The sequence below is a fragment of the Chiloscyllium punctatum genome, chromosome 50 (genome assembly GCF_047496795.1).
Source record: "Chiloscyllium punctatum isolate Juve2018m chromosome 50, sChiPun1.3, whole genome shotgun sequence".
Classification (NCBI taxonomy): domain Eukaryota; kingdom Metazoa; phylum Chordata; class Chondrichthyes; order Orectolobiformes; family Hemiscylliidae; genus Chiloscyllium; species Chiloscyllium punctatum.
In genome coordinates this window covers 41,237,556-41,309,644 of record NC_092788.1, presented here as the reverse complement: position 1 = coordinate 41,309,644, position 72,089 = coordinate 41,237,556, and the positions used below count along the sequence as shown (strand labels likewise).

Genomic DNA, 72,089 nt, shown 5'->3' with positions numbered 1-72,089 from the left:
ACGAAGGAGGGATACGCTCATGCACACAGCGAGGGGGGGGACTAACGCACACAGCGAGGGGGGGGACTCACGCACACAGCGAAGGGGAGGACTGACGCACACAGCGAAGGGGGGGACTCACGCACACAGCGAAGGGGGGGACTCACGCACACAGTGAGGGGGACACACACACAGCGAAGGAGGGATACGCTCACGCACACAGTTAGGGGGGGGACTCACGCACACAGCAAAGGGGGACACACACGCACACAGCGAAGTGGGGGACTCACGCACACAGCGAAGTGGGGGACTCACGCACACAGAGAGGGGGGGGACACACGAACACACAGCGAGGGGGGGGACACACGAACACACAGCGAGGGGGGGGCACACGAACACACAGCGAAGGAGGGACACGCTCATGCACACACCGAGGGGGGGACACGCTCACACACAGCGAGGGGGGGACACACGCACGCACACAGCGAGGGGGGGACACACGCACACAGCGAGGGGGGGACACGCACGCACACAGCGAGGGGGGGACACGAACGCACACAGCGAGGGGGGGACACACGCACACAGCGAGGGGGGGACTCACGCACACAGCGAGAGGGGGACTCACACACACAGCGAGGGGGGACACGCTCATGCACACAGCGAGGGGGGGACTCACGCACACAGTGAGAGGGGGACTCACGCACACAGCGAGGGGGGACTCACGCACACAGCGAGGGGGGGGACACACGCACACAGCGAGGGGGCGGACACACGCACACAGCGAGGGGGCGGACACACGCACACAGCGAGGGGGGTCTCACGCACACACACCGAAGGAGGGACACGCTCATGCACACAGCGGAGGGGGAACTCACGCACACAGCGAGGGGGGGAATCACGCACACAGCGAGGGGTGGGACTCACGCACACAGTGAGGGGGGGAATCACGCACACAGCGAGGGGGGGACACACGCACACAGCGAGGGGGGGACTCACGCACACAGCGAGGGGGGGGCCTCATGCACACAGCGAGGGGGGGGACTCACGCACACAGAGCGAAGGAGGGACACGCTCACGCACACAGCGAGTGGGGGGACTCACGCACACACCGAGGGGGAGACTCACGCACACAGCGAGGGGGGACATCACGCACACAGCGAGGGGGGGAATCACGCACACAGCGAGGGGGGGACACACGCACACAGCGAGGGGGGGGACTCACGCACACAGCGAGGGGGGGACACACGCACACAGCGAGGGGGGGGACACGGACATGCACACAGCGGAGGGGGAACTCAAGCACACAGCGAGGGGGGGAATCACGCACACAGCGAGGGGGGGAATCACGCACACAGCGAGGGGTGGGACTCACGCACACAGCGAGGGGGGGACACACGCACACAGCGAGGGGGGGACTCACGCACACAGCGAGGGGGGGGACTCACACACACAGCGAGGGGGGGGACTCACGCACACTGAGCGAAAGAGGGACACGCTCACGCACACAGCGAGGGGGGGGACTCACGCACACAGCGAGGGGGGACACATACACACACAGCGAGGGGGGTGACTCACGCACACAGCGATGGTGGGGACACACGCACACAGCGAGGGGGGAACACACGCACACACAGCGAAGGAGGGACACGCACACAGCGAGGGGGGGACTCACGCACACAGCGAGGGTGGGGACACACGCACACAGCGAGGGGGGAACACACGCACACACAGCGAAGGAGGGACACGCACACAGCGAGGGGGGACTCACGCACACAGCGTGGGGGGGGACACACGCACACAGCGTGGGGGGGACACACGCACACAGCGTGGGGGGGACACACGCACACAGCGTGGGGGGGACACACGCACACAGCGTGGGGGGGACACACGCACACAGCGTGGGGGGGACACACGCACACAGCGTGGGGGGGACACACGCACACAGCGAGGGGGTGACTCACGCACACAGCGAGGGGGGACACACGCACACAGCGAGGGGGTGACACACGCACACAGCGAGGGGGGGGACACACGCACACAGCGAGGGGGGGACACACGCACACAGCGAGGGGGGGACACACGCACACAGCGAGGGGGGGACACACGCACACAGCGAGGGGGGGACACACGCACACAGCGAGGGGGGACACACGCACACAGCGAGGGGGAGACACACGCACACAGCGAGGGGGGGACACACGCACACAGCGAGGGGGGGACTCACACACACAGCGAGGGGGGACTCACGCACACACAGCGAAGGAGGGACACGCTCACGCACACAGCGAGGGGGGGACACACGCACACAGCGAGGGGGGACACGCACGCACACAGCGAGGGGGGTACACACGCACACAGCGAGGGGATGGGACATCGCACACAGCGAGGGGATGGGACATCGCACACAGCGAGGGGGGACACGCACGCACACAGCGAGGGGGTGACTCACGCACACGGGGGGGGGGCTCACGCACACAGCGAGGGGGGGGACTCACGCACACAGCGAGGGGGGGGACTCACGCACACAGCGAGGGGGGGGACTCACGCACACAGCGAGGGGGGGGACTCACGCACACAGCGAGGGGGGGACACGCTCACGCACACACCGAGGGGGACACACACGCACACATCGAGGGGGGGACTCACGCACACAGCGAGGGGGGGGACTCACGCACACAGCGAGGGGGGGGACTCACGCACACAGCGAAGGAGGGACACGCTCACACACACAGCGAGGGGGGACACACGCACACAGTGAGGTTTGGACTCAGGTACACAGCGAGGGGGGGGACTCACGCACACAGCGAAGGAGGGACACGCGAACGCACACAGCGAGGGATGGACACACGCACACAGCGAGGGGGGGGACACACGCACACAGCGAGGGGGGGACACACACGCACACAGCGAGGGGGGGACACACGCACACAGCGAGGGGGGACACACGCACACAGCGAGGGGGGGACACACGTACACAGCGAGGGGGGGACACACGCACACAGCGAGGGGGGGACTCACGCACACAGCGAGGGGGGACTCGCACACACAGCGAAGGAGGGACATGCTCACGCACACAGCGAGGGGGGGACACACGCACGCACACAGCGAGGGGATGGGACAACGCACACAGCGAGGGGGGACACGCACGCACACAGCGAGGGGATGGGACAACGCACACAGCGAGGGGGGGGACTCACGCACACAGCGAGGGGGGGGACTCGCACACAGAGCGAAGGAGGGACACGCTCACGCACACAGCGAGGGGGGGGACACACGCACACAGCGAGGGGGGGGAAACGCACACAGCGAGGGGGGGGACACGCACACAGTGAGGGGGGGACACGCACACACAGCGAAGGAGGGACACACTCACGCACACACCGAGGGGGAGACTCACGCACACAGCGAGGGGGGGACTCACGCACACAGCGAGGGGGGATCTCACACACAGTGAGGGGGGGGACACACGCACACACAGCGAAGGAGGGACACGCGAACGCACACAGCGAGGGGGGACACACGCACACAGTGAGGGTTGGACTCAGGTACACAGCGAGGGGGGGGACTCACGCACACAGCGAGGGATGGACACACGCACACAGCGAGGGGGGGGACACACGCACACAGCGAGGGGTGGGACTCACGCACACAGCGAACGGGGTGACTCACGCACACAGTGAGGGGGGGGACCACGCACACACCAAAGGGGGGGCACACGAACACACAGCGAAGGAGGGACGCGCTCATGCACACACCGAGGGGGGGACACGCTCACACACAGCGAGGGGGGGACACACGCACACAGTGAGGGGGGGACACGCACGCACACAGCGAGGGGGGGACACACGCACACAGCGAGGGGGGGACACACGCACACAGCGAGGGGGGGGACTCACGCACACATCGAGGGGGGGACACACGCACACAGCGAGGGGGGGACACACGCACACAGCGAGGGGGGGACACGCACACAGCGAGGGGGGGACACACGCACACAGCGAGGGAGGGACACGCACGCACACAGCGAGGGGGGTACTCACGCACACTGCGAGGGGGGGTACTCACGCACACAGCGAGAGGGGGACACACGCACACAGTGTGGGGGGGACACACGCACACAGCGTGGGGGGGACACACGCACACAGCGTGGGGGGGACACACGCACACAGCGTGGGGGGGACACACGCACACAGCGTGGGGGGGACACACGCACACAGCGTGGGGGGGACACACGCACACAGCGAGGGGGTGACTCACGCACACAGCGAGGGGGACACACGCACACAGCGAGGGGGTGACACACGCACACAGCGAGGGGGGGGACACACGCACACAGCGAAGGGGGGGACACACGCACACAGCGAGGGGGGGACACACGCACACAGCGAGGGGGGGACACACGCACACAGCGAGGGGGGGACACACGCACACAGCGAGGGGGGGACACACGCACACAGCGAGGGGGGGACACACGCACACAGCGAGGGGGGGACACACGCACACAGCGAGGGGGGGACACACGCACACAGCGAGGGGGGGACACACGCACACAGCGAGGGGGGGACACACGCACACAGCGAGGGGGGGACTCACACACACAGCGAGGGGGGACTCACGCACACACAGCGAAGGAGGGACACGCTCACGCACACAGCGAGGGGGGGACACACGCACGCACACAGCGAGGGGATGGGACAACGCACACAGCGAGGGGGGACACGCACGCACACAGCGAGGGGGGTGACTCACGCACACGGGGGGGGGGGCTCACGCACACAGCGAGGGGGGGGACTCACGCACACAGCGAGGGGGGGGACTCACGCACACAGCGAGGGGGGGACACGCTCACGCACACACCGAGGGGGACACACACGCACACATCGAGGGGGGGACTCACGCACACAGTGAAGGAGGGACACGCTCACACACACAGCGAGGGGGGACACACGCACACAGTGAGGTTTGGACTCAGGTACACAGCGAGGGGGGGGACTCACGCACACAGCGAAGGAGGGACATGCTCACGCACACAGCGAGGGGGGGACTCACGCACACAGCGAGGGGGGGGACACACGCACACAGCGAGGGGGGACACGCACGCACACAGCGAGGGGATGGGACAACGCAAACAGCGAGGGGGGGACTCACGCACACAGCGAGGGGGAGACTCACGCACACAGCGAGGGGGGACTCACGCACACAGCGAGGGGGGGTCTCACACACAGTGAGGGGGGGGACACACGCACACACAGCGAAGGAGGGACACGCGAACGCACACAGCGAGGGATGGACACACGCACACAGCGAGGGGGGGGACACACGCACACAGCGAGGGGGGGACACACACGCACACAGCGAGGGGGGGACACACACGCACACAGCGAGGGGGGGACACACGCACACAGCGAGGGGGGACACACGCACACAGCGAGGGGGGGACACACGTACACAGCGAGGGGGGGACACACGCACACAGCGAGGGGGGGACTCACGCACACAGCGAGGGGGGACTCGCACACACAGCGAAGGAGGGACATGCTCACGCACACAGCGAGGGGGGGACACACGCACGCACACAGCGAGGGGATGGGACAACGCACACAGCGAGGGGGGACACGCACGCACACAGCGAGGGGATGGGACAACGTACACAGCGAGGGGGGGGACTCACGCACACAGCGAGGGGGGGGACTCGCACACAGAGCGAAGGAGGGACACGCTCACGCACACAGCGAGGGGGGGGACTCACGCACACACCGAGGGGGAGACTCATGCACACAGCGAGGGGGGGGACACACGCACACAGCGAGGGGGGGGGAAACGCACACAGCGAGGGGGGGGACACGCACACAGTGAGGGGGGGACACGCACACACAGCGAAGGAGGGACACACTCACGCACACACCGAGGGGGAGACTCACGCACACAGCGAGGGGGGGACTCACGCACACAGCGAGGGGGGATCTCACACACAGTGAGGGGGGGGACACACGCACACACAGCGAAGGAGGGACACGCGAACGCACACAGCGAGGGGGGACACACGCACACAGTGAGGGTTGGACTCAGGTACACAGCGAGGGGGGGGACTCACGCACACAGCGAGGGATGGACACACGCACACAGCGAGGGGGGGGACACACGCACACAGCGAGGGGTGGGACTCACGCACACAGCGAACGGGGTGACTCACGCACACAGTGAGGGGGGGGACTCACGCACACACCAAAGGGGGGGCACACGAACACACAGCGAAGGAGGGACGCGCTCATGCACACACCGAGGGGGGGACACGCTCACACACAGCGAGGGGGGGACACACGCACACAGTGAGGGGGGGACACGCACGCACACAGCGAGGGGGGGACACACGCACACAGCGAGGGGGGGACACACGCACACAGCGAGGGAGGGACACGCACGCACACAGCGAGGGGGGTACTCACGCACACTGCGAGGGGGGTACGCACGCACACAGCGAGAGGGGGACACACGCACACAGTGAGGGGGGAACACGCTCATGCACACAGCGAGGGGTGGTCTCACGCACACACAACGAAGGAGGGATACGCTCATGCACACAGCGAGGGGGGGGACTAACGCACACAGCGAAGGGGGGGACTCACGCACACAGCGAAGGGGGGGACTCACGCACACAGCGAAGGAGGGACACGCTCACGCACACAGTTGGGGGGGGACTCACGCACACAGCATAGGGGGGGGACTCACGCACACAGCAAAGGGGGGGACACACGCACACAGCGAAGTGGGGGACTCGCACACAGCGAAGTGGGAGACTCACGCACACAGAGAGGGGGGGGACACACGAACACACAGCGAGGGGGGGGGCACACGAACACACAGCGAAGGAGGGACACGCTCATGCACACACCGAGGGGGGGACACGCTCACACACAGCGAGGGGGGGACACACGCACGCACACAGCGAGGGGGGGTCTCACGCACACACAACGAAGGAGGGATACGCTCATGCACACAGCGAGGGGGGGGACTAACGCACACAGCGAGGGGGGGGACTCACGCACACAGCGAGGGGGGACTCACGCACACAGCGAGGGGGGGACTCACGCACACAGCAAAGGGTGGGACTCACACACACAGCGAACGGGGGGACTCACGCACACAGCGAAGGGGGGGACTAACGCACACAGCGAAGGGGGGGACTAATGCACACAGCGAAGTGGGAGACTCACGCACACAGAGAGGGGGGGGGACACACGCACACAGCGAGGGGGGACACACGAACACACAGCGAGGGGGGGGCACACGAACACACAGCGAAGGAGGGACACGCTCATGCACACACCGAGGGGGGGACACGCTCACACACAGCGAGGGGGGGACACACGCACGCACACAGCGAGGGGGGGTCTCACGCACACACAACGAAGGAGGGATACGCTCATGCACACAGCGAGGGGGGGGACTAACGCACACAGCGAGGAGGGGGACTCACGCACACAGCGAAGGGGGGGACTCACGCACACAGCGAAGGGGGGGACTGACGCACACAGCGAAGGGGGGGACTCACGCACACAGCGAAGGGGGGGACTCACGCACACAGTGAGGGGGGGACACACGCACAGCGAAGGAGGGACACGCTCACGCACACAGTTAGGGGGGGGACTCGCACACAGCAAGGGGGGGACACACGCACACAGCGAAGTGGGGGACTCACGCACACAGCGAAGTGGGAGACTCACGCACACAGAGAGGGGGGGGACACACGCACACAGCGAGGGGGGACACACGAACACACAGCGAGGGGGGGGCACACGAACACACAGCGAAGGAGGGACACGCTCATGCACACACCGAGGGGGGGACACGCTCACACACAGCGAGGGGGGGACACACGCACGCACACAGCGAGGGGGGGTCTCACGCACACACAACGAAGGAGGGATACGCTCATGCACACAGCGAGGGGGGGGACTAACGCACACAGCGAGGGGGGGGACTCACGCACACAGCGAGGGGGGACTCACGCACACAGCAAAGGGTGGGACTCACACACACAGCGAACGGGGGGACTCACGCACACAGTGAAGGGGGGGACTCACGCACACAGCGAAGGGGGGGACTCACGCACACAGCGAAGGGGGGGACTCACGCACACAGCGAAGGGGGGGACTCACGCACACAGTGAGGGGGACACACACACAGCGAAGGAGGGACACGCTCACGCACACAGTTAGGGGGGGGACTCACGCACACAGCAAAGGGGAACACACACGCACACAGCGAAGTGGGGGACTCACGCACACAGCGAAGTGGGAGACTCACGCACACAGAGAGGGGGGGGACACACGAACACACAGCGAGGGGGGGGACACACGAACACACAGCGAGGGGGGGCACACGAACACACAGCGAAGGAGGGACACGCTCATGCACACACCGAGGGGGGGACACGCTCACACACAGCGAGGGGGGGACACACGCACGCACACAGCGAGGGGGGGACACACGCACACAGCGAGGGGGGGACACGCACGCACACAGCGAGGGGGGGACACGAACGCACACAGCGAGGGGGGGACACACGCACACAGCGAGGGGGGGACTCACGCACACAGCGACGGGGGGTACTCACGCACACAGTGAGAGGGGGACTCACGCACACAGCGAGGGGGGACTCACGCACACAGCGAGGGGGGGGGACACACGCACACAGCGAGGGGGCGGACACACGCACACAGCGAGGGGGCGGACACACGCACACAGCGAGGGGGGTCTCACGCACATACACCGAAGGAGGGACACGCTCATGCACACAGCGGAGGGGGAACTCACGCACACAGCGAGGGGGGGAATCACGCACACAGCGAGGGGTGGGACTCACGCACACAGCGAGGGGGGGACACACGCACACAGCGAGGGGGACACACACGCACACAGCGAGGGGGGGACACACGCACACAGCGAGGGGGGGACTCACGCACACAGCGAGGGGGGGGACTCATGCACACAGCGAGGGGGGGGACTCACGCACACAGAGCGAAGGAGGGACACGCTCACACACACAGCGAGTGGGGGGACTCACGCACACACCGAGGGGGAGACTCATGCACACAGCGAGGGGGGACATCACGCACACAGCGAGGGGGGGAATCACGCACACAGCGAGGGGTGGGACTCACGCACACAGCGAGGGGGGGACACACGCACACAGCGAGGGGGGGACTCACGCACACAGCGAGGGGGGGGACTCACGCACACAGCGAGGGGGGGGACTCACGCACACAGCGAGGGGGGGGACTCACGCACACTGAGCGAAAGAGGGACACGCTCACGCACACAGCGAGGGGGGGGACTCACGCACACACCGAGGGGGGGGAAACGCACACAGCGAGGGGGGGGGACACGCACACAGTGAGGGGGGGACACGCACACACAGCGAAGGAGGGACACACTCACGCACACACCGAGGGGGAGACTCACGCACACAGCGAGGGGGGGACTCACGCACACAGCGAGGGGGGGTCTCACACACAGTGAGGGGTGGGACTCACGCACACAGCGAACGGGGTGACTCACGCACACAGCGAGGGGGGGTACTCACGCACACAGTGAGAGGGGGACACGCTCATGCACACAGTGAGGGGTGGGACTCACGCACACAGCGAACGGGGTGACTCACGCACACAGCGAGGGGGGGTACTCACGCACACAGCGAGGGGGGGACACGCTCATGCACACAGCGAGGGGGGGGACTCACGCACACAGCGAGGGGGGGACTCACGCACACAGCGAGGGGGGACTCACGCACACAGCGAGGGGTGGGACTCACGCACACAGCGAGGGGGCGGACACACGCACACAGCGACGGGGGTCTCACGCACACACACACACCGAAGGAGGGACACGCTCATGCACACAGCGGAGGGGGAACTCACGCACACAGCGAGGGGGGGAATCACGCACACAGCGAGGGGGGGAATCACGCACACAGCGAGGGGGGGAATCACGCACACAGCGAGGGGTGGGACTCACACACACAGCGAGGGGGGGACACACGCACACAGCGAGGGGGGACTCACGCACACAGCGAGGGGGGACACACACGCACACAGCGAGGGGGGGGACTCACGCACACAGCGAGGGGGGGACTCACGCACACAGCGAGGGGGGGTCTCACACACAGTGAGGGGGGGGACACACGCACACAGCGAGGGGGGTCTCACACACAGTGAGGGGGGGGACACACGCACACAGCGAAGGGGGGACTCACGCAAACAGCGAGGGGTGGGACTCACGCACACAGCGAAGGGGGGACTCACGCAAACAGCGAGGGGTGGGACTCACGCACACAGCGAACGGGGTGACTCACGCACACAGTGAGGGGGGGGACTCACGCACACACCAAAGGGGGGGCACACGAACACACAGCGAAGGAGGGACGCGCTCATGCACACACCGAGGGGGGGACACGCTCACACACAGCGAGGGGGGGACACACGCACACAGTGAGGGGGGGACACGCACGCACACAGCGAGGGGGGGACACACGCACACAGCGAGGGGGGGACACACGCACACAGCGAGGGAGGGACACGCACGCACACAGCGAGGGGGGTACTCACGCACACTGCGAGGGGGGGTACGCACGCACACAGCGAGAGGGGGACACACGCACACAGTGAGGGGGGAACACGCTCATGCACACAGCGAGGGGTGGTCTCACGCACACACAACGAAGGAGGGATACGCTCATGCACACAGCGAGGGGGGGGACTAACGCACACAGCGAAGGGGGGGACTCACGCACACAGCGAAGGGGGGGACTCACGCACACAGCGAAGGAGGGACACGCTCATGCACACAGTTGGGGGGGGACTCACGCACACAGCATGGGGGGGGACTCACGCACACAGCAAAGGGGGGGACACACGCACACAGCGAAGTGGGGGACTCGCACACAGCGAAGTGGGAGACTCACGCACACAGTGAGGGGGGGACACGCACGCACACAGCGAGGGGGGGACACACGCACACAGCGAGGGGGGGACACGCACACAGCGAGGGGGGGACACACGCACACAGCGAGGGGGGGACTCACGCACACAGCGAGGGGGGGACTCACGCACACAGCGAGGGGGGGACTCACGCACACAGCGAGGGGGGGACTCACGCACACAGCGAGGGGGGGACTCACGCACACAGCGAGGGGGGGACTCACGCACACAGCGAGGGGGGACACACACGCACACAGCGAGGGGGGGGACTCACGCACACAGCGGGGGGGAACTCACGCACACAGCGGGAGGGGGACTCACGCACACAGCGAGGGGGGGGACACACGCACACAGCAAGGGGGTGGTCACACGCACACAGCGAGGGGGGGCACCATCGCACACAGCGAGGGGGGTGACTCACGCACACAGCGAGGGGGGGACACGCTCACGCACACAGCGAGGGGGGGACACACGCACACAGCGAGGGGGGGACACACGCACACAGCGGGGGGGGACACACGCACACAGCGAGGGGGGGGCACACGCACACAGCGAGGGGGGGACACACGCACACAGCGAGGGGGGGACACACGCACACAGCGAGGGGGGGACACACGCACACAGCGAGGGGGGGACACACGCACACAGCGAGGGGGGGACACACGCACACAGCGAGGGGGGGACACACGCACACAGCGAGGGGGGGACACACGCACACAGCGAGGGGGGGACACACGCACACAGCGAGGGGGGCACACACGAACACAGCGAGGGGGGGACACACGAACACAGCGAGGAGGGGACACACGAACACAGCGAGGGGGGGACACACGAACACAGCGAGGGGGGGACACACGCACACAGCGAGGGGGGTGACTCACGCACACAGCGAGGGGGGTGACTCACGCACACAGCGAGGGGGGTGACTCACGCACACAGCGAGGGGGGGCTCACGCACACAGCGAGGGGGGGGCTCACGCACACAGCGAGGGGGGGGGCCACGCACACAGCGAGGGGGGGGACACACGCACACAGCGCGGGGGGGGGGACACACGCACACAGCGCGGGGGGGGGGACACACGCACACAGCGAGGGGGGGGGACACACGCACACAGCGAGGGGGGGGACACACGCACACAGCGAGGGGGGGGACACACGCACACAGCGAGGGGGGGGACTCACGCACACAGCGAGGGGGGGGACTCACGCACACAGCGAGGGGGGGGACTCACGCACACAGCGAGGGGGGGACACGCACGCACACAGCGAGGGGGGGACACTCACGCACACAGCGAGGGGGGACTCACGCACACAGCGAAGGAGGGACATGCTCACGCACACAGCGAGGGTGGGGACACGCTCGCACACAGCGAGGGGGGGCACCATCACACACAGCGAGGGGACACACACACACACACACACAGCGAAGGAGGGACACGCTCACGCACACAGCGAGGGGGGGACTCACGCACACAGCGAGGGGGGGGACTCACGCACACAGCGAGGGGGGGACACGCACGCACACAACGAGGGGGACGCACGCACGCACACAACGAGGGGGACGCACGCACGCACACAACGAGGGGGGGGCACGCACGCACACAGCGAAGGGGGACACACGCACACACAGCGAGGGGGGGACTCACGCACACAGCGAAGGAGGGACATGCTCACGCACACAGCGAGGGTGGGGACACGCTCGCACACAGCGAGGGGGTGCACCATCACACACAGCGAGGGGACACACACACACACACACACAGCGAAGGAGGGACACGCTCACGCACACAGCGAGGGGGGGGGACACACGCACACAGCGAGGGGGGGGAAATGCTAACGCACACAGCGAGGGAGGGACTCATGCACACAGCGAGGGGGGGGACACACGCACACAGCGAGGGGGGGGACACACGCACACAGCGAGGGGGGGGACACACGCACACAGCGAGGGGGGGGACTCACGCACACAGCGAGGGGGGGGGAACACGCACACACACAGCGAGAGGAGGGACACGCTCACGCACACACCGAGGGGGGGACAGACACGCACACAGCGAGGGGGGGACACATGCACGCACACAGCGAGGGGGGGACCTCACGCACACAGCGAGGGGGGGACTCACGCACACAGCGAGGGGGGGACTCACGCACACAGCGAGGGGGGGACTCACGCACACAGCGAGGGGGGAACTCACGCACAGAGCGAGGGGGGGACTCACACACAGAGCGAGAGGACTCACGCACACAGCGAGGGGGGGACTCACGCACACAGCGAGGGGGGGAATCTCGCACACAGGGAGGGGGGGAATCTCGCACACAGGGAGGGGGGGACTCACGCACACAGCCAGGGGGGGACTCACGCACACAGCCAGGGGGGGACTCACGCACACAGCGAGGGGGGGACTCACGCACACAGCGAGGGGGGGATTCACGCACACAGCGAGGGGGGGACTCACGCACACAGCGAGGGGGGGACTCACGCACACAGCGAGGGGGGGACTCACGCACACAGCGAGGGGGGGACTCACGCACACAGTGAGGGGGGGACTCACGCACACAGCGAGGGGGGGACTCACGCACACAGCGAGGGGGGGGACTCACGCACACAGCGAGGGGGGGGACTCACGCACACAGCGAGGGGGGGGACTCACGCACACAGCGAGGGGGGGGACTCACGCACACAGCGAGGGGGGGGACTCACGCACACAGCGAGGGGGGGGACTCACGCACACAGCGAGGGGGGGGACTCACGCACACAGCGAGGGGGGGACACGCACGCACACAGCGAGGGGGGGACACGCACGCACACAGCGAGGGGGGACACACGCACACACAGCGAGGGGGGGACACACGCACACAGCGAGGGGGACACACACACACACACACAGCGAAGGAGGGACACGCTCACGCACACAGCGAGGGGGGACACACACGCACACAGCGAGGGGGGGGGGACTCACGCACACAGCGAGGGGGGGACTCACGCACACAGCGAGGGGGGGGACTCACGCACACAGCGAGGGGGGGGACTCACGCACACAGCGAGGGGGGGACACGCACGCACACAGCGAGGGGGGGGAAATGCTAACGCACACAGCGAGGGAGGGACTCACGCACACAGCGAGGGGGGGGGACACACGCACACAGCGAGAGGGGGGACACACGCACACAGCGAGGGGGGGGACACACGCACACAGCGAGGGGGGGGACACACGCACACAGCGAGGGGGGGGACTCACGCACACAGCGAGGGGGGGGGAACACGCACACACACAGCGAGAGGAGGGACACGCTCACGCACACACCGAGGGGGGGACAGACACGCACACAGCGAGGGGGGGACACATGCACGCACACAGCGAGGGGGGGACCTCACGCACACAGCGAGGGGGGGACTCACGCACACAGCGAGGGGGGGACTCACGCACACAGCGAGGGGGGGACTCACGCACACAGCGAGGGGGGGACTCACGCACACAGCGAGGGGGGGGACTCACGCACACAGCGAGGGGGGGGACTCACGCACACAGCGAGGGGGGGGACTCACGCACACAGCGAGGGGGGGGACTCACGCACACAGCGAGGGGGGGGACTCACGCACACAGCGAGGGGGGGGACTCACGCACACAGCGAGGGGGGGGACTCACGCACACAGCGAGGGGGGGGACTCACGCACACAGCGAGGCGGGGGACTCACGCACACAGCGAGGGGGGGGACTCACGCACACAGCGAGGGGGGGGACTCACGCACACAGCGAGGGGGGGGACTCACGCACACAGCGAGGGGGGGACACGCACGCACACAGCGAGGGGGGGACACGCACGCACACAGCGAGGGGGGACACACGCACACACAGCGAGGGGGGGACACACGCACACAGCGAGGGGGACACACACACACACACACAGCGAAGGAGGGACACGCTCACGCACACAGCGAGGGGGGGGGACTCACGCACACAGCGAGGGGGGGGGACTCACGCACACAGCGAGGGGGGGACTTACGCACACAGCGAGGGGGGGACTTACGCACACAGCGAGGGGGGGACTTACGCACACAGCGAGGGGGGTTCTCACGCACACAGCGAGGGGGGGGACTCACGCACACAGCGAGGGGGGACACGCGCACACACAGCGAGGGGGGGGGGACACACACACAGCGAAGGAGGGACACGCTCACGCACACGGCGAGGGGGGGGACTCACGCACACGGCGAGGGGGGGGACTCACGCACACGGCGAGGGGGGGGACTCACGCACACGGCGAGGGGGGGGACTCACGCACACGGCGAGGGGGGGGACTCACGCACACGGCGAGGGGGGGGACTCACGCACACGGCGAGGGGGGGCACCATCGCACACGGCGAGGGGGGGCACCATCGCACACAGCGAGGGGGGTGACTCACGCACACAGCGAGGGGGGGACACGCTCACGCACACAGCGAGGGGGGGGACACGCTCACGCACACAGCGACGGGGGGACTCAGACACACAGCAAGGGGGGACACACACGCACACAGCGAGGGGGGGACACACGCACACAGCGAGGGGGGGACACACGCACACACACAGCGAAGGAGGGACACGCTCACGCACACAGCGAGGGGGGACACACACGCACACAGCGAGGGGGGACACACACGCACACAGCGAGGGGGGGGGACTCACGCACACAGCGAGGGGGGGACTTACGCACACAGCGAGGGGGGGACTTACGCACACAGCGAGGGGGGGTCTCACGCACACAGCGAGGGGTGAGACTCACGCACACAGCGAGGGGGGACTCAGGCACACAGCGAGGGGGGGGACTCACGCACACAGCGAGGGGGGACACACGCACACACAGCGAGGGGGGGGGGACACGCACACAGCGAGGGACACACACACACACAGCGAAGGAGGGACACGCTCACGCACACAGCAAGGGGGGGGACTCACGCACACGGCGAGGGGGGGGACTCACGCACACGGCGAGGGGGGGACTCACGCACACGGCGAGGGGGGGGACTCACGCACACGGCGAGGGGGGGCACCATCGCACACGGCGAGGGGGGGCACCATCGCACACAGCGAGGGGGGTGACTCACGCACACAGCGAGGGGGGGACACGCTCACGCACACAGCGAGGGGGGGGACACGCTCACGCACACAGCGACGGGGGGACTCACGCACACAGCGAGGGGGGGACACACGCACACAGCGAGGGGGGGACACGCACACAGCGAGGGGGGGACACACGCACACAGCGAGGGGGGCACACACGCACACAGCGAGGGGGGCACACACGAACACAGCGAGGGGGGGACACACGAACACAGCGAGGGGGGGACACACGAACACAGCGAGGGGGGGACACACGCACACAGCGAGGGGGGGACACACGCACACAGCGAGGGGGGTGACTCACGCACACAGCGAGGGGGGTGACTCATGCACACAGCGAGGGGGGGCTCACGCACACAGCGAGGGGGGGGCTCACGCACACAGCGAGGGGGGGGGCCCACGCACACAGCGAGGGGGGGGACACACGCACACAGCGAGGGGGGGGGACACACGCACACAGCGAGGGGGGGGGACACACGCACACAGCGAGGGGGGGGACACACGCACACAGCGAGAGGGGGGACTCACGCACACAGCGAGGGGGGGGACTCACGCACACAGCGAGGGGGGGACACGCACGCACACAGCGAGGGGGGGACACTCACGCACACAGCGAGGGGGGACTCACGCACACAGCGAAGGAGGGACATGCTCACGCACACAGCGAGGGTGGGGACACGCTCGCACACAGCGAGGGGGGGCACCATCACACACAGCGAGGGGACACACACACACACACACACAGCGAAGGAGGGACACGCTCACGCACACAGCGAGGGGGGGGGACACACGCACACAGCGAGGGGGGGGAAATGCTCACGCACACAGCGAGGGAGGGACTCACGCACACAGCGAGGGGGGGGACACACGCACACAGCGAGGGGGGACACACACGCACACAGCGAGGGGGGGACACGCACACAGCGAGGGGGGGGACACGCACACAGCGGGAGGGGGACTCACGCACACAGCGAGGGGGGGGCTCACGCACACAGCGAGGGGGGGGACACTCGCACACAGCGAGGGGGGGGACACACGCACACAGCGAGGGGGGGGTCACACGCACACAGCGAGGGGGGGGTCACACGCACACAGCGAGGGGGGGCACCATCGCACACAGCGAGGGGGGTGACTCACGCACACAGCGAGGGGGGGACACGCTCACGCACACAGCGACGGGGGGACTCGCGCACACAGCGAGGGGGGGACACACGAACACAGCGAGGGGGTGGACTCATGCACGCACACAGCGAGGGGGGGACTCACGCACACAGCGAGGGGGGGACTCACGCACACAGCGAGGGGGGGACACACGAACACAGCGAGGGGGGGGACTCACGCACACAGCGAGGGGGGACTCACGCACACAGCGAGGGGGGGACTCACGCACACAGCGAGGGGGGGGACTCACGCACACAGCGAGGGGGGCGACTCACGCACACAGCGAGGGGGGGACTCACGCACACAGCGAGGGGGGGGACTCACGCACACAGCGAGGGGGGGGACTCACGCACACAGCGAGGGGGGGGACTCACGCACACAGCGAGGGGGGGGACTCACGCACACAGCGAGGGGGGGGACTCACGCACACAGCGAGGGGGGGGACTCACGCACACAGCGAGGGGGGGGACTCACGCACACAGCGAGGGGGGGGACTCACGCACACAGCGAGGGGGGGGACTCACGCACACAGCGAGGGGGGGGACTCACGCACACAGCGAGGGGGGGACTCACGCACACAGCGAGGGGGGGGACTCACGCACACAGCGAGGGGGGGGACTCACGCACACAGCGAGGGGGGGGACTCACGCACACAGCGAGGGGGGGACACGCACGCACACAGCGAGGGGGGGACACGCACGCACACAGCGAGGGGGGACACACGCACACACACAGCGACGGGGGACACACGCACACACAGCGAGGGGGGGACACACGCACACAGCGAGGGACACACACACACACACACACAGCGAAGGGGGGACACGCTCACGCACACAGCGAGGGGGGGGGACTCACGCACACAGCGAGGGGGGGACTCACGCACACAGCGAGGGGGGGACTCACGCACACAGCGAGGGGGGGGACACACGCACACAGCGAGAGGGGGACACGCACGCACACAGCGAGGGGGGGACACGCACGCACACAGCGAGGGGGGACACACGCACACACACAGCGACGGGGGACACACGCACACACAGCGAGGGGGGGACACACACACACAGCGAGGGGGACACACACACACACACACAGCGAAGGAGGGACACGCTCACGCACACAGCGAGGGGGGACACACACGCACACAGCGAGGGGGGGGGACTCACGCACACAGCGAGGGGGGGACTTACGCACACAGCGAGGGGGGGTCTCACGCACACAGCGAGGGGGGAGACTCACGCACACAGCGAGGGGGGAGACTCATGCACACAGCGAGGGGGGACTCACGCACACAGCGAGGGGGGACACACGCACACACAGCGAGGGGGGGGGACACGCTCACGCACACAGCAAGGGGGGGGACTCACGCACACGGCGAGGGGGGGGACTCACGCACACAGCGAGGGGGGACACACGCACACAGCGAGGGGGGACACACACACACACAGCGAAGGAGGGACACGCTCACGCACACAGCAAGGGGGGGGACTCACGCACACGGCGAGGGGGGGGACTCACGCACACGGCGAGGGGGGGGACTCACGCACACGGCGAGGGGGGGGACTCACGCACACGGCGAGGGGGGGGCTCACGCACACGGCGAGGGGGGGCACCATCGCACACGGCGAGGGGGGGCACCATCGCACACAGCGAGGGGGGTGACTCACGCACACAGCGAGGGGGGGACACGCTCACGCACACAGCGAGGGGGGGGACACGCTCACGCACACAGCGACGGGGGGACTCACGCACACAGCGAGGGGGGGACACACGCACACAGCGAGGGGGGGACACACGCACACAGCGAGGGGGGGACACACGCACACAGCGAGGGGGGCACACACGCACACAGCGAGGGGGGCACACACGCACACAGCGAGGGGGGCACACACGCACACAGCGAGGGGGGCACACACGCACACAGCGAGGGGGGCACACACGCACACAGCGAGGGGGGCACACACGAACACAGCGAGGGGGGGACACACGAACACAGCGAGGGGGGGACACACGAACACAGCGAGGGGGGGACACACGCACACAGCGAGGGGGGGACACACGCACACAGCGAGGGGGGGGACACACGCACACAGCGAGGGGGGGACACACGCACACAGCGAGGGGGGTGACTCACGCACACAGCGAGGGGGGTGACTCACGCACACAGCGAGGGGGGTGACTCACGCACACAGCGAGGGGGGTGACTCACGCACACAGCGAGGGGGGGCTCACGCACACAGCGAGGGGGGGGCTCACGCACACAGCGAGGGGGGGGACACACGCACACAGCGAGGGGGGGGGGACACACGCACACAGCGAGGGGGGGGGACACACGCACACAGCGAGGGGGGGGACACACGCACACAGCGAGGGGGGGGACTCACGCACACAGCGAGGGGGGGGACTCACGCACACAGCGAGAGGGGGACACGCACGCACACAGCGAGGGGGGGACACTCACGCACACAGCGAGGGGGGACTCACGCACACAGCGAAGGAGGGACATGCTCACGCACACAGCGAGGGTGGGGACACGCTCGCACACAGCGAGGGGGGGCACCATCACACACAGCGAGGGGACACACACACACACACACACAGCGAAGGAGGGACACGCTCACGCACACAGCGAGGGGGGGGGACACACGCACACAGCGAGGGGGGGGAAATGCTCACGCACACAGCGAGGGAGGGACTCACGCACACAGCGAGGGGGGGGACACACGCACACAGCGAGGGGGGACACACACGCACACAGCGAGGGGGGGACACGCACACAGCGAGGGGGGGGACACGCACACAGCGAGGGGGGGGCTCACGCACACAGCGAGGGGGGGGACACTCGCACACAGCGAGGGGGGGGACACACGCACACAGCGAGGGGGGGGTCACACGCACACAGCGAGGGGGGGGTCACACGCACACAGCGAGGGGGGGGTCACACGCACACAGCGAGGGGGGGCACCATCGCACACAGCGAGGGGGGTGACTCACGCACACAGCGAGGGGGGGACACGCTCACGCACACAGCGACGGGGGGACTCACGCACACAGCGAGGGGGGGACACACGAACACAGCGAGGGGGTGGACTCATGCACGCACACAGCGAGGGGGGGACTCACGCACACAGCGAGGGGGGGGACTCACGCACACAGCGAGGGGGGGGCTCACGCACACAGCGAGGGGGGGGACACACGCACACAGCGAGGGGGGGACACACGCACACAGCGAGGGGGGGGACTCACGCACACAGCGAGGGGGGGGACTCACGCACACAGCGAGGGGGGGGACTCACGCACACAGCGAGGGGGGGGGACTCACGCACACAGCGAGGGGGGGGGACTCACGCACACAGCGAGGGGGGGGACTCACGCACACAGCGAGGGGGGGGACTCACGCACACAGCGAGGGGGGGGACTCACGCACACAGCGAGGGGGGGGACTCACGCACACAGCGAGGGGGGGGACTCACGCACACAGCGAGGGGGGGGACTCACGCACACAGCGAGGGGGGGGGACTCACGCACACAGCGAGGGGGGGGGACTCACGCACACAGCGAGGGGGGGACTCACGCACACAGCGAGGGGGGGACTCACGCACACAGCGAGGGGGGGACTCACGCACACAGCGAGGGGGGGACTCACGCACACAGCGAGGGGGGGACTCACGCACACAGCGAGGGGGGGACTCACGCACACAGCGAGGGGGGGACTCACGCACACAGCGAGGGGGGGACTCACGCACACAGCGAGGGGGGGACTCACGCACACAGCGAGGGGGGGACTCACGCACACAGCGAGGGGGGGACTCACGCACACAGCGAGGGGGGGACCCACGCACACAGCGAGGGGGGGACCCACGCACACAGCGAGGGGACACACACACTGCGAAGGAGGGACACGCTCACGCACACAGCGAGGGGGGGGGACACACGCACACAGCGAGGGGGGGACACACGCACACAGCGAGGGGGGGGGACACACTAACACAGCGAGGGGGGTGACACACTACACAGCGAAGGAGGGACACGCTCACGCACACACCGAGGGGGGGACAGGCACGCACACAGCGAGGGGGGGGACTCACGCACACAGCGAGGGTGGGACACGCTCACACACAGCGAGGGAGGGACATGCACACACACGCGCACACACACACACACACACACACAGCGAGGGAGGGACACACAGTGAGTGAGTAATATGCATACACACACATACAGAGTGAGGGGAGGACACCATCACACACTGCAAGAGGGGCGCGCACACACACACACACACACACACACACACACACACACACACACAGCGAGGGTGGGACACGCACCCACACAGTGAGGTTGAGACACGCAGACAGAGCAAGGGTGGGACATGTGCTCAGAAAGCGAGAGGGGATACACACACACACAATACACACACACACACAAAGTGAGGGAGGAACACGCACACGCACAACGAGGGAGGTACAAAACACACACAGTGAGGAGAATTACACACACACAGCGCGGGAAGGGGACACACACACGCATACACACACATATACACAGAACAATGGAGGGACACGTGCACACACAGTGATGTGTCTCCTCGGACATATCATCGTCCAGCTCTCACTCCAGTCTGCTCCCTCTCAGGGTCACCGTCTCTGTGACTCTCAGGTACAACTAGGCCTCGATCCTCAGTGCTGATTTAGATTCTCCCCGGTGTGAGTCAGCTTCAAGCCCCTGCTCCAAGTTGCTCCCTCACACGGTCACTCCCTCTGTGACTCGGTGCTGACTTCGAGCCTCCTGCTCTGCTTTTTATCCAAATCCAAGTCCCAGTCGGCCTTGACCCTCCCTACTGATTTATATTCTCCCGCTTTGTGCTGCTCTCTCTCAGGTTCTCTCCCCTTGTGACTCCCAGGTAATGGTAGGCCTCAAGCCTCAGCTGAGATTTATAACATCCCATTCCACACTGCTCTCTTACAGGATCGCCGTTGGGCCTGGAAGACAGTGGGAAGGGGAGGATTAGACAGAGCAGATGGTGTTACAGTGATTGAGGGAGCTGTAGGGGATTAAACAGGTTATCTGGGGAGCTAGGCAGACCTGCAGTATCTAAAGAACGTTACTGGAAGATACAGCGAGAGTTGCAGACACTGAAGAGGGCAAAGGAAATAGAGGGATGGTGGATTGTTCATGACGGAGCTTTGTAGAGTCGAAAGGGCTTCAAAGTTTGGGAGAAGATCTGGAGCTCGGGTGCTCATTGTTGTGGTTCTGTTCGCCGAGCTGGGAATTTGTGTTGCAGACGTTTCGTCCCCTGTCTAGGTGACATCCTCAGGGATCCTCCTGTGAAGGGCTTCTGTGATGTTTCCTCCGGCATTTATAGTGGCCTGTCTCTGCCGCTTCCGGTTGTCAGTTCGAGCTGTCCGCTGTAGTGGCCAGTCTATTGGGTCCAGGTCGATGTGTTTGTTGATTGAATCTGTGGATGAGTGCCATGCCTCGAGGAATTCCCTGGATGTTCTCTGTTTGGCTTGTCCTATAATAGTAGTGTTGTCCCAGTCGAACTCACGTTGCTTGTCATCTGCGTGTGTGGCTACTCAGGATAGCTGGTCGTGTTGTTTCATGGTTAGTTGGTGTTCATGGATACGGATCGTTAGCTGTCTTCCTGTTTGTCCGATGTAGTGTTTTGTGCAGTCCTTGTATGGGATTTTGTACACTACATTGGTTTTGCTCATGTTGGGTATCGGGTCCTTCGTCCTGGTGAGTTGTTGTCTGAGAGTGGCTGTTGGTTTGTGTGCTGTTATGAGTCCTAGTGGTCGCAGTAGTCTGGCTGCCAGTTCCGAACTGTTCTTGATGTATGGTAGTGTGGCTCGTCCTTTGGGTCATGGCATGTCCTCATTCCGTTGTCTTTCCCTGAGGCATCTGTGGATGAAATTGTGTGGAGTTTGACCCCACCCCGCAGCTCACCAATAGGATAAACAACACACTGAGAAACCTACAAAAAAAAACGGACAGATAACCAGGTTTGAACTAGAGCGAATGAAAACTGAAAGCAACAACACCCTTAGATTCTGTGGAATACATAAAGTGCACAAACCAGCCATCCCACTCAGACCCATAGTATCACTACCACGGATACCATCACACAAACTGGCTCAATAACTACAGCAGAAACTGAAACACCTGATCAGCGGATCCAGACACTCTGTACAGTCAACACAGGAATTCTTGGACATCATCAGAAATGTACACATAGACAAGGTAGAAACTATGGTCTCATTTGATGTAATGGCACTGTTCACCTCCATCGACAAAACCCTAGCCAGAGAAACAATAGCCAACCTGCTGGCCATACAGAACAGACAACAGGACGGTGAACATATCAACAAAGACGGCATACTCAAACTACTGGACCTGTGCCTCACAACACACTTCACATTCAACAACCAAATATATGAACAAATCAACAGAACACCATGGGCTCACCCATCTCTGGACTCATAGCAGAAGTGGTAATGCAAAGATTAGAACAAACAGTCTTACCGCAAATTCAACCCAAACTCTGGGTCAGATATGTAGATGACACCTTTGTAATCATTAAAATCACAGAAATAGAGAACACACACCGGATCATCAACGCCACACTCACAGGAATCTGATTCACAAGAGAGAAAGAAAAGGACAACCAACCTAGACGTGATGGTACAGAGAACACTGAACGGAGAATTCACCACAAAGGTATACAGGAAAGACACACACACAGACCAAGTCCTGAACTACGAAAGCAACCACCCCAACACACACAAAAGAAGTTCCATCAAGACACTGTTCAAAAGGGCCACAACACACTGCAGTACACCAGAACTGCAAAAAGAGGAAGAAGAACACCTATACAATGTATTCGCCAAAAACGGATACCCCCACAATTTCATTAGGGATTGTCTGTATGGATTTGCTAGACGACTGCCCTCTGATATTGATGAGGGCAGTGCAGATGATGTGGTTTATATGGAGTTCATTAAGGTGGCATGTCTTCATTCCGTTGTCCCACACAGAAGGCTGGTCCAAAAGGGAAGATCCCATGGGATCCAAGGTAAGTTGGTAAATTGGCTCCACAATTGGTGGAGGGTTGGTTTTGTGATTGAAAGCCTTTGCCCAGCGGGTGTCCCACAGGGATCTGTGCAGGAGCCATTGCTGTTCATTGTGGACATTAATCACTCGGATGTGAAAGCAGAAGGTAATATTAGTAGGTTTGCAGAAAACATGAAAGGTGAGGGTGTTGTCCACAGTGAGGGGGATGGTCTCAGGCTGCAGTCTGATATCGATCAGATGATAAACTGATCAGAGTAATGGGAGACAGAGTTTACTTCTGATCACTGTGAGGTAATGCACTGTGGGAAGTCTCATAAACGAATGGTATACATCATGAATGGGAGGTTCTCCTGGAGAACTGAGGAACACATCGACCTTGGTGGGTAAGTCCCTGGATGTCTGAAGGTGTCAGCACAGGTAGACAGGATGGGGAATACACCTGAACTGAGAACAGGAGGGGGACCCACATCCTGGTGGGGAACGTTGCTGGAGCTGCTCGAGAGGATTTAAACTTGTCTGGCTGGGCTGTGTGACCCCAAAGAGTCGTAAGGCCAGAAAGAAAGTTGAGGCTGGTACAAATGTTCAAGAGAGCAATATAAGGAGACAAGGCAGGCAAGAACATAGCAGACAATTAGGGAAAATTGGTGGATTAAACTCCAGTTATTTCAATGCAAAGGGCCAGACAGATAAGACAGATGAACCCAGAGCATGGATGGGAACATGGGATTGGGATCCCATAGATATTACAGAAACACAGCTGAGGGAGCAACAGGAGCAGCAGCTCAATGTTCCGGAGACAGATACTGCAGGAAGGATAGAACAGGAGGGAAAACAGGAGGAGAGCTGGTGGGTTTGATTGGGGGAAACATCCCAGCAGTACCTAGAGGGAGTATTCATGTCGGATCGCCCAGTTAAACGATATTAGTGGAACTGAGAAATAAACATTGGTCATTAGTTTTCTACGGTCGGACTACAGTGATAGGCAATGGGAGATGAAGGAGCAAATATGTCAGGAGATTTCAGATACCTCTTAGAATAATAGGGTTGTAATGATAGGGGATCTTTACCGTTCCAAACCTGGACTGGGATTGCTACTAAGTTAAGCATTTGGATGGAAGGTATTTGTTAAGTGTGTTCCGAAAACTCCCAGTCATTATGTAAATGGCCCAACTGGAGAATGGGGCTAAACCTGACCTCCCCTTGGGAAACAAGGTCAGGAACAGGACTGAGGTGTTAGTGGGGGAGCACTTTGGAAAGTTACCACAATTGTATTAGTTTGAAAATAGCGATGGAAAAGGACAGGCCTGGTCCACAAGTTAAAGTTATTCAATGGAGCAAGGTAGTATTAGACAGGAATTTTTAAAGTAGATCTGGGGAGGCTATTTGCAGATAAAGGGAAGTCTGGCAAGTCGGAATATTTTAAAACCGAGATAAAAGGAGCGTTCAGCGCCAGCGTGTTCCTGTTAGTGTGCAGCTCAATGCTGACTGAATTAGGAAACACTGGCTGAGTTTCGAGGCTGGGGTCAAGAAAAACGGGTTCACATGTCAGATATAACTGGCTGACTCAAGGGAATCCCTTCAGGAGCATCGGGGCTGTAGAAATACACTTAGGATGGAAATCAGGAATGTAAAAAGGGGACACGAGATCGCTTTGGCAGAGAATGTTAAGGAGAATCCAAAGAGACTCTACAAGTGTATTAAGAGCAAAAGAAGAGCTCGGGACAAACCCGGTCTCCTTAATGATCAATGAAGGCAACGATGTGTGAAACTACAAGATCCAAAACAAATATTTCACTTTGGAACTTACTGTGGATAAAGACTGGGGCGCTCGGGGAACTAAACAGTGTTTGGCCTGACCACTATTGGAATACTGTGTGCAATTCTGGTCTCAATGCCATCGGAAGGATGTCGTGGAACCTGAAAGGGATCAGAAGAAATGACCAAAGACGTTGCCAGGGTTGGAGGGTTTGTGCTTCAGGGAAAAGCCTGAATAGGCTGGGGCTGTTTTCAGTTGAACATGGGAGGCTGAGGAGTTAACCGATAAAAGGGGTTTAAAATCATGGTGGTCATTGACAGGGTCAATAGACAAGGCCATTTCCCCAGGCGAGGGAAACTTTTCAAAGGGGTCGAAAGGACAACTGGCTCCCGCAGAGTGGATGGAATAAGCTGCCAGAGCAAATAGTGGAGGCTGATAGAAATACACTTAAAAGGCATGTGGATGGGTGTATGAATAGCAAGGGTTCAGAGGGATATTGGCAAAATTGTGGCAAATGTGACTCGAAACGTCATGCAGGAGTTGGTCTGAAGGGCCTGTTTCCGTGCTGTACATCTCTATGACTCAATGTCTTGAAATGAGTCCACATTATCGAAAAGGAGGGGCTGGAGGTTTTAAAACACAAAGGTAGATAAATCCCCAGGACCTGAACAAATGTATCTCAGGACATTGTGGGAAGCTGGTGAAGAAATTGTAGGGCCCCTAGCAGAGATATTTGTACCATAGAGAGCTATGTGTGATAGGCTGATAGACTGGAGGGTGGCATTGTGGACAGTGAAGAAGGTTTTCTGAGATTACAAAGGGATCCTGATGAAATGTGTGAATGGCTGAAAAACTGTAGATGGAGTTCAATCTGAATAAATGCGAGGTAATGTATTTGGAACAACAAACACGGGCAGGGCTTATACAATTAATGGCAAGACCTGCAGTAATGTTGTAGAACAGAGGGACCTCAGGGTTCAGCTACATAATTCTTTGAAGTTTGCAACATGGAGAGACAGGATAGTTTAAAAAAAGGTGCTGGCCTCACTTGCTTTCATTGCTCAGTCCTTTGGATATAGGAGTTGGGAAGTCGCATTGAGATTATACAGGCCATTGGTGAGTCCTCTTCTGGAATACTGTGTCCAGTTCTGGTCGCCCAGTTATAGGAAGGATATTATTCAGCTGGAAAGGGTTGGGAGGAGATTTACTGGGATGTGGCTGGGTACGAAAGGCTTCAGTATAAAGAAAGGCTGAATAGGTTGGTATTTTTCACTGAAACCTGAATGGTGACAGATGACCTCATAGAAGTTTATAAAATCATGAGGGGGATCGATAGAGTTAATGGGAGTTGTCTTTTCCCATGGACAGGGGAGTTTCAAGACAAGGCACTACATTTTTAAGTTTAAAGGAGAGACATATGAAAAAAAAGACACGAGAGGCACATTGCTACACAGAGGGTGGGTTGGGTGTGAAATGAACTTCCCAAGGAAAGGGTGAACATGGGGACAATTACAATGTTTAACAGACATTTAGATTAGTACAGAAATAGGAACAGTTTGAAGGGATATGATCCAGAAACAGGCAGGTGGGATGAGATCTGTTTTGGAGTATGGTTAGCGTTAACTGAACAGTGCGGTATGACTCCAACTATGATTATAATGTTGTGTCATTAATTAAGAAAGGCTGCAAGAGAAAGCCAGGGAACTACACACTGATGAGCGAGACATCAGGGTGGGTCAGTTGTTGGAGGTCTTTCTGAGAGGTAGGCCGTCCATGCATTTGGAAAGATAAGGCCTGATTACAGACAGCCAGCATGGCTTTGTGCGTGGGAAAACATGTCCCACAAACTTGACTGGAGTTTGCTCAAGATGTGACCAAAATGAAAGACGAAGGGGCCAAGGAATGAAAGATGGAGTTTAATTCAGTTGTTGCATTTAGTTCAGACAAACCAGGGAGGACTAACACGGGTAATGGTTGGGCCCTGAACAGTGTTGTAGAAAAGAGAGAGACCAAGGGGTGCAGTTACATTGTTCCTTGGACTGGCATCACAGGGCGACAGGGTGTTGAAAGCGGCAATTGGCACACTTGTCTTCATTGGTCAGAGCATTGAGTACATGAGTTGGAGATATTGGTAACACTGTCGTCAATATTTCTCCTGGGTAGGGGAGGCCACGGGGTGACCTTATACAAGTTTATGAAACCATGTATGGTCTAAGTAAGGTGAATTGCCAAGGGTAGGTGAGTCCAAAGCTAGAGGCATAAACGTGAGGTGAGAGAGCAAGGATTTAAAGAGGGAGCTGAGGGGCAACATTATCCACAGAGGATGGTGCATAGACGGAATGGACTGCAAGAGGAAATGGTGAAAACAAGTACAATTACAACATGGAAAAGACACTTGGGCAGGTACATGGAGAGGAGAAGGTTTGAAGGGAGATGAGCCAAACACAGGCAAATGCAACTCATTCCATTTAGGAAACCTCGGCCGAAGAGTCATACCACACAGAAACAGACCCGATGTCTCCAGTTATTGGAGGAGGAGACTATCGAGACAAGGCATGTTGTAGAGACTGAAGCAAGTTACAGCGATACGGATGGTCATCTGGACTGGAGGTTTCAAATATGTGAAATAATTGGTGAGAGGGGAGGAGATGACAGAGATAGGAACTGTTATAGGAGTTAGAATGATTGAAGACACTGGTCCTCAATACAAGCCATAGATACAGTGTTGGAGAGGGAATAGGGAACTGAAAGATCCCAGGCAGCATTACCACCCTCTCGTGGGAGGCCTGCTTTCCCCTCAGTTGTTCTGATGCTCCCTAAGAAAGCACAGGCCTGGACTGATAACTGGGAACTCCCGATGCTGTCTCATTACAACAAAACTTAAAGTAGGGGTGGTGATGGAGCCTGGGGTGTGTCTGTACTGTGCTCCCCCTCCAGCACTTTCTCTATGTCATGTCTTGTTAGCTGATGTTTGGATCCCCCTTATTACTTTCTGCTCTGTGCACTGGAATGATCTTACCTGGCAACAGGATTTATTGAAGACTCCCGACCTCCCTGACTTTGTCTTTCTGGCTGACCAACCATCGTCCCAACCAACAGTTGGCAAGTCTATTGAGTCAGGAACTCCATGAGTACCTGTAGAAGACACAGAAATAGGCAGAATGGGCAATTAGACTAATGCTTTGAGGGTTACACATATAGAATGGCACTGAGCCCACAGAGATCTGGAAAAGCCCAGTCTCCATTCCTGACCTGTGCTGCCTCACCTCTCTGGAGTGGAGAATTCTGTTGGCTCATGATCTGGAGTAGCTTCAAGAGTGAGAGACGCTGACAGAGGCAGCAATTAGACCCACACAGTGAGGGATACCACATGGAGAGGTACTGAGTCACATCACCAGAGTTCTGGGTCAAACAATTGTGCTGGAAGAAAGAGTTTTGATTCATGTTGCACTGGGATATACAAACTGTGAGCAGGCGAAGTGATGGCCTAGTGGCATTATTGTGTGACAATTTATCCAGAAACTCAGCAAGTGTTCTCTGGACACAGGTTCAAATCCCACCATTGCAAATGATTGAGTGTGAAGTAAATACTTCAAAAACAATGTAATTAAAAACCTGTGAGTGAGTTTTAAACAATTGCTGATGTTAAGAAACATCCATCGGATGCATTCCTGTCTTTAGTGAAGTAATCCAAGATGGGACTGGGATATCACAGGCATTACAGAAACAACAGCTGAGGGAGGGACAGGACAGGCAGCTCAATGTTCCAGGGGACAGATGCTGCAGGAAGGACAGAAGGGGAGCTGAGAGAGGAGGAGAGCTGCTGGTTCTGATGGGGTGAAACATCCCAGCAGGACTGAGAGAGGATATTCCTGCAGGATCGCCCAGTGAAGCTGTGTTCGTGGAATTGATCAATAACAATGGGGCTTCCCTTTCCTCTGATTGTTCTACAGACCCCGATAGCCCCGCCCTCCTGCACCTTGACCTTCTCAAGATGGCGGCCCTGAGCTTCCTCTTCCCTCAAACAAATGGCGGCCGTGACTCTGGGCCCCTTCCCTGATCAGAGACCGCCGCCTCCTTACCTGGGCCTGGAGGGTCTTTTTCGAGTTATTTTTAACCTTTATCCGGGACTTGTGAATTCTCTCCGCTCCTTTCTCCCAGCGAGGCTCCCACACACCGGCTCTGAGCGCCGCTCTCTGAAGCTGATCGCAGCCGCTGCCGGAGAAAGTAGCTCCATGTCGCTCTTTCTGTGTCCTGATCAATGTGATACTACGCATGCTCCACATAGAAACCAAACTGCGCGTGCGTCTGAGATTATCGGTGAGTTTATAGAGAATATTCATATCTGCACAGGATCATGGGTGAAATATTAGTCATTACCAAATGCTCTGTCGAGTTACAGTCATTGAGATCATTAGTATGCAAATAGATTGTTCGGTCCAACTTAACCATACTAGCCAGGTATGTAAATTACCAATCGTTCTGGGAGTTTGAAAATAAATTTCTTACTCGCAATGTGTAAACCGACCTGTGAATTATTCTCAGCTCGTCCCCCTAAACTTTTGCAAAATCACCCATGTGTTTATCCAAAGATTGTTTAAATCTCCCTAATGTACGTTATCAGATTTACATCTCAACTATTGTGTAAAAATCTCACATTGATTCATGAGAGAGGTTTAATGCTCCACTATGTAGTGAGAATGATCAATCCTGCAAAATAGTTTGCTTTCTGACCAATCCTGAAGCGTTCACTCCCGAGAATGCTTTGGCCCCGCTCCTCACTCACTCCGGTTAGACGACCGGCTCCTGCTCGGTCCTCCTGTTCCGCCCCTTCCTCCCAATTGCGGAGTTGATTCAGGCGCGACTCAGTAGACGAAGGGATAGGGCAGATTAGAGTCGATGCCTTGTGATGTGGTGAAAATATCCTGAATCTTGGATCGAGAGGGCTGAGTTCATTTCACAGCTTGTGCAGGTGTGTGTAATAACAACTTAGAACATAGAACATAGAACATAGAAGAATACAGCGCAGTACAGGCCCTTCAGCCCTCGATGTTGCGCCGATCAAAGCCCACCTAACCTACACTAACCCACTATCCTCCATATACCTATCCAATGCCCGCTTAAATACCCATAAAGAGGGAGAGTCCACTACTGCTACTGGCAGGGCATTCCATGAACTTACGACTCGCTGAGTGAAGAACCTACCCCTAACATCAGTCCTATATCTACCCCCCCTTAATTTAAAGCTATGCCCCCTTGTAATAGCTGACTCCATACGTGGAAAAAGGTTCTCACTGTCAACCCTATCTAACCCCCTAATCAACTTGATTAAGAAAAAACAAGGGAAGGCAGGACCAGAGTAAAAACAATAGAACATGCAAACAATGTGGTGGGGCTCTCAATGCTCTGGTGATTTCAGTCTTTACCATGTGTTTCAGGGCCCCAGTGCATCTCAGTACAGACTGTGCCACTCCTCCTTCTGTACAACCAGATACCACGATTGTGGGGCAAAGTGATGTGGTGGGGTACAGATTCTGGATTAGAGGTGCTGGAAGAGCACTGCAGTTCAGGCAGCATCCGAGGAGCAGTAAAATTGACTTTTCGGGCAAAAGCCCTTCATCAGGTATAAAGGCAGAGAGCCTGAAGCATGGAGAGATAAGCTAGAGGAATATTGAACACAATATTCCAAGTGTGACTGCACCAGTGTTTTGTAGAGTTGCAGTATGGTATTTCAACTTCGGAACTAAATCCCTCCACGAATGAAACCTAACACACCGTTTGCCTTCTTAACAGCACTATCAACCTGGGTGGCAACTTTCAGGGATCTATGTACATGAACTCAAAGATCCCTCTGCACACCACACTACCAAGAATTTTTCCATTGACCCAGTATTCAGCCTTCCTGTTATTCTTCTCAAAGTGCATCACCTCACATTTCGTTGCATTGAACTCTATTTGCCACCTCTCAGCCCAATTCTGCAGTTTATCCAAGTCCCCTTGCAACCTGTAACATTCTTCCACACTGTCCACTACTACACTGACTTTAGTGTCGTCTGCAAATTTCCTAATCCATTCACCTATACCCGCAGTGGTTCCAAAATAGATCCTGGTGACACGTGACTAGTAACTGGAATCCAGACTGAATATTTTACATCAACCACCACTCGCTGCCTTCTTTCAGAAAGCAAGTTTCTAATCGAAACTGCTAAATCACCTTCAATTCTATGCCTCTGCATTTTTTCCAACAGCCTACCATGTAGAACCTTGTCAAAGGCTTTACTTTTGTCCATGTATACCATGTCAAATGCCCTACCCTCATCTACATGCTTGGTGACCTTCTCAAAAACTCAATGAGGTTTGTGAGACATGCCTGCCCTTGACAAAGCCAAGTTGACTATCTGAAATCAAATTGATGTTTGCCAGGTGATTATAAATCTTATCTCTTATAATCCTTTCCTAAACATTTCCTACAAAAGAAGTAAGGCTCTCTACTGCCCTTCTTGAACAAGGGCACAACATTTGCAATCTTCCAGTGCTCTGGTACCAAATCTGCAGACAGTAGCAACTCAAATATCCAAGCCAAAGGCTATGCTACCTTCTCCCTAGCTTCCCAGAGAATCCTCGGATAAATCCCATCCAGCCCAGGGGACTTGTGTATTTTCACTCCTTCCAGCATTGATAACACGTGTTCATAACTAACCTTGATAATTTCTAGTCTAATATCTCATACTTCATTCTCCTCCTCCACAATATTTCCTGAGTGAAAACTGATGAGAAATGTTCATTTAGCATCTCTCCAATCTCCACAGGTTCAACACTCATCTTCCCATTCTGTCTGTGATTGGCCCTATTCCTACCCTAATTATCTTTTTATTCCTCACATACCTATAGAAAGCTTTAGGGTTCTCTTTTATTCTATGTGTTAAAGACTGGTAGTGTCCTCTCTTTGCTCTTTTTAACTCTCTCTTTAAATCCTTCTTAGCTGATCTGTAATTCTCCATCGCCTCATCTAAACCATCTTGCCTCATCAACACCTAAGCCTCCTTCTTCTTCGTATCAAGAGATGCAGTTTCCGCAGTAAATCACGGTTCCCTTACCTTATCACTTCCTCCTGCCTGACAGGGACATACCCATCAAGGACACGTAATATCTGTTCCTTAAACCAGCTCCACATTTCCATTGTCTCCATCCCCTGCATTTTGCTACCCCATTCTGTGCATCTAATTCTTGCCTAATAGCATTATAATTGCCCTTGCCCCATCAATAACTCTTGACCTGTGGCATGTACTTATTCCTTTCCCTTGCTAAACTAAACTTAACTGAATTATGGTCACACTCCAAAGTGCTCACCTACAACTAAATCAAACACCTAGTCTGGTTCATTACCAAGGACCAGATCCAATGTGGCCTCCCCTCTTGTCGGCCCTTCAACATAGTGTGTCAGGAAACCCTCCTGTACACATTGGATAAAACTGATCCATCCAACGTATTAGTTATAGCATTTCCAGTCAGTTTTGGGGAAGTTAAAGTCCCCCATAATGACCACCCTGTTACTTTCACTCCTATCCAGAATAATTTTGCTAATCCTCTCTTCCACCTCCCTGGAACTCTGTGGAGGCCTATAAAAAAAACTCCAAGGAGTGTGACCTCTCCTCTTCTGTTTCTAACCTCAGCCCACACTACCTCAGGAGACTAGTCCTCATCAAAAGTTCTCTCAGCCACCGTTATACTCTCCTCGACTAATGTGACATGCATGGACCCATTGCAGAGCTTCAAACTCCATGAGGCAGCCATACTCTCTGACAGACAGACTCAGTCTGGAACTTCCTCTGTCCTTAAGACTTTATGCACTGCCTGCGCTCCTCCATTTCCCCTTTGCACGTTTCCTTTCCAACCCACCCCACCTGCATCACTCCACGAATGGTGCTGTCAAGGGCAGAAGTCTGTGGAATACCCTCCCTAACCTTCTCTATCCTCCTTTAAGATGTATTTTAAAACCATTCTCTTTAATCAACGTTTTGATCATCCAGGAAGCACCTGAGGAGATTTGCCATTGTAAAAGATTCCATACAATGCAAGTAGTTGTTGTTATTGCTGTACAGTAGGAGAAACAGGAATGATGCTTTCAAAATTCCAACAAGAAAGTCACTGACAGGTGTAGTGTGCAGGCCACCAGATAATAACATCACATTGGGATGGGCAATAAACAAAGAAATAACTATGCCTGTAAAAATGGTATGGCTATTATCATGGGTGATGTTAATCTACATGTAGTTTGGTCGAACCAGCTCAGTCAGGGTAGCCTTGAGTTTATTAAGTGTATCCATGATAGTTTTCTTGAACAGTATGAAATGGAACTGACAAGGGAGCAATCTATCCAGGATCTGGCCCTGTGCAATGAGACAGGAATAATTAATGACCTCAGAGTTAGGGATCCTCTTGAAAGAAGTGATCACTGTATGGTTGAATTTAGAATACATATGGAGAATGTGAAGATAAAATCTAATACCTGGGTCCTGTGCTTCAACACAGGGTACTACAATAGAATGAGGGAGAACCTGGATAAAGTAGACTGGAAACAAAGATTTTATGGTGGGACAGTTGATGAGCAGTGGAAGATTTTCAGAGGCACTTTACAAAGTGCTCAGCAATGATATATTTCAGTGAAAAGGAAGGACTGTAAGAAAAGGCATACTCTGTGATGGGTATCTACGGAAAACGGTCAAATTGAAAGAGAAGGCATGCAAAGTGGCCAAAAACAGCCTGAAACTAGAACTGGGAAAACTATAAAGGTCAACAGAAAGCCACAGAAGAGCTATAAAGAAAAGTAAGATAGAACATGAGAAAAAAAACTAGCACAGACTATAAAGACAGAAAACAAAATTTTATATTGAATGAGAAAAGAGTGGCTAAAGTAAATGTTGGTCCTTTGGAAAATGAGAAGGAACATTTAATTATGGGATATCACAGTGGAGGAAACTGATATCTTGCCAATAATTAGCAAAGAGATAAAGATAGGTGAGGATTTGGAAACTGTCATTATTATGGAACAGCTAGTGTTGGACTGTTGGAGTTAATTGAGCTAATGACAGAAAAGTCTTCTGAGCCTGATAGAATGCATCCCAGGGTACTAAAGGAGATGCCAGGAGAAATAGCAAATACACTGGCAGTAATTTTCCAAAATTCACTGGACTCTGTGGCAGTCCCAGCAGATTGGAAAGCAGCAAAAGTGATGCCACGTTTTTAAAAAGGAGGTGGACAAAATGTGGGGAATAATACACAAGTTAGCTTATTCTCTGTAGTGGGAAAGATGCTTGGGTCTATTATCAAGGAAGAAATAGCAGGGAATCTTAATAGAAATTGTCCCATTTGACAACCGTGCATGGGTTCATGTAGGGCAGGTCATGCTTCACAAATCTTTTGGAATTCTATGAAGACATTTCGAGCAAGGTGGACAACAAGGACCCAGTGGATGTGGTGTACCCGGATTTCCAAAAGGCCTTCAACAAGGTGCTGTGCAAGAGGCTGTTGCATAATATAAAGGTGCATGGTGTTAGGAGTAGAGCATTAGCATGGATAGAAGATTGGTTGACTAACAGGAAGCAAAGTGTGGGGATAAATGAGTACTATTCCGGCTGGCAATCAGTGACTAATAGTGTGCCTCAGGGATCAGTGTTGGGACTGCGATTATTTAGAATTGATACAGATGATTTGGAGTTGGGGACCACATGTAGGGTGTCAAAGTTTGCATATGACACTGAGATGAGTATCAGAACAAAGTGTGCGGGGACTGTGAAACTTTGCAGAGGAACAGAGATACATTGAGTGAGTGGGCAATGGGCTGGCAAGTGGAATATTATGTACATAAATGTAAAGTCATACTGTTTGGTTGGAGTAACATTAAAAAAGAGATTATTACTTGAGTTTTAAAAAGTTGCATCATTTGCTATGTAGGGGCACCTGAGTAACCTTCTGCATGAAGGTTGGTCACCAGGTACAACAATCAATTCAGAAAGCAAATGGAATTTTGGCCTTCATTGCTGAAGGGATTGTGTTTAAAAGCAGAGGTTATGTTCCAGCTGTATTGGGTGCTGGTGACGCCACACCTGGAGTACTGCATGTAGTTTCTGTCTCCTTACTTGCTCAAGGATGTACCGGCACTAGAGGGGGTGCAGAGGAGGTTAACTAGGTTGATTCTGGAGTTGAGGGGGTTATCTTAACAGAGACTGAGTAGATTGGGATTATATTTATTGGAATTCAGAAGAATGGGAAACATATAAAATAATGAATGGAATGGATAAAACAGAAGTAGAGAGAATGTTTCCACTGGCAGGTGAATCTAGGACAAGAGGGCATCACCATAAGACTAGAGGCAGCAAATTTAGGACTGAATTGAGAAGAACTTCTTGACCTCTGTGGAATTCATTACCCAGGGAAGTAGTTGATGCTAGTTCAGTAAACGTTTTAAAGCTAAGGTAGGTTTTTTAAAAAAGAATTAATTAATTAATTAAGGGATATGGTGAGAACGTTGGTAAATGGTTCTGCGTCCACAAAATGATCAGCCATGATCTTAATGAATGGCAGAGCAAGCTCAAAGGGCAGGACGGCCTTCTCCTGTTCCTAGTTCTTTTGTTGTTATATTTTGCATTCTTCCCACACTCTTGACTTTCAGGTGCTGGTGTTAGATTAGGATGGACAAAATTAAAATTCACAGAACACCAGGTTATAGTCCAACAGGTTTATTGGGAAGCACTCACTTTGCAGCTTCTTCATCAGGTGGTTGTGTGATTTTTAACTTTGTGTCTCACTCTAGTAACTGATAAACAGCAACAAAAGCCACGAAGCAGTGCGCATGCTCCAGGCAACAATGGGCCCCTGGTAGTTGATGTCAGCGGAAGACCAATGGAAAGGCAGGGGCACAGCTGGAGGACCTGGCGGGGCATTTGGTCCTCCGACCAATCAGAGTAAATGAGGGACGGGACTAGACTATACCACGTGATCATCTTCACGGTGGGCGCGGATGTGCGGGACGTGTGGATGGAGAGCTGTTGGTAAGGAAAGAAATAAACAGCAGGAAGTTGGACGGATATGGTGTTGGTATGGGCTGAGAGATTTTACAAACATTTGGTGCATATCGGAAAATACAAATTTGAAACTTACAGTCCCGTTTTTGCAGTAAACGGGAAAATAACCTCATCGTGTGATCGCCGCCATCTTTATTCGGGGCAATGATTCACTGGACACGTGCGCGGCCGCCAGCTTTGTAGGGGGCAAAGTTCAGAGGTGTGTATGTGCAGCCCTCCCTGGTAGAGAGTCATAGGGCAGGATTTACCCAGAGCACATTCAAACCCAGAGAAATGGATGTTTTTTTTCTGGATTTGTTTCTTCATCCATTTAAATGATTTGGATGTGAATAGAGCCGGTACAGTTCGTAATTTTGCAGATGACACCAAAATTGGAGGTATTGTGGACAGTGATAAAGGTTGTCTCAGAATACAATGGGATATTGATCAGATGGGCCAATGGGCTGCGGAGTTGTAGATAGGGTTTAATTTAGGTAAATGTGAGGTGCTGCATTTTAGAAAAGCAAATCAGAGCAGGACTCACACTGAATTGTAAGGTCTTGGAGAGTCTTGCTGAACAAAGAGACCTTGGAGTGCATGTTCGTAGTTCCTTGAAAGTAGAGTCACAGATAGATAGGATAGTGAAGAAATTGTTTGGGATTCTTCCCTTCGTTGGTCAGAGCATTGAGTAAAGGAGCTGTACAGGACATTGGTTCGGCCACTTTTGGAATATTGTGTGCAATTCTGGTCTCCCTCTTATCAGAATGAGGCACTGAAACATGGAAAGTTTGAGAATTGATTTTTTTTAAGGATGTTGCCAGGGTTGGAGGATTTGAGTTGCAGGGAGAGGCATAATAGGCTGGGGCCATTTTCCCTGGAGTGTCACAGGCTGAGGTGTGATGTTGAAGAGGTTTATAAAATCAGAAGGGGCATGGATCGCATAAATAGACAAGGTGTTTACCCTGGGGAGGTGGAGCCCAGAACTAGAGGATATAGGTTTAGGGTGAGATGGGAAAATTCAAAAGGAGCCAAAAGGGCAACCAAAATTGTAACATTTAAAAGGCATTTGAATAGGAAGGGTTCAGAAGGATGTCGGTCAAGTGCTGGCAAATGGGAATAGTTTAGATTAGAATATCTGGTTTGCATAAATGGGTTGGACTGAAGAGTCTGTTTTGGTGCTAGACATCTCTGACTGTGGGATCATGAAAGTGAACACTGCCCTGATTCACCTCTTGGCTCCTTGATATCCAAATGTTCATTATCTCGCTTCCTCAGTCTCACGTGAGTGTATTTTTGCCATGTTTAGTATTTTACTACTACGTTCACAGACCTTTTTGTAAATGGATTGTTCACTGCTGCCCGACTCCTGACCGGATGCTGCTCCATTATCAGGTTATTTTTTCCACAATATCTTTGACAGTCAAGAATTCTTTTTTCCAATAGTGAGTGGATTTTCCTTCCATTTCTGACAGTCAAATTCTGCACCATTTTCATTCCCTATAATTCATATTGCACTCCCTGAAACATCATGTGTATTTCTCCTTCCACAGATACCAGTGATCATTGGCAAAGCCCTGTTGCCTGTGGAGAGGCTGATGTTTGACTTCCTTGTACAGCTGCAGTTTGAATGGTGAAGGTGCTCCTACAATGTGGTTGGGTAAGAGACATTACAGATTATTCACTCAGCGATAGTGAAAAGTAGAAGATATCTGTAAAAATCAACATGTTTTTAATTTCACAAAAATATTGGGAACTTTTGACATAAGGCCACAGATGGAGAATATTATGTCCAGTGACCAAAACCATTGCCAAATAGGCAATTTTTCAGGAATGCCTTAAAGGAAGAAAGCAGATCTTAGAGGGTGGGAATTCCAGACCATGTTGCCTTGGAATCTATAGAAACAGTCACACAGCTGAACTCAAAAATAAACACATCATTGGGAGTCTATACTAAAATGAGTAATTGAGATATGAAAGGGTGTGTGGTGCAGGAAGATAGGAATGATTACAGCCCGGAATTAAGTCAAGGGTGTGAAAGTAAATTGTTGTTGCTTGTAAATGGGAGCCTTTTGATGGATCAGCAAGTTCTGGTACAAGTGAGCACTTGGGCGGTAGAGTTTTCAATATTCTGAAGGTTATAGGGAGGGTGATTGTGGGATGCTGGCCAGGAGTGGGTTTAAATAATGAAATCTAGAGTTAACAAAAGGAATGAATGAGAGTTTCAGTAAATGAGCTGAGACTGTGGTGAGGTCCGGTGATATCACTGAAGTCGAAATAGTGGTCTTGGAGTGGGACTGGGCTATCACCCTCACCTCACCTCTGGAATTCAGCTGTTTGTCAGTTTGTGAATCCAGTCTGTAACAAGATCAGGAGCTGAGTGGCCCTGGCAGAACCCAAACTGGGTTTCACAGAAGGTTATTGCTGAGCAGCTGCATGACAGCACTGTTGATGACACCTTCCATCACTTCACTGCTGAGCGAGTGTCGACTGATGGAGGGAAATTGGCTCGGTTGGCTCTGTCCTGCGTTTTTGTGTTGAACATCACTGGGAAATGTTCCACAATGTCAGTAGGTGCCAGTGCTGGACTTGTCTTGGTGGGCAGCAATTTCTGGAGCACAGCCATCAGTATTATTGCCACAATGTTGGTAGGGCTGACAGCCTTTACACTACTTCTCCATTTCTTGATCTGATTTGAAATAAGTTTTCAACCAAGTTGATTCACGTCTGTGATGTCAGGGACCAATGAAGGCTCATCCACTTGGCATTGCTGGCTGAAGATTGCTGCAAATGCTGTTGTCTTGTCTGTTGCATGGATGTGTGAGATCCCTCCATCAGTAAGGGTGGGGATATCTGTGATGCTTCCTGCAGTGAGTTGTTTAATTGTCCATCACCATTCGTGACCAGGTGTGGTAGAACTGCAGAGCTCAGATCTGATCCATTGGTTGTTGGATCACATAGTTCTATTTGGTATTGTTTGTGCTGTTTGGCATGGAGGTTGGGTAGCTTCACCAGGTTGGCACCACATTTTTAGGTATGCCTGGTATTGCTCCTGGCATGCCCTGTGGAACTCTCCATTGAACTAGGGTTGATCCCCTGGCTTGATGTTAATGATTGAATGGGGATATACCAGGCCATGAGATTTAAGATTGGCCTGGAGTACAATTCTGCTGCTGTTGTTGGCCCACAGTGAGACAGAAGTTGCAGGGTCAAGAGGGCTGATTGTGTTGTATTTTCCAGTGCATTGGTAGATGTAATGTGGTCCATCCAGTTTCATTCCTTTGTTGAGACTGTGCAGTGATTAATACAATGAGTGATTTGATTGGCCAGTGTCAGGAATGCAACTTGTAAAAAAAGGTTTTGTGATTTACACATAAAAGAAGTGAAACTATCATGGTATTCCAACAGATGAAAGACTCAACAGACAATCGAGGTATTTTTCAATGGAGAATTTCATTTACATCACGCTAAATTTTTGCTTTAAATTCTGTGCCTTAGAATTGTGCCCTCCACAATCACCTGATGAAGGAGTGGTGCTCCGAAAGCTAGTGTGCTTCCAAATAAACCTGTTGGACTATAACCTGGTGTTGTGTGATTATTAACTAAGAATATTACAGCACTACTAACAGGGCAGCATGTAAACAGGCTCAGTCCAGTTAATCAATACATTCGGAAGGATTTCCTCCAAGTTTGTTGACGCAATATTAGTCAAAACCATCAACTTCAACCTGCAATCTTTCTCTTTACAAAAACTTCAGGCTGACACAAATCTCCCCACCCCACTGCAATGTGGCAACTGGGCCCGGCCCAGGAATTGGAACTGGGACATTTGTGGACTGTGATCTCAAAGGATGGGAGCAAACATAATTCTGACAGATTAGTCCTCAAAGGTGAGTAGCAAGTTTGAGACAAGGCAGGTGATATGTCATCTTGCACTTAGCTTAATTGCATTTCTTATTTACAGTAGTATTTTGCAATGTATAAAACTCCATTCCATGGTTGGGGAGTTTTACCCTAGTTTATCACAGTTGCTGCCTCTCGCTCCCCAAGTCAAATTATAGGATCTATAACAAAACAATAAACTGCAGATACTGGAGACATAAACCCCAGAAACAAAGTGCTGGAGAAACTTAGCAGTTCTGAGGGCATCGGTGAAGAGAAAAAAATGTTACATTTCAAGTTCACTGACTCTTTGTCTGAACGGACAAAAGGTCATGAGACTTTGAACTTAGAATGTTTTTTTTCCCTCAGAGATGCTGCTGGACCTGCGGTTCTCCAACATTGTGCTTTCTATAGTGAAATTTATTTACAAAACAGATCGGAAAATACTAATCTGCAAAAGTGAAAGGTTCATTGTAAACATGAGCGTGGTGTCCACACTTGAGTTACACAAGCACGCCTCAGTTTAAAAACAAGATTTAACTCAGTAACATTCCATCTCAAAATTAGCCAAGTTACACCAGTAATAAAGCTCCTCCACCCAATGAGGCTCTTCAGTACAACATCCTGCAGTGTTACACACAGCCATCTTTACCAAAGAATGATCACATGTCACAAAATTAAAGGCCAAGAGCATGTCTCTTTAAAGAAGCTGAAGTCAAACTCTCAATTTTTTTGCAAGGATTTTTATTAAACCTGATTGAAAATTTAAATCTCAGAGCATAATCTTTGCTTTTTTTAAACAAAGTTTGTGAGAAAGATCCCACATCTTGCTAAAGGTTCAGTTCGGTCTGATACATAGAGCCAAAGGTCAAGCAAACATCACATTTTCCATTCACTTCTACAAAGGGGTGACATCACATTTCTTCAGTATTTAAAGAATTTTATAAATTGTTTGTAAAATCATTTGTCATGTTAAAGAACTGGACAATAAATGCCATTGTATACAATCAGAGTGAAGCCTGTGACGGCAGATTTAGCTTTGGGGGGCAGTGTGTGTGCTTTCTAAATTCTGGGAGCACTTTGGGAGACTGCTCCCAGATGGTGATAGTGAGCATATCTGGAATGCACTGTTTAGATTTGGGAATCCTTGGGAGACAATCTTTGATTTCAATAGTACTTGGCTTGTGTTGTTGGTGTACAGTAAGCAATTCATAAATTTACTTGTGTATTGTTGTTGACTACCTGAATACCAGGTTGCCTTCAATTGTGTGAATGTATCTATTGTAAATACTTGGAATATTCCAGAACTGCCCAGTGCTTGGCAAATTCAGGGGGGACAAAAAAATCACAATTGATTAATTTGAAATTCAGAATCCAAGAGGACATAACCACTGAAGTATTCAATTCAAATAGTTAAATGGAGTGCTCACATTTGAAATACCTAATATCCATAGGAATGGATGGACTGACAGAATTGGGACCAAATTCCAGGCTGGGGAGTGTGAAATGTGCTTTGATAAAGTCACCTGCATTTACCAACAGTAATTTGGCAAGCTCGGAAATTTAAAAAACAATACGAGCTTCACTGCTGCTCCAGTCGGGTCACAAGCTCTGTGAAAAAAAATAACAATGTTCAGGTTTATTGCATACACTCTGAAACACATGTTTCTTCTACAGATCCTGCAAGTTTCCCCAATGAGCATAGTCGATCCAAATGATGTTCCTAACTTTGGCCAACTCCTTTCTTTCCGAGCCTCTATAGCCTGAAGACTGACCAGAAGCAATTACTCCACATATGTGGGAACATTACCAACAAGGAGTTTTTCCTTCAGAATTGACTTCCATATTCAGTGTCCAGAAAACATAAAAAGCTTGTTACCTTTTATAGAGCAATGATTCAGTGGGAGTAAAACGCTAACCTTTTAATAATCAAGCTGCCTAAATTTTAAAAATGAACATTTCTTAATAGTTCACTAGATCCTAACGAAATATTTTGAGCAAAACAAATCACATGATACATACTTATTCAGAGAACAAAACAAGTTTGTTCATTGAAGAACCTAGAGGAAAAGGTACTGAAATAATGTGAGTTTGATTTACATTAATCATCATTTCAAGTGCATTCTCTGCATAAATTCTCCTTTTACTCCTCGAAGTTTTCAACTTCTTGATAATTGATAGAATAAAATCACAGTTGTACAACACAAAATCAGACCCTTCAGTATAACTTGCCCATGCTGACCAGATATCCAAAATTAATCTACACCCATTTGCCAGCATTTGTTCCATATCCAACTTAAACCCTTTCTACTGATTCAGTTTATTTTACTTTATCAGCACTTGAAATACTGACTGTTTTTTTCTCCCAACATTGGTTAAAGAAATCATAATTTCATTCATCAAAGTTAATTTTGTAATCTTTCACCAAGAAACAAGTGAGAACAACATATAGCTGAGTGCAAAACAAAATACTGCAGCTGTGCGTTATCTGGGAACACCCTAAATGTGAGGCACTGATACTTTGGTGTAACCTGCAGTCTGGCCAAATTGCAGCAAAAAGCTGTTCGATTTTATCTGCAGACTATTGAATGCAAAATCTTCCTTGCGCAATAATGAGGCAGCATTTTGGGATGTCATTTTTAAAATATATTATTTTCAAAATTACTCACAATTCAGAGCGATCACTTTTTGCTGTCTGCATAACACAGTATGAAAATGTATTAACAGAAAAAAAAGTTTTTTTCTGAGTCACAAATTCATTGATATTGCGTGGGTCCAGCATTTATAAGTAATCATTTTTAAAAATAAATACAGATACATTTACTTACGATGTTGGAGTACAGTCAAGTTTTTTACTGAACAGTGACAGGATTGGACAGAGTCTACATGGATTTAAGAGGGGAATTATACTTAGCAAATCTACTGAAAGAATCTACAGAGTCGAATATTAAAGTAAGAAATAGAAGAACATTTAGTAAAGCTTATCATTAAACATGGTAGACTGGGTTTTGTGAAAGAGAAACTATATTTGACAAATTTGCGACAGTTCATGGAGGAGATAACGAGCAGGGCTGACAAAGGGCAATCCAATGATGTTCTGTATTTGGATTTTAAAAATGCAAATGTTAAGGTGCTACATAAAAGTTAATTGCACAATTTAGGAGCTCATGGTATCGGGGTAATGTATTAGCATGGATTGAGGATTGGTTAACCACACTTGCTGTTGCCGAGTCCTCATTTGCAGTGCTGTATACAATGTTAGCTCCCATATTTAATAAAGGAGACCATTCAAAAAAGATTCACTTAGCTGCTTCGAGGACGAAAGGATTGACCTATCAAGAATAGATACGGGGTGATCTTATGGAAACAAGATTCTGACAAGCTTGACAGGGTGGATGTTGACTAGATCTTTGAGCACCAGTGAAGTCTCAAACCAGGGGACACTACAGAAGGGAACATTCATTTTAGAAAAAGTAAAGAATTTTTTTCTCTCAGTGAATGACTAGAATTTTCTCGCCCCAACTTTTGTGAAAGTTAAATGGGGGAGTGGAATGGTTGCGTTACTCTTCGGAGGGTTGATCCGGCTTGTTGCGCCGAATGGCCTGTTTCCACACAGTAGGGAATCTATGATTCTATCTCAAATTATTTTAAAAGAGGGTAGTAGATTTTTGAAATATTGAGCAGTTTTGGGCTATGCGGATCAAGTATAAAAGAGGTGTTGTGGTCTGGGTTGACCAAGCCATGATCTGATAGAATGGGGCAACAAGCTGAAAGAGATAAATTGCCTACGCCTGCTCCGATTCCTTGAGGCTCCGTTTCATGTTTTTCTTGTCTCCACAGAAGTGTGCGATACAATGTGCTAAAGATCTCAGATGTTGTGAAAATGGGGTGTTTATGTACTGATTCAGATGGCATTGACTCATCAATCACAGCGATACAGTCATGAGTAGGAAGGGAATTCCCTCCATGAATAAAGGAAATCTACTGCAGAGCTCACAAAGGGATCCTTCCCCTCAGTAAACTCTTCCATCACATTACCCAACATATCAGCTAAAGTCGGACACACTGCGCGTGCGAAAGCCAGCAAAGGGACTCTGGGTGATTGATGTCGGCACCGGACCAATGGAAGGATAGTGGGCGGACCTGGAAGACCAAGTGGGAGGAGCTGGAAGACCTAGTGGGAGGTTTGTCCTCCAACCAATCAAGTGAATGAAGGGCGGGGCTAAACTAAACCATGTGATCACCCTCGCGCGCGGTGCAGAGTCGCTGTAATGAATACTCGGAAGTAATGGAGAGAAAGGATACGGTAAGGAAAGAAATAAACAGGGAAACGGGAGAAAACTGTGTTGCGATGAGCGGAGAGGTTTTACAAACAAATTGTGCACGTCGGAAAACACAAATGTGAACGTCTCAGTCCCGTGTTTGCAGTAAATTAGGACTGGCCTCAGCGCGGCTGCAGACCTGAGTGAGCGCCGCCATCTTTATTCGGGTCAACGATTCACTGGACACGTGCGGAGCCGCCATCTTTGTAGGGGGCAAGGTGCAGCCAGGCGCATGTGCAGCCTTTCTCTAGTATAGCGTCATTGGGATCATAGCAGCCAATACTGCTCTGATTCACCTCTGGGCTCCATCATAACCACTTTGTCACGATCTAACTTCCTCAGTCTCGAACTATGGGTGTATTTTCGGTCTGTTTACTACTGTATTATTACTTTTATAGACCCTTTGTAAATGAGTTTTTCACTGCTGCCCAGCACCTGACCATGTACTGCTCTATTATCAGATTACTTTTTTCTTGAATATATTTGACAGTCAAGAATTCTTTTTTCCAATAAGCAAGTGTATTTTCCTTCCATTTCTGACTATCAAATTCTGCACCATTTTCATTCCCTGTAATCTATTTTGCACTCCCTGAAACATCAACTGTGTTTCTCCTTCCACAGAAACCAGTGATTAATGCCAAAGCCCTGTTGCTTGTGGAGAGGGTGATGTTTGACTTTCTTGTACAGCTGCAGTTTGTGTTGTGAAGGTGCTCCCACGATATGGTTGGGTAAGAGACATTACATATTATTCATTACAGCACATTGATTATTTGAAGATAATGTCCAAATCAAGAACAGTTTGTAGTTTTATTATCATGCTTATAATTTCACAAAAATACTATTGAGAGTTTTAGATATAAGGCCAGAGATGGCGATATTAGGTCAGGTGATCAAAAACATTGCCAAAAAGCAGGTTTTGAGGGATGTCTTAAAGGTGGAAAGCAGACCTGTGAGGTTTTATCTGCAAATTCCAGACCATGTTGCTTTAGCAACTGTAGAATCAGCCACAAAGTTGAAGTAATGAATTAACAAATCGTTGGGAGTCTCATAGAAAATGGGTTGTTGAGGTCTCAAAGGATGTGTGGTGCAGGGAGCTAGGGATGATCACAGCCAGGAATCAAATCAAGAATGAGAATTTTAAATTGTTGTTGCTTATGAATATGAGCCTTTTGATGGATGAACATGTTTGGGGAGAAGTGAGCACGTGGGCAATAGAGCTTTTATTTTTTCTTGAGATTACAGGGAGGTTGAATTTGGGAGGCTGGCCAGGAGTGTGTTTAGATAATTAAGTCTGGATATAACACACGCTGTATGAGAGTTTCAGTATATGAGCTGAGATCAGGGTGGAATCAGCAAGAATAGTGGTGTTGGAGTGGGACTGGACTGTCACTCTCACCTCACCTCTGGGATTCAGCTTGTGAGAAACAAAGCTCACACACTTCAATAATTGCAGTCCGAGACAAAATCTGAATCAGCAGTGTCCTTTATTTTACACTTGCAAGTGGGTGAGATGTCCAGTGCCTATAAGGTAGAGGACATACACACACCAAATTCAATTCATACACAACATTTATATGATTTGATTTCTATTGTTTTACACTGCTCCCTCCCCTGTTTACATCCTCCATTTCCCTAAGACCGGCCCCCATTACCCCTGTTTATCTCTTGCCTTATCCGACCTTGTCTGTGACAAAATGCTTATTTCTGGTCTCACAAGGCTGTTTGACCTCATCCTGCTGTAGGTCATTGTTAGGCATATTCTTTCTTCATCATTATCTACCCCCTTCATCTGTGCCTTTCCCGAGGCCGTTCTGATCCCTATGACCCTTTTAATTGGGGTTTGTTCCTCTGTTTCTGTAAAAGTGGGAAACAGATGTTTATACCTACTGTTTGTACAGACATATCTAGCTTAACTTCATCCCCTCACAACATCTTATCTATTTGCCCGTAATGTCTACCATTGTTTTACTGGCACATCTCATTCTGACATGCAATTTTAGCTAATACAAAAACAATTATATATTTACTCCACATCATTTCCATTCTTGTTGACTCAGCTCGTGGCTAAAACAATTACACACTGGCGTGAGTCCATTTTACTTTGTAAAATGGAATTGCAGAATTGCAGAAGTAACATTAATTTACCTGTATCCCATAAGCTGGTTGTCAGGTTGTGAATCAGGGCGCTAACACAATCGGGAGCTGAGTGGACTTGGTGGAGCCTAAAATGAGTGTCACTCAGCTGGCTGTTGCTGAGCAGCTGCTGCTTGGTAGCCCTGTTGATGAATACTTCCATCACTTTACTGCTGATCGAGTGTGGACTGATAAAGGGAACTTGCCTGGGTTGGATTGCCCTGTGTTTTTGTGTTGAACATCCCTGGGCAATGTTCCACATTGTCAGTCGATGCCAGTGCTGGAGCGGTACTTGGCTTGGTGGGTGGCAAGTTCAGGAGCACAAACCATCAGTGTTATTGCCAGAATGTTAGAAGGACCCATAGCCTTTACACTACTTAACCATTTCTCGATATTATTCGAACTAAATTGAATTGGCTTAAAGCTCACATCTGTGACGTTAGGAACCACTGGAGAATGCTGAGATGGATCAAGCCACTTTGCATCTGGCTGAAAATTGCTGCAAATGCTGTCATCTTATCTTTTACATGTATGTATGAAACCCCTCCATCAGTAAGGGTGGGGATATCCGTAGTGCTTCCTGCAATGAGTTGTTTAATTGTCCATTACCATTCACAACTGGGTGTGGCAGAATTGCAGAGCTCTGATCTGATCCATTGATTGTTAGGATTACTTAGATCTGTTGCTTGCTGCTGATGCTGTTTGATATGCAGATAGTCCTGCTTGGTAGCTTCACCAGGTTGGCACTTCATTTTTAGCTATGCCTGGTGCTGCTCATGGCATGACGTCCTTTCCTGCCCACTGTGTTGGTTGAGTGCGGGATGTACAAACCCATGAGATTACAGATTGTGCTGGAGTACCGTTCTGCTGTTATTATCCCACAGTGTCTCAGAGAGATCTACTTTGAGTTCCTACATCTGTCCCATTTAGCACGGTGATAGTACCACTCGGCACAATGGAGGTTTTTCTCAACTTTAAGGTGAGGCTTTGTCTCCAAAAAGACTGTGGGATGGTCGATCTTTCCGATACTGTCATGGACAGATGCATTTGCAGCTGGCAGATTCATACTGATAAGATCTCGTATGTTTTTCCCTCTTGCTGGTTCCGTTACCACCTGCTGCAAACCCAGTTGAGCAGCTATGTCCTTGAGGACCCGACCAGCTCAGTCAGTCATCCTGCTGCTGAGCTACTCTTGGTAGAGGACATTGAAATCCTGTACCCAGAGGAGCCTTGTCACCATTTTATTGCATCAGTGCTTTCTCCAATTGTTGATCAACATGGCGGAGCACTGATTCATCAGCCGTGGGAGCACGGTACGTGGTAATCAGCAGGAGCCATGAGACTTCCTGGTGTCCAAAGTCAATGCTGAGTACTCCCAAGGCAAATGGTTCCTGTGTGTACACTACTGTGCCATCACCTCCGCCCGGTCTGTCCTGCTGGACAGGACATATCCAGAGATTTCAGGAGAAAGTGAAGACTGCAGATGCTGGAGATCAGAGTCCAGAGTGTGGTGCTGGAAAAGCACAGCAGGTCAGGCTGATGAAGGGCTTAGGCTCGAAACGTCGATTCTCCTTCTCCTTGGATGCTGCCTGACCTGTTGTGCTTTTCCAGCACCACACTCTATCTAGGGATGGTGATGGTGGTGTCTGGCCATTATCTGTAAGGGGTTACTCTGTGAGTATGACTATGCCAGGCTGTTCCTTGACTAGTCTGTGAGACAGCTCGCCACGTTTTGGCACAAAAAAACAGATGTTAGTGAGCAGGATGTTGCAGAGTCGAGAGGGCTGATTCTGTGGTTGTATTTCCTAATGCCTTGTTAGATGCCGAGTGGTCCATCCAGTTTCATTCCTTTGTTGAGACTTTGCAGTGATTAATACAGTGAGTAGATTGTTGGGCGACTGTCACGTTGTGAGGATTTTTTTCGCCATTGACAATGGTTCCATGGAGATCAGGAGATTCCTAATTCGTTACTTTTTCTTGAATTCAGATTCTACCATCTGCCGAGCTGGGATTCGAACAAGGACTTCAGTTGTACATTTTAATATTCTGGATAAAAGTTAAATACATTAGGTTTGTTCACTCATTTTAAATGTCACTAACCCTGGTTTTGTTTCTATGTAAAACACTGTCCATCATCCTGTCTCCTTCATCCTTCCCTCCAACAACAAGAGCAAGGAGCACATTGAGTTTATCTGTCACTAAGACTGAGACAATCCGATCAGCTGCTTCTGCTGCTTCTCTCCCTCCCACTAGCCCACCGAGACAAGCTGCCTCACATGGTGTTCCTGGTTTTTGTCCCAAACTCACATCTTTCTCCAGTCTCTTGTCAAGCCTTATCAGAGCTCACCTTGATCTTTTACTAGTCTCGCTAAACTACAGACATTCCAACTCTGTTTCCTCCTCATCACTCCCCCTCGCCAATTCACAGGTATTGTTCCTTGTTCTGTCTGTCTGTCTTTTCTGGTTATGTCCTTCTCATCCACTCTGCAAAACAAACTAACATTTGACCTCACTATCATTTGTAAATCCTGCTCCATCTCCACTCTCCCTTTCCTTTCTGAATTCCTTGTATTTGGTGTCCCTCTAGGATCTATCCTTGGTCCCTCCTGTTTCTCACCTAAGCACTGCCAGGAGGTGACATCGTCCAAACGCACAGTGTGAGATTTCACATGTACACTGACGATGTCCAGCTCTCCCTCCCCATCATCCCTCTCCATTGCTCCACTGTTGCTCAGTTACCAAACTGCTTATCACATTCCTACTACTCGATTAACTGCAATTTCCTACAAGGAAACATTGTTATGGTTAAATCCATTGCCTTCAGTTGCTATTACAAATTCCTTTCCCTTACTGCTGAGCCCCTCCCTCTCACTGGGTGCAGTCTGAGGCAGAACTAGACTCTTCATAACATTGCTGTCATATCTGTAACCCCAAGGTGACCTTCTGACCAGACATCTACACAATCACAAACACCAGGATCCAATCTCTAAAATGTTGCTTGTCTCCACCTCACCCTAGCTCCATTGCAACTGAAACCCCATACCCGTGTCGGTGTTACCTTAAACTTGATGAATCTGAAATGAACCCTTGATTTCGTGACTGACCCAGAATCTGCTAGCTTTGTGTTTCCTGCAGAATTACCTCACCCCCCCCCCCCCCCAATCCCTCTGTGGTGCAGCTTTCTACAGTTTCCACCATGTAAATAGCACTCTGTTCTCTTCTTATCCCCTCCAAAATGACCGACTTCACTTTTTCCCAAATTATACTCCATCTGACAACTTGTTGCCCCCTTCTCCTGTGCATCTCTCTCTCTTCACAATACTCTCAGAACTTTATAGTTATGCCTTTACTAGGAGTCACCCCCCCCCCACCCCCCAATTATGCTAAACATTTACTGGGAGCACTGGGCAGTGTGAAGCATGCAGAGTTGCTCTGTTTTTAAGAGATACTCTGTGGGAGGAGTTTGCTGCCCATTGGTCAGAATGGAGACAACTTGCCCATCGAGCTGCATGAGCCTTTCACCCCCCATGTCTTATTGATGAGGCACAGCAGCAGCACGGAAGGGAAAAAAGCAGCAAATCCTGCTCTCCACATCTCACTGACTCTTGGAATATTCAGTCCCATGTGTCAAAGATCTGCCCTGTTCAGTCACATGAAATTCCAAGGTGGAAACTCCTAGAAACCCACATAGATTTCCCCCTGAACTGACTGCTGACCTCCACAAGGGGTAATGTGTCCAGTCATCCTGGGCCAGGAGGAGGGGATGGTGCGAGTTTCTAACCTGAACTGACAGTGATGGATTTTATAAACTTGTATTACAGGATACTACAGGTAGACATTCAGATGGTAATCTCAGTCATTGTAACACCTAACTCTGATTGAATTAGTCAATTCATCAGGACCTGGATATTTGCATTGTATGTGAGTATTGTATTTCATCTGAATCCCATTTGCTGCATAAAAATTCTCCTTTGAATCTTCCCAAACCTTTAATATGTGTCCTGTAATCCTTGTATAATGAGCTGATGGGTATAAGGTTTATTATTATAATGTGTAACTTTTCTAAACCCCTCTGTCACAGCTCCTCTCGATTGACTTTGCTACCAGGAGAACACCTTAGTTTCCCCAAACCCCTGATTCCCCAATGTCTGTTTGCTCTCTATAAGGCACACATCAGGATTCTGTTGGAACATTCTCCACTTGCCTGCATCAGTGCAACCCTCAACACTATTAAAGAAAGTGAACATCCTCCAGGACAAAGCATTGTGCCTGAGTGGTGTCCCATCCACTACCTTCAGCATTCCCTCTCCCCATCCCAGAGACACAATGTCATTACTGTGTAAAAGGTAAAGGCAGCACTGTCCTACGAGACCATAGGGATGCTCTCTCATTAGGGAGGAAACTGGAGCCCCTGGAAGAAACCCATGGAGACACTGGGAGAATGTGCCAGTCCCACAGAGACAGTTGTCCAAAGCTGGAATCGAACCTGGGGTCCTGGCAGCAGTGCTAATCACTGAGCCACTGTCCCACCCTAAAATTGTAATCTGATTCACAACTACCACTTCCTCTGATAGTTCATTTCACACATAAACCATTGTCTGAACAAAAATAAAAAAAAAATTCCTGAACGCCTTTTTAAAGCCATTCTGCTGTCACCTTAAAAGGTATGTCCCCAGTCTTGAATCGCGTCCCTTCCTGGAAAGGACACCTGCCGTTCACATTACTGATACCAACCCTCCATGATTTGAGAAACGTCTAATAAGGTCACTCCTCAGCCTCCTGCGCGCCAGTGAAAGAAGTTGCAGCCCATCCAGACTCTGCGTATAATTCAAACTATCCATTCCCATCAACATCCTGGTAAATCTCTTCTGAATCCGCTGCAACTACATAATGTCCCGATATCAGCATGACCAGAACTGGACACTGAATTCCAGAAAAGGCCTCCCCAACATCCAAAATAACGTCCCAACTCTTGGACTCAAAGGTCTGAGCAATGAAGGCAAGTGTGCTAAGCACCTTCTTTACCACCCTGTCTACATGTGACACAGACTTGAAAGACCCGAACCCCTCGGCCTCTTTGTTCCATATCACTACTCGAGGCCCTGTTTTAAATTAGTGGAAGTCTGCCCTTGTTTGTTTTATCAAGATATAATATTTTGCATTTATTCCAATCCAAAAATCCCAAAAAACCCTGAGCATTAAAGACAGTAGGAGTATACTTAAGAGGGAAGTCAGGAGAGCAAAAAGTGGACATGAGATAGCTTTGGCAAATAGGGATATGAATAATCCCAAGGGTGTTTATAAATACATTAAGAACAAAAGGGTAACTCGAGAGAGAATAGGGCTCCTCAAAGATCAGCAAGGTAGCCTATGTCTGGAGCAACAGGAGATGGGAGAGACAGTAACTGAATGTTTTGCATCATTGTTTACTGTGGAGAAGGACATGGGCAATATAGAATGTGGGGAAATAGATGTCGACGTGTTGAATATGTCCATCTTACAGAGGAGGACGTGCTGGGTGTCTTGTAACCCGTAAAGCTTGGTTAATCTCCAGCACCTGATCAGGTGTACCCTAGAACTTTGTGGGAAGCTGGGAATGTGATTGCTGGGCCTCTTGCTGAGATATTTGTATCATCGATTATCACAGGTGAGATGCCAAAAGACTAGAGGTTGGTTAACGTGGTGCCACTATTTAAGAAAGGTGGTAAGGACAAGCCAGGGGACGATCGATCGGTGAGACTGACATTGATGCTGGGCAAGTAATTGGAGGGAGTCCTGAGGAACAAGATGTGCATCTATTCTTAAAAGCAAGGACTGATTCGTGATAGTCAGCATGACTATGTGCGTGGGAAATCATGTCTCACAAACTTGATTGAGTTATTTGAAGATGTATCAAAGAGGATTGACGAGGGTGCAGGAATAGGCCATTGTGCCCTTTGAGTCAGCACCACCATTCATTATGATCATGGCTGATCGTCCACAATCAGTATCCTGTTCCTGCCTTATCTCCGTAACACTTGATTCCATTATCTTTAACAGCTCTATCCATCTCTTTCTTGAAAGTATCCAGAGACTTGGCCTCCACTGCCTTCGGAGACAGTGCACTGCATGTGTCCACTACTCTCTGGGTGAAGACATTTCTCCTCAACTCTGTTTTAAATGGCCTCGCCCTTATTTTTAAACTGTGTCCTCTGGTTCTGGACTCACCCATCCGTGGAAACATGCTTCCTGCCTCCAGAGTGTCCAACCCTTTAATAATCTTGTAGGTCTCTGTCAGATCCTCTCTCATTCTTCTAAACTCAAGTGTATACAAGCTGAGTCCCTCCAATCTTTCAACATATGATCATTCCGGGAATTGATCTTTTGACCCTACCCAACACTCCCTCAATAGCCACAATGCTCTTCCTCAAATATGGAGACCAAAACTGCACACAATACTCCAGGTGCGGTCTTAACAGGGCCCTGTACAGCTGCAGAAAGACCTCTTTGCTCCTATACTCAATTCCTCTTGGTATGAGGGCCAGTATGCAGTGAGCTTTCTTCACTACCTGCTGTACCTGCATGCTGGCTTTCATTGACTGATGTACAAGAATACTTAGATCTTGTTGTACTTCCCCTTTACCAAACTTGACTCCTTTTAGATAGTAATCTGCCTTCCTGTTCGTGCTTCCAAAGTGGATAACCAGACATTTATCCACATTAAACTGCATGTGCTATGCGTCCGTCCACTCACCTTGCCTATCCAAGTTAACCTGTATTCTCATAACATCCTCCTCAAATTTCACCCTGCCACCCAGCTTTGTGTCATCAGCAAAATTGCGAATATTACTTTTAATATGTTCATCTATATTATTACTGTATATTGTAAACAGCTGCGGTCCCAGCACCGAACCTTGTGGTACCCCACTAGTCACTGCCTGCCATTCCAACAGGAAGCGTTTATCACTACTCTTTGCTTCCTGTCAGCCAGCCAATTTTCAATCCAAGTCAGTATATTCCCCTTTGTAAATCCATGCTGACTCTGACGAATCCTATTACTGCTATCCAAATGAGCCATAATTTCATCTTTTATAATTGACTCCAGCATCTTCCTCACCACTGACATCAGGCTAACTGGTCTATAATTCCTTGTTTTCTCTCTCCCACCTTTCTTGAAAAGTGGGACAACATTAGCCACTCTCCAATCTGACTCCAATCCTGATTCTGTGTCTCCCCTTTCGCAAGGGCCTGAATATCATCCCTCACCAACAGGGCCATCCCACCCCCTCTGCCCATCAGTCTGACCTTTTGATAGCACTGCACTCCATTTATTTCAATGCAAGAGGTTTGACAGGGAAAGCAGATGAGCTTAAGATATGGTTTTGAACATGGGACTGGGATATAGTGGGTATTACAGAAACATGTCTTAGGTTGGAAAGGACAGGTAGCTTAATGTTCCAGGGAATAGATGTAAGAGGAAGGATAGATAACAGAGAAGGTGGAATGGTGTTTTTGATACGGGATAACATTATTGTTGTGCTTAGGGAGGATATTCATGGGAGTTCGCCTGGTGAACTTACTTGGGTGGAGCTGGGAAATAAGAGCAGGATGATCACCTTATTGAGGTTGTCTGTGTGGGTTTCGTCCGGGTGCTCTGGTTTCCTCCCGCAGTCCAAAGATGTGCAGGTTGGGTGGATAATTCAGGCTGAATTGCCCATATTGTTCAGGGATGTGCAGGTTGGGTGGATTGGCCATGTGAAATTGCCTACAGTGTTCAGGGATGTGCAGGCTAGGGAGATTGGCCATGGGAAATGCAGCATTACAGGGGTAAGGTAGGAGGCTCTAAGGGTCAGTATGGATGTGATGGGCCGAATGGTCTGATTCCACACTTGGGATTCACTGACGATAATTCTACTAGTTTTAAAATAGTTACAGAAAATAATAGACCAGATCTAAAAGTTGGTGTTCAAAATTGGACAATGATGAATTATGACGATACAAGGCAAGAACTTTCAATATTTCTTGACAACCCCCAGGTGAAGGGACGGCTGGAAAGTGGGAACATAAGAACAGAAGGAATCGGAGCAGGAGTAGGCCATCTGGCCCCTCAAGCCTGCTCTGCCATTCAATAAGGTCAGGGCTGATCTTTTCATGGCCTCAGCTCCACATTCCTGCTCTCTCACCATAACCCTTAATTCCTTTCCTGTTCATAAATCTACCTTTTGACCTAACGATAGTCAAGTTGATAACGTCAACTGCTACACTCAGCAGGAAATTCCACAGATTCAGAACCCTTTAGCTGAAGAAGTTCCTCCTCAACTCTGTCCTAAATCAGATACACCGTTATTTTGACGCTATGCTCTCTAGGTTGCTCTGCATCTATTTTATCTATTCCCTTCTTCATTTTATTTTTTCCAATACAACCTCCCATTCTTCTAAATTCCAACAAGTATAGTCCCAGTCTATTCAGTCTCTCCACGTACACCAACCCTCTCAAGTTCCGACTCAAACTAGTGACCCTCCTCTGCACCCTCTCCAGTGTCAGTACATCTTTGCTGAAGTAAGGAGATCAAACCTGTACACAGTACTCCAGGTGTGGCCTCACCAGCACCCTGTACAGCTGCAGCATAACCATCCCTCTAGCAAGGAAGGACAATAGACTCTTCACCATCTCTTTTAGTCCCCTGGGATGCATTCCATCACGGCCAGGAGACCCATGTACCTTTGGGCTGTTATCTTTCCCAACACTACCCCTTTACTGAGAATGACAGTTTCCATGTCCTCATCTGCCATTGCCTCCATAGGCCTGTGAAAATGAGACAACAAGAGTACATAGACAGTATGTTCCTGTTAAGGCCAAGTCTGGTAGGTGTAGAGAATGCTGTGTGTCGAGAGAAATTGTGGGTCTGGTCAAAAATATGAAGGAGGGATATGGCAGGTACAGACAGCTGGGTTTGAGTGAATCCCTCGGAGTATAGGGGCAGTAGGAGTACACTTGAGGGAAAACAGGAGGGCAAAAAGGATACATGAGATAGCTTTGGGGGCAAAGAGGTTTAAGGACAATCCAAAGGGATTCTACAAAACACTAAGGACAAAAGAGTAACCAGGCAGAGAATAGGGACCCTCAAAGGTCAACAAGGATGTCTGTGGAACCACAGAAGGTGGGAGAGATACTATCCGAGGATTTCATGTCAGCTTTTACAGAAAGAGGGTATGGAAGCTGGAGACATTGGAGAAATAAATAGTAATAACTTGACAACTGTCCATATTACAGAGGAGGTTGTACTGGATGTCTTATACATAAAGCTGAGTAAATCTGTGGGACCTGATCAGGTGTATCCCAAATCTTTGTGGGAAGTTAGGGAAGTGATTGTCGGGCCCTTCGCTGAGATATTTCTATCACCGACAGCCACAGGTGAGGTGCTGCAAGACAGGTGCCATTATTTGAGAAAGGTGATGAGGAAAGGCCAGGAAACAATACACTGGTGAGCCTGAAGTTAGTGGCAGACAAGGTGTTGGAAGGAATTCTAAAGGACAGGTTTATATGTAATTGGAAAGGCAAGAAGTGATTAGGGATAGTCAGCATGGCTTTGTACATAAATCACTAACTTGGACTTCAGAAAGACATTCAAAAAGGTTCCACATAACAGACTGGTTAGCAAGTTAGACACCATGGGATACAGAGAGAACCAGCTATTTGGATACAAATTGGTTGTAAGGTTGGAAACGGAGGATAGTGCTTTTAGGACTGGAGGCCTGTAATGAGGTGAAAGGATCAGTGCTGGGTCCACTGCTTTTCATCATTTATATCAACGATTTCTATGTGAATATATGAGGTAAACTTAGTAGGTTTACAGTAGACATCAAAATTGGAGGTGCACTGGACAGCAAAGAAGGTTACCTCAGAGTACAATGGGACTTCAATCAAATGGCTGAGGATTGTCAGATTGAGTTTATTTCAGGTAAATGTGAGGTGCTCCATTTTGGAAAAGCAAATGAGGGCAGGAATTATACACTTAATGGGAAGGTCCTGGGGAATGTTGCTAAACAAAGAGACCTTGGAGTGCAGGTTCATAATTCCTTGGAAGTGCAATCATAGGCAGGGTAGTGAAGAAGCTTGGCAGCACGGTGGCACAGTGGTTAGCACTGCTGCCTATGCACTGGTCAGTGCATTGAGTAGTGGAGTTGGGATGTCATTTTGCGGTTGCACTGCACATTGACTCAGTCACAACAGCACATTGACTCAGCCACTTCTGGAATTCTAGTGTCAGTCCTGGTTTCCCTGCTATCGGAAGGATATTGTGAAACTTGAAAGCGTTCGGAAAAGATCCGCAAAGAATGTTGCCCCGGTTGAGGGTTTGAGCTGTGTAGGTAGAGGGTGAATAGGCTGGGGCTGTTTTCTCTGGAGAATTGGATACAATTGTGAGCAGCATGGATAGGGTGAAATCCCAGGAGCTTATTCCCAGGATATGTGAGTCCAAAGCTTGTGGAACAGGCTTCAGGTGTGAGGGAAAAGATTTCAAAGGGATCTAAGGGGCGATGTTTCCAGCTGAACATGGTATGTGTATGGAATGAGCTGCCAGAGGAAATGTGGAGGCTGGTACAATTACCCAATTATGCCTTTGAGATGTTGTACATGATTAGCAAAAGTTTAGAAGGATATAGGCCAAGAGCTGGCATATGGGATGAGATTAATTTAGGATGTCTGGTCGGCATGGAAAAGTCGGATCGAAGGGTCTGTTTCTCTGCTGTACATCTTTATAGCACTACTAAAATTAAGATGGGTTTCTCTTTTATGAAGAGTTAGCAGAAGGTCAGATAATTCTCCTTGGAGCTGAGAAGGTTAGGCAGTGATTTAGACCAGGAGCAGATTTGTTTCCAGGGTATTTAATTTACAGAGAGACAGAGGGAGAAATTATTAACGTCACAATTTTTAGTAACTCCCTTCAGGTAACTGGCAAATAATGCAGGTTAAAAATGTGAGGATTATTTTATTCACTAAGTTCTGAGCATCTGGAACAGTTTGACCGACAGCTGGATGCAGATTCAGTAGTTATTGTCAAAACAAATTTGGAATTTAACATTTTTAAGGAAGGATTTGGAGGGCTACAGACAAATGGGAGGTGAGTTGGGATAGACTGGCCCCATCTCCAGAGGGGGAGAGTACAGCCCCAATGGGCTGAACAGCCCCAAACCCCTGTGCTCTGTGTTACTGCCCATTCACCGTGAATGATGAAGCTCATCCTAGGGCAGAGTCATAGAGACCTACAGCATAGAATTAGACCCTTTGGTCGAACTGGTCCATGTCGACCAGATATCCCAACCTAATCTTGTCCCATTTGCCAACACTTGGCACATATCCCTCTACACCCTTCCTATTCACATACCCATCCAGATGCCAAATGGTGTAATTGTACCAGCCTCCATCACTTCCCTGAACAGGAGATTCCATACACGCATCGATCTCGGAATGAAAAAAGTTGCCTCTCGGTTCCCTTTTAAATCTTTCCCCTCTCACCTTAAACCTACACCCTCTCCTTCTAGACTCCCCCACCCCAGGGAAAAGACCTTGTCTATTTTTCCCATCCATACTCCTCATGATTTTATAAAGCTCTATGAGGTCATTCTTCAGCATCCAATGCTCTTGGGAGGAGCCCACTCATGTCACAATGGGGCCCGGGTGATTGACATCAGCTTCAGACCAATAGGAGAATTGGCGTGATCCTCCAGCCAATGGGAGTGAATTGGGGTGTGTCCAGCAGGCCAACACGTGGCCATGATCTGTGCAGGCGCAGTGTCACGGTGAGGGGGGACCTAGTGAGTGTGAAGGGAGTGGGAGAGTCTGCAAAGTCTGGGGAAGAAATGGAGCTATTGTGGGACTGGGAGGGTTTATAAATGCACGGTTTTAGGCTGCTAGACCTGAATTAGAAATTCCTGGTAAATTAGAACCAAAAGAACTGCGGATGCTGTCAATCTCACACAACAACCAAAAGGGACTGGTAAAGCTCAGCAGGTCTGGCAGCATCTGTGAAGAGAAATCAGAGTTAACATTTTGGATCTGCTGACCCTTCCTCAGAACTGATGTTACTGAAAAGAAATGTCGGTTTAAATGTAGAAGGTAGGGGTTAAGGAGTAAATGATAGGTGGTGATAGAGTCCAAAGAGATGGGAGCAATTGGACAAAGGAGTGGATAACGATCTAGCTGGGGGGGGGGGGGGGGGGTGAATAGCTGTTTATGGGAACTGTTAGTGACTAACCATAGGTAATGTGTAATGGTAGGCTGGTATGTGGGTTAAGAGGCTAGGGTGCTAGGACATTGGAGAGTTCAGGACCTAAAATAATTGAATTTGATACTGGGGCTAGAGGGGTGCAGGGTCCCCACGTAGAAGATGAGGTATTGTTCTTCCAGCTTCCGTTAACGTGTGGTGCTGGAGAGGCACAGCAGGTCAGGTAGTATCCCAGGAGCAACAGAATCGTCGTTTTGGGAATATTCCTTTCATCAGGAATGCCAGGATTGGGGGTCGGGGAGAGAGGAGGGGTGTAAGAGGGTTGAGAGATAAGAGGGATGTGTGGGGTTGGTTGGAAGGGAGCAAGGAAGGCAATAGGTAGATGTAGGTGGAGGGTAATGGAGAGAGGATGGGGTGGAGTGGATAATTGGAAAGGAAGATGGACAAGTGGGACAGTTCGAGGGTGGTGTCGAGTTGGAGGGTTGGATCTGCGATAAGGCAGGGGAGGGGAGATGAGGAAACCTTGATTCTGTGGTTAAAGGGTCCCAATGTGGAAGATGAGGTTTTCTTCCTCCAGGCATCGGGTGGCTTGGGTTTGGTGGTGGAGGTGCCCCAGGACTTGCATGTCCTTGGCGGAGTGAGTAGGGAAGTTGAAGTGGTTGGCCACAGGATAGTGGGGTTGGTTGGTTCATGCATCCGAGAAATCGTCCCTGAAACATTCCATAAGTTGGTGTCCGGACTCCCCAGTGGAGAGGAGACCGCATCGAAAGCAAAGGCCATAATAGGTGGGGTGTTTGGATGTGCAGGAAATCTCTGCTGGTTGTGGAAGGGTCCTTTGGATGTGAGGGGGGAGGTGTGGGCACAAGTTTTACACCTCTTGCATTGACAAGTGAAGGTGCTGGGAGTGGAGGGTGGGTTAGTGGGGACCATGGATCTGACTAGGAATTCACAGGGAATGGTCTCTGTGGAATACTGAAAGGAATGGAAAGGGAAATATATCTCTGGTGGGATCTGATTGTAGGTGGGGGAAGCAGCGGAGGCTGATGCATTGTATCTGGGTGGAAGGTGAGGACTGAGAGGTTCTATCCTTGTTGCAGATGGAGAGGTGTAGTTCAATGCAGAGGTGTGGGATGTGGTGGAGATACACTGGAGAGTATTGTTGACCACACGGGAGGGGAATTTGCAGTCCTTGAAATACGGGGGCGTTTCGGTATGTTCTGGAGTGTTCTGCCAGCTTGCATCAAGCTTCACTGGAACACTGCAGTAAGCATGAGACACATGTTGGCCAGGGAACACACTCGTGTGTTAAAGTGACAGGCAGCTGGAAGCTCGGGGTCTGTTTTGCAGCAGAACGTAGATTATCAGCTGCCATTTCCAGCACCTCCACTGAGATGCTGCCAGACACAGGTTCCTGTCCCCTCCATTAACAGTTATGCACCCTCCCAGCCAGATTGTTGTCCACTCCTTTGTCTTTCCAAATGTTACTGTCTCTTTTGGGCTCTGTCCCTGCCTATTATTTACTCATTGACCACTATCTCCTGCAGTCCAAAGATATGGAATTTCAATGAATTGGCCAAGCTAAATTTCTTGTAGTGTTCAGGGATGTATAGGTTAGGTGCATTAGTCAGGAGAAATGTAGAATAATAGGGTCGGGGAATGGGCTTGGTTGAGAAACTCTTAAGAGGGTGGGTGTGGACTTGTTGGGCCGAATGGCCTGATTCCACACTCTAGGGATTCTAATTTTCCCAGCTGCTATATGTTCTGAGGGAGGGTCACTGGACGTGGAATGACCCTTGGTGTGTATAGGAGGAGGAAACTGGAAAGGGGAGTTGGATCCAGTTTAGACTGGGAGGGTTTAATTACACTCTGTACAGGTAGTTAGGCCTGAATTAGAAACTCTTGGTCCCATGTTTACAGCAAATGGGAAAACGGCTGTGGGCCTCAGTCAGTGATAGGTCCTGGGTTATGGTCGCCATCTTTACTTAGGGCAAGGTACAGCGAGGCACATGGACATGTCCTCTTCCTGGGTGGGTCGGGGTGATTTGAAGAGGAGCATTTACACATCAAACACGCACCAAGAGAAATATTTGTCTTTACTCTTCAGTCTGCACTGACTGAGTTTTGTTTGTGAATTCATTTTATAGGATATTAATTGAGAATAATTGAGACAGGGATCTCAAAAGCAATGTTCTGTCGTCAACAGGGTCATCAGGATCAGAATACCATTGACATTTAAATGTGGAAGGAGAAAGGTGTGTCTGTTCTGTCTGTGGGAAAGTATCTTTTTTTCAAGCAAAAAGCAGAAAGATGTTCAAATTTGTGGTTGGATCACCCTTGTGGTTTGTGCTCAATTCTGGGCCCTGCAGCTGTGGAAGGAGGATTTGGCCTGAGGGGGAGCACTAATTTGTCCAAATTACACCTCGTCTCTTTATATGAACTGTCAGATTTAGACCCAATCACCCACTTCATGATGTTAACCTGCAAGCTCCTTATTTTCAATTCCCTGCAAACTTCTCATTAAAATTCCTTATGGACGATGCAGTTCCTCAGCTCCCATTGAGATACATTGGAACAGGACAGGAGGCTGAGGGCAGTGTAGGTGTGAGCAGACAATGAAAATGACAGGGCTGCATTGTGAGGGCTGCTTGGCTCAATGAGAGTGTTTTGGAGTTGGGTGTAAACAGAGTGAGGTGAGACAGGGAGAAGGTGAACCACAGCTGCAGTTTTAGTTCAGGCCGTTCAAAAATTCACATGGTCCCAAAGGGAACAGGCAAGAGTTTTTTAAAAGTTTTTAAAGTATATAATGTCTGCTTCAGTAAAGATCGGGGCTTTTGATTATAATGGAAATGTTTGAAGTGAAGGAAGGTTGCTAGCTCATCAAAATTCTCCTAATGGGTGTAACTAGCTGAAACTAGAGAGACATTGTGACAGGAGACCTTAGACCAGTGGTGTGGTCCTATTGCACAATGTGGGAAATAAGGGACACTTCCAGTGTCCGTGACGGCTATGTGAGCAGGAAGTGGGCCCACCTGCAGCTACTGGGTAACTGCTTTTCAGACCTGGAGCTGAGAGTGAACTCACTGTGGAGCAATATTGAGAATGTCATGGAGAGCATGTTTAGTGAGTTAGTCACACTACAGATGAGGGTTACACAGGCAGAAAGGGAAAGGATGACCATCAGATGAAGTAAAAGGCTCAGGAAGGAAGTGCAGGACTCCCCAGTGATCATTCCCCTTCTCAAACAGATAGTATGCACCACTTGGGATTCTATAAGGGAAGGACAGGTGGGGTGGACTCTCAGGGGAACTCAGCAACAGCCAGGTTCATGACACCACAGATAGATCCGCTGCACAGAACGGGAGGAGGGAGAATGGCAGAGCTATAGTGACAGGGGATCCAGTTTCAGGGTCAGAGGCAGGCGTGTCGTTGGACACAGACATGAATCCAGGACAGTGGAATGGAACCCAGGTCCATTTATTGACAATTGCACAGACCAAATAAAGGTCAGCGTTCCAAATGCAACCTTCAATACTTGATCACCCTGAAGCACTACTTTCCAGGGTTTGTGCAGTTGTTCTGAACCCTTCAGAGAGATGGAAGGGGACAGGGAGAAAACAGGAACAGGATTGTGTTATAATCTACAAAATAACGGTCACTCTCCCAGCTCAGTCTCCCCCTCTGTCTCCCACCCCCCATCGTACCTCCTCCCCACCGCAGAGAAAAGACTTTGTGTATTTACCCTAACCTTGCCCCTACTGATTTTATAAACCTCTATAAGGTCACCCATCAGCCTCTGACCCTCCAGGGAAAACAGTGTATTTATCCTCTCCCTCTAGCTCCAATCCTCCAACCCTAGCAACATGCTTGTAATACTTTTCTGACCCCTTTCAAGTTTCACAATATTGTTTTTTATAGGAAGGAGACCAGAATTGCACGCAATATTCCAAGCATGAACTAACCATTGTCCTGTACAACCGCAATATGACCTCCAAACTCCTATACTCAGTGCTCTGAACAATAAAGGAAAGTATATTAAACACCTTCTTCACTATCCTATTGACCTGCGATTCTGCTTTCAAGGAGCTGTGAACCTGCACTCCAAGGTCTCTTTGTTCAGCAGCACTCCCAAGGACCTTACCATTAAGTGTATCCATCCTGCTCATATTTGCTTTTCCAAAATGCAGCACCTCACATTTATCTAAATTAAACTCCATCTGCCAGTCCTCAGCACATTCAACCATCTGAGCAAGATCCCGTTATTATCTGAGGTAATCCTCTTCACTGTCCACTACACCTCCAATTTTGGGGTCATCTTTCTAACATTACTTCCTATATTCACATCCAAATCATTGATATAAATTATGAAAATTAGTGGATCCAGCACTGATCCTTTGTGACACCCCACTGGTCATGGGTCTCCAATCTGAAAAGCAATCTTCCACTACCACCCTCTGTCTTCTACCTTTGAGCCAGTTTTGTATCCAAATGGCTAGTTCTCTCTGTATTCCACGAGCTCTAACCTTGCTTACCAATCTCCCACGGGGAGCCTTGTTGAACCCCTTTCTGAAGACCATTTCAATCATTTCCACCGCTTTGCCGTCATCAATCCTCTTTGTTGTTACTTCAAAAAAATTGACTCAAGTTCATGAGACGTGATTTCTCACACACAAAGCCGTTATTAATATCCACGACTTAACTCTGTACATTAGGGTCTGTGTCACCCGGTTATGGCTGTTAATATTCTGGATAAAGTTCAAGTACATAGGTTTGTGTTAGTGACTGTATTGAGTCTTGTTAATATTACCAACACAGATGAATTCCTTTTGAAAGGCAGTACCTATATACCTAACCCCCCTCCCACCTGCTCTGTCTCCTCCATTCCCACCGTAGACAGTAAGTGGGAGGAACTCATGGAGTTTCCATGTGAGTGAGGTTGAGAAAATCTTCCCTTCTTTCCACTAGCCCACCAGGAAATGGTGGTAGTGTCCTTACCTCTGAACCAGGAGGATCGGGTTCAGAATTGAGTAACAGCATCTTTGAAGAGACTGATTAGTAAACATGCCCAAGCCACCAGGCCATACTGTCTCCCAGCTGTCCCTGCCTGAGCCTCTAACCAGAACCATCCTGTAGTTTGTCCTGTCAGACTCTCCCATTGCTCACTTTATTCAGGATCCCCTCTTAGTGCTGCACTGATCCTGTCCATCCCCCAGTGTCCTCCACATTCATTCATTGGTTACAATCCCATTGTCCCAGTCCACCAGCCCCGCTCCCACCACTCTATTGGGCAGCAGCTGCTGTCAATCACCTGGGCTCCTGTGTGATCTGGAGCATGTGCTGTAAGAGGGGAGACTGGTGCACAGGCACAGTGCTGGGCAATTGTTGGCATATGTGCAGGGTGGGTCAGTGCCAGGGAAGGAGGCTGTGGGATTAATCTGTTATTGGCAGCTCCCTCCATTCCTTCCTCTGAGAACAGGTCCCAGGGAATGCTCCCTGCCCTGGTATCGTGACAAGTGGTCGGTGTATCTGTGGGGGAGCATTTTGCAGAAAGTTATCAGAACTCGGGTGAAGATTCAGCAAGGTTATGGAAAGGAACAAACGTGGGCCTGCAACTAAACTTCTAATTTGGTTCATTTTAGTTCAACCAGATATGATTTGGCCAGTGTGTGCAGGATTGGTTCTCATCAGAGGATTGGAGTGGCGGAAATAAATCAGAGGTTCCAGATTGGGGGAAAAAATCAGTGCAGGTCTGACCCGGAAGGAAACCCTGGGAGGTGGGGGGAGGATTCACCAACACCCAGGAGGCTCCGAGTCAGACTCATTGATTTGATTAGATTAGATTTCCTACAGTGTGGAAACAGGCCCTTCGGCCCAACAAGTCCACACCGACCCTCAGGAACAGTAACCCACCCAGACCCATTTCCCTCTGACTAATGCACCTCATGCTATGGGCACTTTAGCATGGCCGATTCACCTGAACTGTGCATCTTTGGATTGTGGGAGGAAACCGGAGCACCCGGAGGAAGCTCACGCAGACACAGGGAGAATGTGCAAACTCCACACAGACAGTCACCCAAGGCTGGAACTGAGCCTAGGACCCGAGTGCTGTGGGGCAGCAGTCCCATCGTGCCACCCCTTTTTTTGGTTCTTACTCTGCAGGCAGGAGCGAGAAAGCTGAATTTAAAGAGAAGAGAGAGAACTGGGTGTGGAGGAAAAGAGTGAGGAGATTGGTTTGGATTTCAGTTAACAAGGGAGAGAAATTTTCAGACTGAGATTTAAAACATTGGAGGAACAAAGAAACTACAATTTAATCCTATAATTGTCTTATGAATTTCCATCCTGTGTTAACGGTGGTGACTTGTTTTCTCTGTTGTAGGGTTCTGAAAGGGCGGATTTGTGCATGAGAAATTCAAATTGAACTTCCTGTTCGGTTTTGATTGTTACTTGATCCGTTTCGTTCTGAATATCATTGGCCTTTTCATGTGGGAGGAAAGGTGTGTATTCTGTCCATGGGCGAATATTTCAAATGTCAGTGTGACTGGAAAAAAGTACTGAGACACAGCCAAATCCATGTAAGTGTGGTGACTGTGGAGAGAGAGTACATTTGTTTTAAAAAGTCTGAAAAAACATGGCACATTTCCCAGGAATAATTAAGTTACAGGTTTGTTTTGTCTGAGGACAAGTTTTTAATTAATCATGCAACCAGAAAGACACAAGGATACCTGCACCATGGAAAATACTGTGAAAACAGGATTGTTGTAAAGGAGTTAATTATTGATCATTGGCGTTGTCACATCGGTTCCAGTGCCGTGGGGAGATCCTGGAAATGTGATGAATGTAATGTAGGTTTCAGTTATTAAACTGGAAATAGTGCAGAAGAAATTTAGAAGACTTTTTGCCAGGGCTCGGGGTCTGAGTTATAGGGAGAGGTTGGACAATCGAGGATGTTTTTTTAGAGCAGAAGAAACAAGGGGAAGCCTTTTTTGAAAGTGTATAACATCATGAGAGGCTTGGGAAAGGTGAATGCACTCAGTCTTTTTCCCAGGGAATCAAGAACTGGAGGGCATCAGTTTAAGGTTAGAGGGGAAATTATGAAAAGGAACCTGAGGGGCACCTGTTTTACCCAAAGGGTGGTATGTATATGGACTGAGCTGACAGTGGAAGTGGTTGAAGTGAGTACATTAACAACATGTAAAAGACATTTGGACAAATACATGGATAGCAACGGTTCAGAAGCATATGGTCCAAGTGCAGGGAAATGGGTTCGTGTGATGGACATTTTGGCCGACGTGGGCCAGTTTAGGCCAAAGGGCCTGTCTCTGCTGTAGGACCCTGACTCCGAGTATATTTACTATTTCTCCTGCTATCTCTGGTAGCACCCTGGGATGTAATCCACCAGGGCAAAGAGACTTATCTACCTTCAGCTCCATTAGCTTGCCCAGCTCCAACTCTCTTATGATATGGGCGGCACGGTGGCACAGTGGTTAGCACTGCTGCCTCACAGCGCCAGAGACCCGGGTTCAATTCCCACCTCAGGCGACTCTCTGTGTGGAGTTTGCACGTTCTCTCCGTGTCTGCGTGGGTTTCCTCCGGGTGCTCCGGTTTCCTCCCACACTCCAAAGATGTGCAGGTCAGGTGAATTGGCCATGCTAAATTGCCCATAGTGTTAGGTAAGGGGTAGATGTAGGGGTATGGGTGGGTTGCGCTTCGGCGGGTGCGGTGTGGACTTGTTGGGCCGAAGGGCCTGTTTCCACAATGTAAGTTTCTTGCTCCTCACCTTCCTCAGTCTCCTTATCAATTACTGGCATGCTCTTCGTATCCTCCACTGTGAAGACTGACTGCTGTGTACTCATATTCCTGAACCCTGCTGGAGAGGAATAACCAGGCACAGAACTCTGAGAGATCTTCTTTGAGTCTTTTATTGATGAGACATGGCAGTTGCCTGGATAGTGTACATGCAGAACACCTCCAGGCAGCATTAGGTAACTCCCCACCTGTCCGATGTATGGCTCCCATTCTTCTACCTTTGTGGTTTGTGGTTTTGAATGTATGCTCTCTGTCAATATTATCTCCATGGCAATGGCAGTTAAAAAGTCGAGTTCAGCTCAACACTTTGTGGTTTAACCACATACCCCTCCCTCATGGCCCTGTGGCTCAGTCAGGTATCTGACAGGCGGTTCAGTTTCAGTGTGGCTGTCTGTCAGGATTCTGATGTGGAAGAGCCGCTGTTGGAGCGGGGTGGGCAAAGTTAAAAGCCAAACATCACCATGTTATAGTCCAACAGGTTTAATTGGAAGTACAAGCTTTTGGAGTGTGCTGTGATTTTGAACTTGATCAGGATTATCTCTATGGTAACAGTTAAGTGCTTCAACAATTACAGAGGCCATATGTTCCCCACACAATAGGTTCCCCTCCAGCAGTGTGAACTGATATTCTGTCCCTGGGGACAGCTACTCCTCACTTTTCTCCCCCAATTCCATCTAGCTTTTTTTCTAAACTCCTAGTTTCTCCTTGGTCTTTGCCAATTTGTATGTTTTCTATTTCAGTTTGATAGACTCCCTTATTTCCTTAACCACCCACGGCAGATTACTCCTTTTCCGACAGTCCTTCCTTTTCACTGATATATACTTTAGCTGAGCAATTTGAAAAATCCTTTGTTATTCCTCCACTATCTGTCAACTGTCTCACCCTAAAGTCTTTGCCTCTAGTCTACATTAGCCAACTCCTTCCTCATCATATTGTCGTCTCCTTTATCTAAGCACAGGATCTGGATTGGATTCAATCTTCCCAATTTCCATCTGTATTCTAAATTCAACCAGACTTATCACAAGTCTTTTCTCAGATTACGAGGTGAGGAGATGTTACCTGGGTGTTTTGCATTTCATTCTCAAAGACGTTGGCTTTGTAATAAAGTACAGGATAAATATTCACAACAGAGTATTCGGGATGGTGTGAATGTAATACACAGTCTAAAACCATAAATCACTGTCTCCCCTCAGTTTACATGATTTGGAGATGCTGGTGTTGGACTGGGGTGTACAATGATAAAAATCACACAACACCAGGTTATAGTCCCTCAGGTATAATTGGAAGCACACTAGATTACAGAGTGTTGCTCCTTCATCATGATCCAATTAAACCTGTTGGACTATAACCTGTTGTTGTGTGATTTTTAACTCCCCTCAGTTTAAAATTGCAAAATCATTATCTCCCACATGCTTCCTCACTATCTAAGTTTGGAACGCTAATCCCCCTGACTATCCTGTTTTTTCCAAAAATCTCCTTTGGTGAAGGCGGTGATTTTTGGATTCAGCTTTCCAGTTATTACCGTATGAGGATAAGACCTGGGCACAGGAGAGGCAATGCAGCCCTTTGAACTAGCTCCACCATTTAATATGGCGATGATTGAACTCACCTCGGTCTCAGCTGGACTTTCCCACCTGCTCTTTCTCACTCTTCATCTCATTGCAAATTCAATATCTGTATCTCTTCAGTAAATTTGCTCATTGTCCTGGCATCCACTGCATTTTAAATAGGGAATTCCACAGATTCACAACACATTGAGATAAGTACATTCTTCTTCATAAGAATAGAATAGAATCCCTACAGTGCAGAAACAGGGTATTCGTCCATGGAGTCCACACCAACCCTACAATGAACGTCCCATTCAGACTCTCCCATTCCTTGTATTTCCCATGGTTAATGGCTTAACCTGCACATGCATGGACACTGGGCAATGTAGCATAGCCAATCCACTTTACGTGCACATCTTTGGACAGTGGGATGAAACTGGAGCACCCAGAGGAAACCCGCACAGACACGGTGAGAATGTGTAAACTCCACACAGTCGCCGAAGGCTAGTATCAAATCCAGGTCCCTGACGCTGTGAGTCAGCAATGCTAACCATTGAGCCACCTCTGCTTAAAATCTGCTCCTCCTATTAACCACCCCACGGCCCAGTTGGCTGAATCTATATTCCTTACATCAGAAATCAGGTTGTGGAAGCAGGTGTCTCAGTTAGACCCAATGACAGTCCATATGTTCTGTGTGTCTGAATGGGGATCCTAAACACAACCCCCTCCAGCCTATACTTTTCAATCAGTTTCGAGAGACGGGGCTCCAGTGGCTTCATGGAGACTCCCACAATCCCTGAGGCAGGGCCCATACATGTGTGGGGAAACCTGGCACTGTACATGTACAGAATGTGGGCGGGTTTTGGAGCATGTGCTTTGGGTAAGTTTTCTTTGTGGAAAGTATTTCACACTGTGATTGGCTGGAGGAGGAATGTATTTGCTTATAGTATTGATCAGTTGGGGGGGTCAAAGTGTCACCACACTCATGTAGGACCACTCTCCGTCCCCAATTCATTATAACGGTGGGAATCAACTAATGGGAAACAAAGAAGGATCTGACCCATTCTCTCAGACTGAAGGTTCCTCTTCTGTCCAGGATCTGTCACCTCCCTTTCTGTTTCCTTTTGTTTCATTCTGCTGTTACATTATTGACTTGCAGCAACTGAAGGGAAAGGAAGTGAACCCAGAAAGGGTGCAGACTTTAACCAGGGACGGGAAGTGGTGGCATAGATCTGTTTATCAGTAACTCCATGAGAATGGGGAGGGTGTACATTAGGGGGTAGTAGAGTCAGAATGGTGGGAGAGAGTAAGAGGGCTGGAGGGTTACAGCTTCGGGGGAAGAAAGGGGAAAAAGATATTCCAGAGAAACTAGAATTGTCTGCTCTGAATTTCTAACCTGTATACATTCCTTTATACAGGGTGCTAGATGGTGAAGATTTGCAGACTGAAATCTCAACATCATGGGCAGATCATGATTAAGCTAACCAGCGTTTGAAGAAGCAAAGATAGAGAATCACTCGGCCAAACTCCTGTAACACTCTCCCTCCCAGCATTGTCGGTCTCTGCGCCAAATGGACTGTGAATGGTTCAAGACAGCAGCTCACTACCATCTTCTGAAGGGGAACTAGTGATGGGGTATAAATGCGGCTGAGACCGTGATGCCCATATCCTGGAAATGGGTTCTATCTCTAGTTGCTGAAACCCAATTGATGTTCCTGCAGGATGATGAGGGACGCTGAGTGCATCCTCCAGGAGGCAGCACCATCACATTACCACTTCCTACATCCACACACAGGAACACAACCACATCACTGGAACAAAAGGCAGTGAAGCTAAAGGAGGACTTAGATATAGTTCTTCAAGGTAAAGTCATGAAAGGGGATTGGAACACAGCAGGAACAGGAGACTGAGCTGGATGGTCAGCTGTCTCCCATTGAATGGTGGAGCAGGATTGAAAGGCTGAATGGTCTCCTCCTGCTGCTATCTCCCAGGTATGTATATAACCATGGAGCCCGGGTAGGAAGGAGTGGGCAGGGATTCTCCAGGAGATTGCACTTCCACAACAGTTTTCAGTGAGGGATGGTTTGATGGATTTTATTTAACATTTATCTTTAATACAAGGTTTGTACATTTTGGTTTTTAAAATGTTGTAAAAACTTTTTGCAAAACAAATAAAATTAAAGAAAATAAATTGAACTGTCTGAATATAACCCATTTTAAAACTTTCAACCTCCTGTAAAACAAAATCCTGTCTATTCCCAGACACCATCACTTTCCAGCTACTCAAACTCCAGGGAAATATTCCCTCCCTGTCTGAACCTTTGGTTTGATTTAACTGCTTTTCAGTTCTCGTTCTGTGAGCTGTGAAGCGTTCTTTTTCCCCATTTCTCTGACCCAGAAATGTGATCACAGCAACCGTCCCACCATCAAAATTATCATTCTGCCATTGTGCTTTTGGTTAACATATAATCCACCAGCTGTGCAAAAGTGAAGACCGCAGATGCTGGAAATCAGAGCCTAGATTAGAGGGGTGCTGGAAAAGAGCTTTTGCCAAAACGTTGATTTTCCGGCTCCTCAGATCCTGCCTGACCTGCTGTGCTTTTCCAGCATCACTCTCATCTAGACATATCATCACCAGCAGGAAACCATTTGTGTAACAAATTGAATATTTCCAAACAAAGCCCATTATATGGGCCAAGCAAACCATTACAAGTGACAGAGTGAGAAGGGACTAAATCAAAGTAGAGTTGTGGGGAGGGGCCAGCGGTGGAGATAAAGCACGATATCCCCTGCGGTGCCCACATCTATCAAAAGGCACCGAGAGCATTCATACACACCACATGCTCCTTCTCCAAGGACACCCTGCTGTGTAGCCTTTATCCTCAATCATAGACTCGAATCCCTACCGTGTGGAAGGAGAGCATTGGCCCATCAAACCCCACTGACCATCCGAAGAACACTCTATCATTGTAACACTCCATTTCTCTTGGCTGATCCACTGAGTCTGCACAATCCTGGATAATGTGGTCATTTTAGCACGACTGATCCACCTAACCTGCACATCTTTGGACTGTGGGAGGAAACCAGA

The 72,089-nt window shown here is 51.6% G+C and overlaps 1 long non-coding RNA gene across 1 annotated transcript; it reads left to right on the top strand.

Annotated features, from left to right (window-relative positions):
- Positions 1–44,861: 44,861 nt before the first annotated feature.
- Positions 44,862–71,123, top strand: LOC140470156 (uncharacterized). Its single transcript, XR_011956451.1, has 5 exons — positions 44,862–45,296; positions 45,934–46,040; positions 49,433–49,515; positions 51,267–51,366; positions 70,420–71,123. It is a non-coding gene; the product is annotated as an uncharacterized lncRNA (long non-coding RNA).
- The last annotated feature ends 966 nt before the right edge of the window (positions 71,124–72,089 follow it).